The sequence below is a fragment of the Dipteris shenzhenensis genome, chromosome 21 (genome assembly GCF_047967505.1).
Source record: "Dipteris shenzhenensis isolate YYH24624 ecotype China chromosome 21, Dip_SZ_1.0, whole genome shotgun sequence".
Lineage (NCBI taxonomy): Eukaryota > Viridiplantae > Streptophyta > Polypodiopsida > Gleicheniales > Dipteridaceae > Dipteris > Dipteris shenzhenensis.
In genome coordinates this window covers 45901152-45973240 of record NC_141616.1, presented here as the reverse complement: position 1 = coordinate 45973240, position 72089 = coordinate 45901152, and the positions used below count along the sequence as shown (strand labels likewise).

Below are 72089 nucleotides of genomic sequence, written 5' to 3'. Positions count from 1 at the left end.
ATGAACTAAATAAAAAACTTACGGGCACGTCTATTTGTGCGTCTATTTTTGCATCTGGAGACCCGCGTCTAATTGCGCGTCTATATATCAGACAACACTACAAGGCATAGGCCATTTTTCGATGGAGATACCGGCGCTTTTTACATTAAATTTTTTTTTTTCACGGGCGCAAAAGTCGCTATAAGTGTCGCTAAAAGCGTTGGAAAAGGAGCGTCGCTATATAGCGACACTGGCAAACGTCGCTATATAGCGACGATGGAAACGTCGCTTTATAGCGACACTGTTAATCGTCGCTATATAGCAACACTGGTAAACGTCGCTATATAGCGACGATTAACAGAAGTAAAAAAAAAGGGTTAGTGGGGCTAAACAGGGCTTCCTTTTGGCCCTGTTTAGCCCCACTAATCCTTTTTTTTTTTTGTAATTACAAAAGAAAGTTTTTTATAACAAAATTTCCCTTGCTTGCAGGGTGATACAAAATTGTTCTTGTGAAATGATGAGTAACAAATGCATATACATGTCGGACATATACAACAGTGTTTGTAACAAAATTACCCTATCGAAAGGGCGATACAAAATTGCTCAAACGAGCGGATATACAAAATGCTACTACCACTAATCATCCGAATCCGAATCATCTTCGTCTTGTTGGCCTGTTGCTTGGTCCTCGACACCTACATCTTCTCCCTCGTCCTCGCCACCTGCATCCAATCCTTGGCCCTGTTGATCGCTCGCCTCTGATGATGGGATGCTTGAGCTTTGACCCTAAGAGTGAACCATATAAATCAAAAATTAGATTGGAACTTAAATTAAAAAGTGAGATTACAAGTAGGAGTAAACTTATACCGTGCGAGCAGCCACCTCAGCCCAATCGACCGTCGCTCCCATTAACTCTTGCTCAATGAACCATGGCTTTGTTCCTATCCGAAATGCGTGTCGCATCTCTGCATCTATAGAAAGACGACCCATTGCAGCTTGCTGTGGATCCAATTTACGAGAGTTAGAGTTAGCTAAAGTGCATGTAATATGTAAGTAAAACAAATAGAACAATACATTAAATGGAAAGAAGTAGACTTATCATGGTTGCCTCGAACGCATACCGTCCGCCTGTACCACAGTGCGAAGTACCTACGATGTCCAGCCGTCATTTCACAACCCTCCTCTGACCCTCGAACATTTCAGGATGGTCCCTATGTTGCTTCTTGAAGTACTTCCAATCAGCTTTGTCTGCCCAGCTGGGTTTAGCCAACCCCTTTGTAATGGAAGTATGCAAGGTTGATCTACGATGCTTCAGGACCAAACCCATGCGCTCTCGCATATAATCATCATTAAACTCCACATTTGGTGGATTAGGGTATCTTTGTTTTAACTCATCGATCACCGCCTGCTTCTTTTGGGCATTTTGATACCGCCAATCAGTATTTATGCCGCTCTTGAAGTGATGACTCATCAACCTCCTCATGGCGGTCATCACTGCTTTGTCCTTTTTATCTTCTATTATCTCTCCGGCAGATGTGATTTGATAGGAGAGATCCTCTGATGAGTAAGGGGGACTGACGGTAGCAGAGTTTGAAGGAGTGGAAGCTGCGCGAGCGCTTCCGGAGCGAGGAGTAGTAGTGGGAGTAGGAGAGGAAAAGGGACCTGACTGATACTGTGTCTCCGAACCAAGTGGAGACCTAAAGGAGCGTGAGTGTGCTGACTCGTCTACATCTCCCGAGTCAGCACAACATGAGCCGCCCATCCTACTCTTCCTTCCCTTGCGAGAGGCATGCGTAGGTGATGATCCCGCGGTCAAAGGGGCGCGAGGGGATGGCTGGGCAGTACGTCCACCCATCGGTGTAGGGGAAGGAATTGCACAGGTCCTCTGAGAGAGCAGAGAGAAGAATCTCGCTGCCTCCTCATCACTCATCTGCGCTACAAACTCGTCGGGACTCCTGACAAAGCCATGCACGGCTAGAAAAGGAGTTCCCCGAGGGGTAGTCATAGTGCTACGTGGAAGAGGGGTCGGCCTAGGGGTAGTCATAGTGCTAGGTCCGAGAGGAGTCGGACCAGGGGTAGTCCTCGGGGTAGTCGCCTGAGAGGAATGAAAGTACTCTGGAGCATATAGATCGTGAGCTCTCCTCTTGCGAGGCTAACTGTACTCATCGGATGAGCGACGTGATCCCATGTCTAACATGGACACAAACACGAAAACAGAAAACAAAAAAACAAACATAAGCATTCTCATAGGCATAGGCATAGGCAAGAAGAAAGAAGAGGGAAAGGAAAGAGGGAAAAAAGATGGAAAGGAAAGAAAAGAATGAGAATGAAGAAATAGAGAATGAGAGAAGGGGGAAATAGAGAAGGGGAAAGAGATGAGGGGGAATGAGAGAAGCATAAGCATAAGCTTATGCGGAAATAGAGAATGAGCTTATGCGGAGATAGAGAAGGAGAGAAGCATAAGATTATGCTTATGCTTCTCTCATTCTCTATTATGCTTCTCTCCTTCTCTATTTCCGCATAAGCATAAGCATGAGCTTCTGCGGAAATGAAGAAGGAGAGAAGGGGGAAATGAGAGAAGGGGGAAATAGAGTGGGAAATAGAGAATGAGCTTATGCGGAAATAGAGAATGAGGTTATGCTTCTCTCATTCTCTATTTCCGCATAAGCTCATGCATAAGCATAATCTTATGCGGAAACTTAAGCATAAGCTCATGCTCATGCATGAGCATAAGCATGAGCTTATGCTTATGCTTATGCTTAAGCATAGGCATCGGAAATAGAGAAGGAGCTTATGCAGAAATAGAGAATGAGTTTCTGCATAAGCTTCTCTCATTCTCTATTTCCGCATAAGCTCATGCATAAGCATGAGCTTATGCGGAAAAGCATAAGCATAAGCATAATCTTATGCTTATGCTCATGTAGAAAAAGAGAATGAGTTTCCGCATAAGCTTCTCTCATTCTCTATTTCCGCATAAGCTTATGCATAAGCATGAGCTTATGCGGAAACTTAAGCATAAGCATAAGCTTATGCTTATGTTAAAGCATAAGCATAAGCTCATGCTTATGCTCATGTGGAAAAAGAGAAGGAGCTTATGCAGAAATAGAGAATGAGAGAAGCATAAGCATGAACATATGCTTCTCTCATTCTCTATTTCCGCATGAGCATGAGCTTATGCGAATGAGAGAAGGGGGAAATAGAGAAGGGGGAATGAGAGAAGGGGGAATGAGAGAAGGGGGAAATAGAGAAGGGGGGAAGAGAGAAGGGGGAAACTTATGCATAAGCTCATGCTCATGCATGAGCATAAGCATGAGCTTATGCTTATGCTTAAGCATAAGCATAAGCTCATGCTCAGCATAAGCATAAGCTCATGATTATGCTCATGTAGAAAAAGAGAAGGAGCTTATGCGGGAATAGAGAATGAGTTTCCGCATAAGCTTCTCTCATTCTCTATTTCCGCATAAGCTCATGCATAAGCATGAGCTTATGCGGAAACTTAAGCATAAGCTCATGCTCATGCATGAGCATAAGCATAAGCTCATGCTTATGCTCATGCGAAAAAAGAGAAGGAGCTTATGTGGAAATAGAGAATGAGTTTCTGCATAAGCTTCTCTCATTCTCTATTGATATATATATAATTGACGACATTTGGCACCCATCTTCAATATAGGTGGTTTTTCATCCGGATCGTTCTGATCCAAGATGGTGGCACGTGATCCAAGTTGCACCACGAAGTAAGCAAATTTTTGAAGATCGAGATGTGGATATGAAGATGCCACTACCAATGCTAGATCCAATTGACGAATCTAGCGAAGAAGATGTAGATCACCATATGAGCCAAGAGGAAGATGCGCATAACAACATCGCATGGGAGGAGGATGGAGATCACGATATTGACGAAGAAGACAACTATCATCAAGATCAATCACCACACTTAAGCTTTATTGAAGAAGATGATCAAATACTTTTAGGTGAACGTACGATGATGATATAGGAGATCAACTCGGTATAGAGTTGGAGATAGACTTGCTTGGTGCCTTAGACTTGGCTCAAGATGAAACAGTTGATGTAAATGCTCTTATTTGATTTTTCTCATCTCAAACTTGGACATGAATATATGAGCTTCAAAGGCTTGATGTACATGCTCTCATTTTTTTATTCTCTATGAGCTCAAACATGTATGAAAATTTAAAAAAATTTGTCATTGGAAAAAACTAACTTTTAAGGCCTATAAAAAAAAAAAACCTCTGTAAAAACGTCGCTATAATATTTTATATCAGTGTCGCTATATAGCGACTTTCAGCAATAGTCGCTATATAGCGACGATTTACAAAACCTTCTTTTCATACCGACGATTAACGCTAAGTGGGCCCTAAACGTCGGTACGTAAATGTCACAATAAGATCCGTGTGTAGTAGTGCAAACGTGCGTATAGATGCGCAATTAGATGCATAAATAGATGCGCTTATAAACGCATTTATAGATGCACATATAGATGCAAGTCGAACAGACAGACGCGTATATAAATGCGTTCTTAAATGCATTGATAGACGCACTTTTTTTTTTTTTAATTTTAATTTTACAAAATACTGTGTATGTTGTGTATGCTATATAGTTACAAGAATCCCATATCCACATTGTGTAATTCAATTCTTACAGCCAACCGCATTTTAATTACAATTCCAAATAAAACATTACAACTCCAAAATGCAATAAAATTAAAAGCTCAAAAAGTGCTTGTATATACATATAGCACGAAGCTAAGCCATGTCATGTGGTTTCAAGTACAAAAAATAAGAGGAGTGTATATATAAGAGGCACAAAGCCAAGCCAGTGGCTTTAAGTACAAAAAAGAGCTAGTAGCTAGCACTACTTATACGACTAATCTATGTTCTCCAGGTCCTCGCTCCCTTCCACGCTCCCTTCTGCGCTCCCTTCTGCGCCTCCTTCCTCCTCTTCCTCATCGCCCTGTGCACAGGCCTGTAAACAAGCGACAACATATATCAATGTATGAAAAATCAAATCTTTACTTATAATTTTGGCATTATTTAATTACTTTCAAATACCTGGGGGGCCGCTCTAGTAGCTCGAGTATGCTGCTCCTTAGTAATCAACCCGTCATCATAGAAGTGCCTCCATGTATCTTCTCTGCGATGGTGGCAGTGGTAGGCTGTCTCCACTGGAGTAGGGTATCTGCCCACGATCTCAAGCTGCATGACCGTGACACACTTTGTGGAGGGATTAGTACAAAGAAACAACCAACCTCCTAATAAACTACACAAGCAATATAATTTGAGATCGATACTTACAAATTGGGCCTCCCATGATTCAACACACCCTGCTCCAAAATGCGCGCTTCCATATTCCTTTATCTGGATCCTCCGTGCCTCCACATGCTGCAGACTGGGGTCCTCCCTCGCTGACTTCATTGCCTTCTTCCACTCACGCTTGTGAGCGGTGTGGGGCGGGCCCTTTGGTGGTTGACCTGCCTCAAGCCTGGCAAGCTCTGCTAGTGCCTGCCTCTTAAGCGAAGATCTTTTATTGCTAAGTATCGTAACAATCTTTGACTTCCCCCATTTATTTGTGAACTGGTGATTGGGGGGGTTAGGATACCTAGAGCGAACAGTAGCGAGGGTCTCATCAGCCAACCTCTTTGGGTGGTCTTTGTAGTGGATAAAGCAATCTCTGTAATTGTTAGCAATTACAAAGCGCATGAAGGCCATGATGTCCTTCCCCCGCGCATCCATCAAGATGCCTCCTGTCTGAGTGATGTCATAATAAATCGTACCATCACCCAGAGGCACATCTAATTCATCTGAATCATCATCCTCCCCACTGCCATATGGCCCAAAGCACTGTGCCATGCATCCCCCACTGCTCTCCCTGCTACTACGCCTACTACCCTATCATGTCGAGCTCGTACGCTGGCCACTCGTAGATGGGGACTGCACGGGACTACGCTGACCACTCGTAGCTGGAGAGCCGAGTCTCGATGACACAGGAGTACGTTGACGGCTCACCGAGACAGAAGGACCTCCTGACGGCATGGGGGAAGGGGCATAAGATGGGATGGCAGAAGGGACATAAGACGGCAGGGGGGAAGGGGCATAAGACGGTACGGGGGAAGGGGCATAAGAAGGGGCATAAGACGGCTGTGTTGACTCCACTGGGGTGATCTCAGGCAGTGTGGGGTGGCTTGGAGTCTGTAGTGCCGACTCCTGGGGAGTGTTTAGAGTACCCGTCATATACCCGTATAACTCCGCAGGACTAGGAGGGTGCCCTAAAAGGTTATATAAGTCCTTCCAAATAGATTCTCAGGGATCAGGTGAGCTAGAAGCACTTCCTGGCCACATGTTGAACTGGAAAAAAGGAAAAAAATCTATTACTAATGAGCTGACAAGAAAGGGAAAGAAAAGAGAGGCTTACTATCAGAGCACGTCTATAGACGCGTCTGATTTGCACGTCTATAGACACGTCTAACAGAGCGTCTAACAACTCGTCTAACAGAGCGTCTAACAGAGCGTCTAACAGAGCGCCTAACAGAGTGTCTAACAGACCGTCTATAGATACGTCTGTCTGTGTCTGCAACAAGCCAGACGTGCAGTTAGACGCGCCTGTGGATGCGCTCTGAGACGCGCCTATAGACGCGCTCCGACAGACGGGATTTCTAAAAAGTAGAAAAGGACATTGCGCCCGACACAAAAACGTGACACTGATACCCAGATCATGCGCTTCTTGGATACGAGAAAGTACAAATCTGGAAAGAGCAAACTTCCAAACAAGATCAACTATCAAAAGACTTACTTGGATAGAGGTATGGAAGGTTCTTCTTTCTTTTTCAAAGTTGCTTCTCCTCCTTGTTCGTCCTCCTCTTATTTAAGCTTAGAAGTAAGTGTGGGTGCCTTTCTCTTGAGTGTAAGCTTGGAAGTAAGTATGGGAGCCTCCCTCTTAAGCATCGAAACTATGGATCTACTAATAAAGAAGAAAGCAAGTCGTGCGAAGTATAAGTAATGTGAAGAAAAGCAAAGTGAGCAGCGCCCCGAAAAGCAGGTTTAAAAGCTGCATCTATAGTCACATCTAAATACACAGAGTAGCCACGCGTTTAGACGCGCCGTTAGACGTGATTTTAGACGCGACTATAGACGTGGCTATAGACGCAACACAGAGTTTAAATTAGACATTTGAAGAAGAGCAAATTTGGTGGGTTGTTTGTTTGTAGGATGTCTTCATCCTCAACAAGTAGCTCCAGTGAGGATGAATCCCTCCGTATCCACCATCGCGAAATGTGGTTGGAGCAAAAAATCAAATGTCTGTGTGATCGATGTCGAGGAAACATGTATCGTGCATGCAGGATTACACTCAATCATATCTCAAAGTATGGAGAATGGGATGTGACCGTAAACAGGGTAAGGGTTTGTAAGTTAAGGTTGATTGAGATACCTATGGGTGTTCATATGTTTGAGTTATGATCCCGTTTTAATTTGATACAGGATGCAATGCCACACCCGCATATGTTACCCTATGCCCGTGGTGAGGAGGCGAAGCATCGGCGATATGAGGTGGGATCTTCAGGAGGGACCATTACGGATGCATGGAGTGATGGTGATAGTAGCCCTCTGCCATTACCTCATGAAGCCGTGGAGGAGGAGGTGTTTGATGATATGGTGCAGGATTTATATGTCCATCAAGGGAGGGATAATAGCATGGAGCAGGATGATCTTTTTACTGCAGCATCGACTCCACTGTTTGAGGGGTGCACATTCTCTATTCTACATGCCTCCCTTGAGTTACTAAACTTGCAAACCATCTATGGATGGAGCAATGCAAGTTTGAATGCATTACTCAAGGAAGCTTTAAAGTCGATTTTCCTTGAATGCATTACTCAAACATGGTGAATTATGCTAGTGGGTCAATTACTCGAATGCTTTTCCTCATTTATGGTCTTCACATGTAGGCTATTGTATAAAATGCTTCCAAGGGAGAATAAACTACCGACCTCAAGAGATATGGCAAGGCAATATGTGACCTCTCTTGGAGGATTAGATTACAAGCGCATCCATGCATGTGTCAATGATTGCGTTTTGTTTCGTGGACTACATAAGGATGCAAGAGAGTGTCCTACTTGTGGAGAGGCAAGATATAGAGCAGATCTCAAAACCTTGGACGTGCCTCATAAGGTATTGCGACATTTTCCCATAATCCCTCGCATCCAACATATGTTCAAGTGCAAATCTATTGTAGAGCTCATGTCATGGCATTCCTCCCATCGATCAACCGATGGCAAGTGGAGAACTCCCGTAGAAACTCCTACGTGGAAGCATATTAAAAACACATGGCCAAGCTTCAAGGAAGAACCTAGGAGCTTGAGACTTGGATTGGGTATGGACGGTGTGAACCCATTTGGTCTCAAAAGCACGTCTTACAGTGTATGGCCAGTGGTATTGGTGAATTACAATCTTCCACCCTCTATGGCTATTAAGAAAGGACATGTCATGCTGTCCCTTCTAATTCCAGGGAAACATAAAGTCAAAAACCCTGACGTTTATTTAGAGACTTTGATTGATGAGCTAGAGATACTTTGGAGAGGTATCGAGGTGCATGATGTGAGCAGGCCTCCCTCGTCACGAGACTTCAACTGCAAAATAGTCTTGATGTAGACGATGCATGACTTCCCAGGCTATGGCGAGTGTTCAGGTAAGCATTGCATTTTTAATTATGAATAGGCAAAGGATGTGGCACCCTCAACCCACCTTCCACTCTTAATTGCATCTATTGTTCAGGTCTCACTACATCGGGTTACCATGCATGTCCTGTTTGTGGTCCTTCGCTAGTTGCCTCACGGGCAGACGCATTGAATAAGGTCATCTATGAGAATCACCATCGATTTCTCCCACCTGATCATCCTAGATATGTTGCCCCTTGGAATGAAGTCCTCCCACAATCACTCACCGTGGGAGATTGGATGAGAATTTTGGACGGTTCCACGACTCCTCCACCACTTGGCATGAGCCGGTAAGGGTTTGTAACTATTGGCTAGAAGTAAAGATTGGCTATATTGGCTGAAAGTAAAGATTGCACGCTAACACTTTATTTTGTTTAGATACTCCATCTTTTATTGTTTACCATATTGGTCCCACCTCAAGATCAATCACCTGCTTGATCCCATGCATATCTTCAAGAATGTGGCATCTACCATTTGGGAGCATTTGAATGGGACACGAGATTCAGCAGGCATAAGGGAGGATCTACGTACCACAGGGAGGATACGTGAAGCTTGGGGCCTCAAGAGAGACCAAATGGGTGTGTTTTTTTACCTCGTGCATAGTGGATGTTATCAAAGCTAGAGATGGCAACGGTGAAGCGCGCTATTACTACAATTCGTACTCCCACTGGATGCATGAGGTGTTTGAAGGGAGCCTTTACAAAGAGCAAGAAATGAGGTGTAGAGCAATTATATGGCTTGAAATCTCATGATTGGCACAAGATGCTCCAAGTAAGTATTTTATGTGCATAATATCTTTTTCCTTTCAAATTTGTGAGTGAATAGTTATAAGCAACTAATCAACCACCTCCTCGCAGGTTCAGTTCATACTACCTACTAGCATTTCAAAGTAGTGCATCGAAGGACGTGAAAGATTGTATTTACAAGATGGGTGAGCTTGTGAGGTATGTGAGGGAAATAGATCCCACCATGCTTGAGAATGCTCGAGTTAGTTTAGTGGAGGAGACATTTCCACGTTCTATTCTCACAAGCCAACTACATCTCATAGTGCATTTGGTGGATGAGATTGCTATATGCAGTACTATACATGCACAATGGTTGTTCTTCCTGGAGCACTTCATGAAGACCTTGAAGGGCTTCGTGAGACAAAATGCAAGACCTGAAGGTAGCATGGCCGAGGGTTGGTTGGTACAAGAGTCACTTGTATATATTTTTGAGTTTCTTGTTGATGTGGATAGCTCTCTCCCACGACTATGGAGAGATGATGAAGACCTAAGGATGACCTCTATTGTGCCTCAAGGGAAAGGACGTAACAAAGTAATAGACACGGAGTTGCATAATAGTATCAATCTCTTTTGCGTGCTTAATAGTGATGTGATGAAAAGATGGGTGACAAGATATGAGGATGCAAAGGCAAGAAGACAAGAAGAAAGGGCCCTCTTTCGTATACACCACGGATCTCGTGTGCCATACCCTCAGAATCTAAGAGCACTTCCAAAGGATATTCATGTGGATTGGCTACTTAATGAAATGGAGAAAGCAGAGAAAGACAAGGGGATGCATATCACAATGGAAGAATGGGAGTATGCTAGGGGATGCATGAGCAAGGTCGGTATATAGAATGTTATGCATAAGTTAGGAGCTTTCAATAATTTAGATTGCTTATTTAATTGATTTTTTCTTGGTGTAGTACACTATGTTCAATGCTATATGGTGTGAGGGCAAGCATTTTCGAACACAACGGATTGATGATAAGAGAAACACACAAGATTGCGGCGTCATTGCTAGCTTTGAGGGAGCCAATGGAGCCATGGATGATTATTGTGGCATAATCCAAGATATCATTATGCTTGACTTTCGACACTTCTTTGTGTATGTTTTGGATGTAAAGTGGTTTAAGGACGTGGTGGAAAGAGGCCCTAATGCAACAATCAAATGCCATGCAAGTGGCTTTGTAACTATTGACTCCACAAAGTTTTGGCAAAGTAGGAAGGACACACTAGTACTACCGCAACAATGTGAACGGGTACTGTGCACACATATAAAAATAGTCGCTTTTAAATATTTGATGCAAGAAACGTAACATGATTGTATTTGTGTTTGAATTAGGTTGTCTATCAACCAATGGTGGATAATAATAGATGGTGGCATGTCATACCTATTATGCCACATTCCAAAGTGATGTTATAGTACATTTACTAATATGGAGTGTATGGAGGATGATCATGGCCATCGACGTGATGATGACCGTGATACAAGAGAGGAGGATGATCATGAGATAGGAGATACAGATATTGAGGCCATTACCCGTGAGGACGAGCCTACCATTTGAGATGCTGATTTCGATGAGCACATGAGTGGCACAAGTAGTAGTGGGTTGAATGTATTTGTAGATCTAAACACTTGTTTGGATTTTGAAGTAGATAGTTTGGCAAGGGTTGATCTCATTGAGGATGAGATTGAACCGTAGCCCCATAATTGATATTGGAAAAACTATTTTACATATTGTCTCATTCTCCTCATCTCACTTAATTCTTGTATATGTGGGCTTGCAAAAAATTATGTGCTTTGGTAATCATGGGCAATGTTTGGAAAGCAATGATGTACACCAAAATCTCACTTTCTGTATTCTCTGGATTGCGTCTATTTACGCGTCTAAATGCACGTCTGATTCTCAGTGTAAACACGCTAATACACGCGCAAATAGATGCACTAATAAATGGGATGTTAGACGGGCCCGTATTTTCTCAGGTTAGATGTGCACATAGACATGGTAATTTACGCGCAAATAGACGAGCTTTTAGACGTGCATTCAAACACGCTCGTAATTCCTCTACTAAAGCAACGCCTATAGACGCGCCCGCTATTTTGAGCGTCTATAGTTGCTTTGTGTTGTTCTGATTGCCTTCCCCTTCCCCTTCCACTCCCAGTTCCAAGAAAAGGATTGCATCTTGAATGATGAAAATAAGTGATTGCATGAATGAAGAAAGGTATTGCATGAATGATGAAAAGGGATTGCATGAATGATGGAATGGGAAAGCATGATTGAAGAAAGGGATTGCATTCGTGAGGAAATAAGGGATTGCGTTCTCTTTTTTTCTCTTTTCTCCTCTCTTTCCTTCTCTTTCTCCTCTCTTTTTCTCGCTTATCTCCTTTCTCTTTTCTCCTCTCTTTTTCTTCTCTTTTCCTTCCCCTTCCCCTTTCCCTTTCTTTTCCTTCTCTTTTCCTTCCCCTTCCCCTTCCCTTTCCCCTTCCAAGAAAAGAATTGCATATTAAATGATGGAAATAAGTGATTGCATGAATGAAGAAAGAGATTGCATGAATGATGGAAAGGGATTGCCTGATTGAAGAAAGGGATTGCATGAATGATGGAAAGGGAAAGCATGATTGAAGAAAGGGATTGCATGAATGATGGAAAGGGATTCTTTCTCTTTTTTCCTCTCTTATCTCCTCTCTTTTTCTCTCTTTTTTTCTCCTCTCTTTTCCTCTATTTTCTCATCTCTTTCCTTCTCTCTTTTTCTCTCTTTTTCCTTGTCTCTTTTATCCTCTCTTTCCTTCTCTTTTTGTGGTAATTTTCCTCTCTTATCCCCTCTCTTTTTCTCTCATTTTTTCTCCTCTTTTTTCATCTCTTTTCTCCTCTCTTTCCTTCTCCCTTTTTCTATCTTTTATCCCCACTTTTTCTCTCTTTTTCTCCTCTCTTTTCCTCCCCTTTCTCCTCTCTTTTATCCCCACTTTTTCTCTCTTTTTTCCTCTCTTTTCCTTCTCTTTTCGTGGTAATTTTCCTATCTTATCCCCTCTGTTTTTCTCTCTTTTTTTCTCCTCTGTTTTCATCTCTTTTCTCCTCTCTTTCCTTCTCTCTTTTTCTTTTATCCCCACTTTTTCTCTCTTTTTCTCCTCTCTTTTCCTCTTTTTTCTCCTCTCTTTTATCCCCATTTTTCTCTCTTTTTTTCCTCTCTTTTCCTCTCTTTTTCTCTCTTTTCTTCTTCTCTCTTTTCCTCTCTTTTCCTCTCTTTTCCTCTCTTTTCTCCTCTCTTTTTTCTTCTCTTTTCCTCTATTTTCCTCTCTTTTCTCCTCTCTTTTCCTTCTCTCTTTTTCTCTCTCTTTCCTTCTTTTTTTCTGTTCATCAATAATCTTCTTTTTTTCTTTTCATCAGTTCATCATGTGGCCAAGAAGCTCTTCAGCCTCACCTAATCTTTGGGAGACCATCTTTCGGGAATTATATAATCTTTTGGGGCACCCTTCCAGTCCTTGGAAGCTATACGGCTACATGACGGGTACTCTAAACACCCCCAGGAGTCGGCACTACAGACTCCAAACCACCCCAACCCCACACCAGCTGAGATTACCCAATGAACTCGAGACAGCCCAGCCCGCTAGAGCCGAACCCCTTCCCCCATGCCGTCAGGAGGCCCTTCTACCTCGCAGAGCCGTCGACGTACTCCTGTGCAGTCGAGACTCGGTTCTCCAGCTACAAGTGGTCAATGTAGTCTCGTGCAGTCAAGAGTCGCTTCTCTAGCTACGAGTGGCCATTGTACTAGCTGGACACCACACGCTACCAGGCATAGTAGCAGGGAGAGTGGTGGGGGATGCATGGCACAGTGCTTTGGGAGGGGTAGTGGTGGGGACAGGGATGATTGAGATGATGCAAAAGTGCCAAAGGGTGATGGTATGATCTACTATGACATCACTCAAAAAAGAGGCATCTTAATGGATGCACGGGGGAAGGACATCATGGCCTTCATACACTTTGTAATTGCTAACAACTACAGAGATTGCTTTATTCACTACAAAGACCATCCAAAAAGGTTGGCTGATGAGACCCTCGCTATTGTTTACTCTAGGTATCCTAATCCCCCCAATGTTCAGTTCACAAATAAATGGGCCAAGTCAAAGATTGTTATGATACTTAGTAATAAAAGATCTTCACTTAAGAGCCAAGCACTAGTGGAGATTGCCAGGCTTGAGGGAGGTCAACCACCAAGGGGTCCGCCCCACACCGCTCACAAGCATGAGTGGAAGAAAGTGATGAAGGTTGACCCCAGTCTGCAGCACATGGAGGCACGAAGGATCGAAATGGAGCAATATGCACAACAACACAAAGCAACTATAGACGTGCTTGGTAGACGCGCAAAATAGCGGGTGCGTCTATAGGCATTGCTTTAGTAGAGAAATTACGGGCGCGTCTAAATGTACATCTAAAATCTCATCTATTTGCGAGTCAATTATCGCATCTACGTGCGCGTCTAACCTGAGAAAATACAGGCCCGTCTAATGTCCTGTTTATTAGCGCATCTATTTGCACGTGTATTTGCGCGTTTATTTGCACGTTTACACTGAGAATCAGGCGCACATTTAGACGCGTAAATAGACGCAAACCAGAGAATACAGAAAGTGAGATTTTGGTGTACATCATTGCTTTCCAAACATTGCCCATGATTACCAAAGCACATAATTTTTTGCAAGCCCACATATACAAGAATTAAGTGAGATGAGGAGAATGAGACAATATGTAAAATAGTTTTGCCAATATCAATTATGGGGCTACGGTTCAATCTCATCCTCAATGAGATCAACCCTTGCCAAACTATCTACTTCAAAATCCAAACAAGTGTTTAGATCTACAAATACATTCAACCCACTACTACTTGTGCCACTCATGTGCTCATCGAAATCAGCATCTTGAATGGTAGGCTCGTCCTCACGGGTAATGACCTCAATATCTATATCTCCTATCTCATGATCATCCTCCTCTCTTGTATCACGGTTATCATCACGTCCATGGCCATGATCATCCTCCATACGCTCCATATTAGTAAATGTACTATACATCACTTTGGAACGTGGCATAATAGGTATGACATGCCACCATCTATTATTATCCACCATTGGTTGATAGAAAACCTAATTCAAACACAAATACAATCATGCTACTTTTCTTGCATCAAATATTTAAAAGCGAGTATTTTTATATGTGTGCACAGTACCTGTTCACATTGTTGGGGTAGTACTAGTGTGTCCTTCCTACTTTGCCAAAACTTTGTGGAGTCAATACTTACAAAGCCACTTGCATGGCGTTTGATTGTTGCATTAGGGCCTCTTTCCACCACGTCCTTAAACCACTTTACATCCAAAACATACACAAAGAAGCATCGAAACTCTGTGTCTATTACCTTGTTGCGTCCTTTCCCTTGAGGCACAATAGAGGTCATCCTTAGGTCTTCATCATCTCTCCATAGTCGTGGGAGAGAGCTATCCACATCAACAAGAAACTCAGAAATATATACAAGTGACTCTTGTACCAACCAACCCTCGGCCATGCTACCTTCAGGTCTTGCATTTTGTCTCACAAAGCCCTTCAAGGTCTTCATGAAGCGCTCCAGGAAGAACAACCATCGTGCATGTATAGTACCGCATATAGCAATCTCATCCACCAAATTCACTATGAGATGTAGTTGGCTTGTGAGAATAGAACGTGGAAATGTCTCCTCCACTAAACAAACCGCCTCCACTGACATAACTCGAGCATTCTCAAGCATGGTAGGATCTATTTCCTTTGAGCTCACATACCTCACAAGCTCGCCCATCTTGTAAGTACAATCTTTCACGTCCTTCGATGCACTACGTGAAATGCTAGTAGGTAGTATGAACTGAACCTGCGAGGAGGTGGTTGATTAGTTGCTTATAGCTATTCACTCACAAATTTGAAAGGAAAAAGATATTATGCATATAAAATACTTATTTGGAGCATCTTGTGCCAATCATGAGATTTCAAGCCATATAATTGCTCTACACCTCTTTTCTTGCTCTTTGTAAAGGCTCCCTTCAAACACCTCATGCATCCAGTGGGAGTACGAATTGTAGTAATAGCGCGCTTCACCGTCGCCATCTCTAGCTTTGATAACATCCACGCCCATTTGGTCTCTCTTGAGACCAAGCTTCACGCATCCTCCCTGTGGTACGTAGATCCTCCCTTATGCATGCCGAATCTCGTGTCCCATTCAAATGCTCCCAAATGGTAGATGCCACATTCTTGAAGATATGCATGGGATCAAGCAGGTGATTGATCTTGAGGTGGGACCAATATGGTAAACGATAAAAGATGGAGTCTCTAAAAAAAATAAAGTGTTAGCATGCAATCTTTACTTTCAACCAATATAGCCAATCTTTACTTCCAGCCAATAGTTACAAACCCTTATTGGCTCATGCCAAGTGGTGGAGGAGTCGTTGAACCGTCCCAAATTCTCATCCAATCTCCCCCGGTGAGTGATTGTGGGAGGACTTCATTCCAAGGGGCAACATATCTAGGATGATCAGGTGGGAGAAATCGATGGTGATTCTCATAGATGACCTTATTCAATGCATCTGCCCATGAGGCAACTAGCGAAGGACCACAAACAGGACATGCATGGTAACCCGATGTAGTGAGACCAGAACAATAGATGCAATTAAGAGTGGAAGGTGGGTTTAGGGTGCCACGTCCTTTGCCTATTCATAATTAAAAAATGCAATGCTTACCTGAACACTCGCCATAGCCTGTCATGCATCGTCCACATCAAGATTGCTTTGCAGTTGAAGTCTCGTGAGAAGGGAGGCCTGCTCACATCATGCACCTCGATACCTCTCCAAAGTATCTCTAGCTCATCAATCAAAGGCTCCAAATAAACATCAGGGTTTTTGACTTTATGTTTCCCTAGAATTAGAAGGGACAACATGACATGTCCTTTCTTAATAGCCATAGAGGTTGTAAGATTGTAATTCACCAATACCACTAGCCATACACTGTAAGACGTGCTTTTGAGACCAAATGGGTTCACACCGTCCATACCCAATCCAAGTCTCAAGCTCCTAAGTTCTTCCTTAAAGCTTGGCCATGTGTCTTCAATATACTTCCATGCAGGAGAGTCCGCTGGAGTTCTCCACTTGCCATCGGTTGATCGATGGGAGGAATGCCATGACATGAGCTCTGCAATAGATTTGCACTTGAACATATGTTGGATGCGAGGGATTATGGGAAAATGTCGAAATACCTTACGAGGCATGTCCAAGGTTTTGAGATCTGCTCTGTATCTTGCCTCTCGACAAGTAGGACACTCTCTTGCATCCTTATGTAGTCCATGAAACAAAATGCAATCGTTGACACATGCATGGATGCGCTTGTAATCTAATCCTCCAAGAGAGGTCACATGTTGCCTTGCCATATCTCTTGAGGTCGGTAATTTATTCTCCCTTGGAAGCATTTTACACAATAGCCTGTACGTGAAGACCATAAATGAGGAAAAGCATTCGAGTAATTGACCCACGCGCATAATTCACCATGTTTGCAAAATCGACTTTAAAGCTTACTTGAGTAATGCATTCAAACTTGCATTGCTCCATCCATAGATGGTTTGCAAGTTTAGTAACTCAAGGGAGGCACGTAGAACAGAGAATGTGCACCCTCAAAACAGTGGAGTCGATGCTGCGGTAAAAATATCATCTTGCTCCATGCTATTATCCCTCCCTTGATGGACATATAAATCCCGCACCATATCATCAAACACCTCCTCCTCCACGGCTTCATGAGGTAATGGCAGAGGGCTACTATCACCATCACTCCATGCATCCATAACGGTCCCTCCTGAAGATCCCACCTCATATCACCGACGCTGCGCCTCCTCGCGACGGGCATAGGGTAACATGTGCGGGTGTGGCGCTGCATCCTATATCAAATTAAAACGGGATCATAACTCAAACATATGAACACCCATAGGTATCTCAATCAACCTTAACTTACAAACCCTTACCCTGTTTATGGTCACATCCCATTCTCCATACTTTGAGATATGATTGAGTGTAATCCTGCGTGCACGATACATGTTTCCTCGACATCGATCACACAGACATTTGATTTTTTGCTCCAACCACATTTCGCGATGGTGGATACGGAGGGATTCATCCTCACTGGAGCTACTTGTTGAAGATGGAGACATCCTACAAACAAACAACCCACCAAATTTGCTCTTCTTCAAATGTTTAATTTAAACTCTGTGTTGCGTCTATCTCTGCGTCTATAGTCGCGTCTAACACCGCGTCTAACGGCGCGTCTAAACGCACATCTACTCTGTGTATCTAGACGCGCCTATAGATGCACCTATAGACGTGCCTATAGATGCACCTATAGACGTGCCTATAGATGCGACTATAGACACGGCTTTTAAACCTGCTTTTCGATGCGCCGCTTGCTTTGCTTTTCTTTACATTACTTAAAAATTGTGCGCGGCTTCCTTCCTTCTTTATTAGCAGATCCATAGATTCGAAGCTTAAGAGAGAGCCTCCCATACTTACTTCCAAGCTTTCACTCAAGAGAAAGAGACCATACCTACACTTACTTCTAAGCTTAAAGGAGAGGAGGACGAACAAGGAGAAGAAGCAAGTTTGGAAAAGAAAGAAGAACCTTCCATACCTTTATCCAAGTAAGTATTTTTGCAGTTGATCTTTTTTGGAAGTTTGCTCTCTCCAGTTTTGTACTTTCTCGTATCCAGGAAGCACAGGATCTAGGTATGAGTGTCACGTTTTTGTGTCAGGCGGAACGTCCTTTTCGACTTTTTAGAAATCTCGTCTGTCGGAGCGCGTCTATAGGCGTGTCTCAGGGCACGTCTAAAAGCGGAAAGAGATGAGAAAATAGACAAAAAGAGAGGAAAAGAGAGAAAAAAAGAGGAGATAAAAGAGAAAAATTACCATGAAAGAGAAGGAAAGAGACGATAAAAGAGAGAAGGAAAAAGAGAGAAAAGGTGAGAAGGAAAGAGAGGAGGGAAAGAGAAGAAAAAGAGAGAAGGAAAGAGAGTGCAATCCCTTTCTTCAATCATGCTTTCCCTTTCCATCATTCATGCAATCCCTTTCTTCAATCATGCAATCCATTTTCATCATTCATGCAATACCTTTCTTCACTCATGCAATCACTTATTTCCATCATTCAAGATGCAATCCTTTTCTTGGAAGTGGAAATGGAAGGGAAAGGGAAGGGGAAGGGAAAGGGGAAGGGGAAGGAAAGGATAGGGAAGAATATCCAAACTTTTGGAGCACGTCTATCTCTACGTCTAATAGCGAGATGCGCTCTTAGATGCACTCTGAGATGCATCTATAGACACGCTCCGACAGACGGACTTTTCTAAAAGCTCGAAAAGGACATGTGTCCAACAAAAGCACAATACTAGTACCAAAAAAATTCATTCCTTGGATACGACAAAGGACGAATCCAAAGAGAGCAACTTCCAAAGAAGATCAACCGTCAAGAGACTTACCTTGGATAGAGGTATGGAAGCTTCTTGTCCTTCTTCAAAACTGCTTCTCTTTCTTCTCTTCCTTGTTCACCCTCTTCTCTTGTGTGCTTGGGGATGATTCTGTAAGCCTGGAGATGAGTGTGGGTGCTTGGAGATAAGTGTGGATGCTCGGACATGTGTCTGTTAATAGCAAAGCAAGCCATGCGATGCTAAAAGTATGTGAAGAAAAGCAAGCGCGCTAAAAGTTGGTTCGAAAATCTTCACGTAGTCTACGCATCTAAAAATGCATCTAACTACGTGTCTAAAAATGCGTCTAAATGCGTGTCTAGAACTACACGTTTTAGACGTGCCTATAGATGTGCACCATAGTACAGATGCGGTTTCAGACATGCTATTAGACGTGCCATAGAGTTTTAACATTTACAACTCATGCAAGAGTAAATTTTTTGGGTTGTTTATTTGTAGGATGTCTTCATCTTCAACAAGTAGCTCTAGTGAGGATGAATCCCTCCGTATCCACCATTGCGAAATGTGGTTGTGGAGCAAAAAATCAAATGTATGTGTGATCGATGTTGAGGAAACATGTATCGTGCATGCAGGATTACACTCAATCACATCTCAAATTATGGAGAATGGGATGCAACTGTAAACATGGTAAGTGTTAAAGAGTTAAGGTTGATTGAGATACCTATGGGTGTTCCTATGTTTGAGTTATGATCCCGTTTTAATTTGACACAAGATGCAGTGCCACACTCGCATATGTCCTATGCTCGTCATGAGGAGGCCAAGCATCGGTGGTATGAGGTGGGATCTTCAAGAGGGACCATTACGGATGCATGGAGTAATGGTGATAGTAGCCCTCCACCATTACCTCATGAGGCCATGGAGGAGGAGGTGTTTGATGATATGGTGGGGGATCTATATGTCCATCAATCCGAAGGGAGGGATGATAGCATGGAGCAGGATGATCTTTCTACCACAGCATCGACTCCACTGTTTGAGGGGTGCACATTCTCTGTTCTACGTGCCTCCCTTGAGTTACTAAACTTGCAAACCATCTATGGATGGAACAATGCAAGTTTGAATGCATTACTCAAGTAAGCTTTCGAGTGTATTTTGAAAACATGGTAAATTATGCTAGTGGGTCAATTACTTAAATGCTTCTCTTCATTTATGGTCTTCACATGCAGGCTATTGTGTAAAATGCTTCCAAGGGAGAATAAATTACCGACCTCAAGAGATATGGCAAGGAAACATGTGACCTCTCTTGGAGGATTAGATCACAAGTGCATCCATGCATGCGTCAATGATTGCGTTCTGTTTTGTGGACCACATAAGGATGCAAGAGAGTGTCCTACTTGTGGAAAGGCAAGATATAGAGCAGATCTCAAAACTTTGGATGTGCCTCGTAAGGCACAACAACACAAAGCAACTATAGATGTGCTTGGTAGACGTGCAAAATAGTGGGCGCGTCTATAGGCATTGCTTGACTAGAGGAATTACGGGCATGTCTAAAAGTGCATCTAGCAAGCGCGTCTAAATAGCGTGTCTATTTGCACGTTTAAACTGAGAAAATACGGGCCCGTCTAACTGCACGTTTATCAGTGCATCTATTTGCGCATGTATTAACACGTTAATTTGTGCATCTAAACTGAGAAAATATTGGCCCGTCTAACATGACATTTATTAGTGCGTCTATTTGCGCGTGTATTAGCGCGTTTATTTGCACGTTTACACTGGGAATCAGACACGTATTTAGACGCATAAACAGATGCAAACCAGAGAATACAGAAAGTGACATTTTAGTGTAAATCACTGCTTTCCAAACATTTCAATGCTTTTTTTCAAGCCCACATATACAAGAATTAAGTGAGGTGAGGAGAATGAGACAATATGTAAAATAGTTTTGCCAATATCAATGATGGGCTACGGTTCAATCTCATCCTCAATGAGATCAACCCTTGCCAAACTATCTACTTCAAAATCCAAACAAGTGTTTAGATCTACACATACATTCAACCCACTACTACTTGTGCTACTCATGTGCTCATCGAAATCAGCATCACCAATGGTAGGCTCGTCCTCACGGGTAATGGCCTCAATATCTGTATCTCCTATCTCATGATCATCCTCCTCTCTCATATCACGGTCATCATCATGTCCATGGCCATGATCATCCTCCATACGCTCCATATTAGTAAGTGTACTATACATCACTTTGGAACGTGGCATAATAGGTATGACATGCCACCATCGGGTATTATCCACCATTGGTTGATAGACAACCTAATTCAAACACAAATACAATCATGTTATTTTTCTTGCATCAAATATTTAAAAGCGAGTATTTTTATATGTGTGCATAGTACCTGTTCACATTGTTGTGGTAGTACTAGTGTGTCCTTCCTACTTTGCCAAAACTTTGTGGAGTCAATAGTTACAAAGCCACTTGCATGGCATTTGATTTTTGCATTAGGTCCTCTTTCCACCATGTCCTTAAACCACTTTACATCCAAAACATACACAAAGAAGCATCGAAAGTCAAGCATAATAATAGCTTGGATTATGCCACAATAATCATCCATGGCTCCATTGGCTTCCTCAAAGCTAGCAATGACGCCACAATCTTGTGTGTTTCTCTTATCATCAATCCGTTGTGTTCGAAAATGCTTGCCCTCACACATATAGCATTGAACATAGTGCACTACACCAAGAAAAAATCAATTAAATAAGCAATCTAAATTATTGAAAGCTCCTAACTTATGCATAACATTCTATATACCGACCTTGCTCATGCATCCCCTAGCATACTCCCATTCTTCCATTGTGATATGCATCCCCTCGTCTTTCTCTACTTTCTCCATTTCATCAAGTAGCCAATCGACATGAATATCCTTTGGAAGTGCTCTTAGATACTGAGGGTATGGCACACGAGATCCGTGGTGTGTACGAAAGAGGGCCCTTTCTTCTTGTCTTCTTGCCTTTGCATCCTCATATCTTGTCACCCATCTTTTCATCACATCACTATTAAGCACACAAAAGAGGTTGATAATATTATGCAACTCCGTGTCTATTACTTTGTTGCATCCTTTCCCTTGAGGCACAATAGAGGTCATTCTTAGGTCTTCATCATCTCTCCATAGTCATGAGAGAGAGCTATCCACATCAACAAGAAACTCAGAAATATATACAAGTGACTCTTGTACCAACCAACCCTCGGCCATGCTACCTTCGGGTCTTGCATTTTGTCTCACGAAGCCCTTCAAGGTCTTCATGAAGCGCTCGAGGAAGAACAACAATCGTGCATATATAGTACCGCATATAGCAATCTCATCCATCAAATGCACTATAAGATGTAGTTGGCTTGTGAGAATAGAACGTGGAAATGTCTCCTCCACTAAACAAACCACCTCCACTGACATAACTCGAGCATTCTCAAGCGTGGTGGGATCTCTTTTCTTTGAGCTCACATACCTAGAAATGAAAAAGTACAGCATATTAGCAATATGCATTCAAACTTCAATGGAGCATTGATACGCATCATATTTTGTATCATGTAAAGTACCTCACAAGCTCGCCCATCTTGTAAATACAATCTTTCACGTCCTTCGATGCACTACGTGAAATGCTAGTAGGTAGTATGAGCTGAACCCACGAGGAGGTGGTTGATTAGTTGCTTATAATTATTCACTCACAAATTTGAAACGAAAAAGATATTATGCACATAAAATACTTACTTGGAGCATCTTGTGCCAATCATGATATTTCAAGCCATATAATTGCTCTACACCTCTTTTCTTGCTCTTTGTAAAGGCTCCCTTCAAACACCTCATGCATCCAGTGGGACTACGAATTGTAGTAATAGCGCGCTTTACCGTCGCCAGCTCTAGCTTTGATAACATCCACGATGCACGAGGTAAAAAAACATGCCCATTTGGTCTCTCTTGTGGCCAAGCTTCATGCATCTTCCATATGGTACGTAGATCCTCCCTTAATGCTCCCAAATGGTAGATGCCACATTCTTGAAGATATGCATGGGATCAAGCAGGTGATTGATCTTGAGGTGGGACCAATATGGTAAATGATAAAAGATGGAGTATCTAAACAAAATAAAGTGTTAGCGGGCAATCTTTATTTCCAGCCAATATAGCACACAATAGTTACAAACCCTTACTGGTTCATGCCAAGTGGTGGAGTCGTGGTGGAACCGTCCCAAATTCTCATCCAATCTCCCATGGTGAGTGATTGCGGGAGTACTTCATTCCAAGGGGCAACATATCTAGGATGATCAGGTGGGAGAAATCGATGGTGATTCTCATAGATGACCTTATTCAATGCGTCTGCCCATGAGGCAACTAGCGAAGGACCACAAACAGGACATGCATGGTAACCCGATGTAGTGAGACCTGAACAATAGATGCAATTAAGAGTTGAAGGTGGGTTTAGGGTGCCACATCCTTTGCCTATCCATAATTAGAAGTGCAATGCTTACCTAAACACTCGCCATAGCCTAGGAAGTTATGCATCGTCCACATCAAGACTGCTTTGCAGTTGAAGTAGTTTGCAGTTGAAGTCTCATGACGAGGGAGGCCTGCTCACATCATGCACCTCGATACCTCTCCAAAGTATCTCTAGCTCCTCAATCAAAGGCTCCAAATAAACATCAGGGTTTTTGACTTTATGTTTCCCTTGAATTAGAAGGGACAGCATAACATGTCCTTTCTTAATAGCCATAGAGGGTGGAAGATTATAATTCACCAATATCACTGGCCATACACTGTAAGAGGTGCTTTTGAGACCAAATGGGTTCACACCGTCCATACCCAATCCAAGTCTCAAGCTCCTAGGTTCTTTCTTGAAGCTTGGCCATGTGTCTTCAATATGCTTCCATGCAGGAGAGTCTGCGGGACTTCTCCACTTGCCATCCATCGGAGGAATGCCATGACATGAGCTCTGCAATAGATTTGCACTTGAACATATGTTGGATGCGAGGGATTATGGGAAAATGTCGCAGAACCTTACGAGGCACGTCCAAAGTTTTGAGATCTGCTCTATATCTTGCCTCTCCACAAGTAGGACACTCTCTTGCATCCTTATGTAGTCCATGAAACAAAACGCAATCGTTGACACATGCATGGATGCGCTTGTAATCTAATCCTCCAAGAGGTCACATGTTGCCTTGCCATATCTCTTGAGGTCGGTAATTTATTCTCCCTTGGAAGCATTTTACACAATAGCCTGCACGTGAAGACCATAAATGAGGAAAAGCATTCGAGTAATTGACCCACTAGCATAATTCACCATGTTTGCAAAATAGACTTTAAAGCTTACTTGAGTAATGCATTCAAACTTGCATTGCTCCATCCATAGATGGTTTGCAAGTTTAGTAACTCAAGGGAGGCACGTAGAAGAGAGAATGTGCACCCCTCAAAGAGTGGAGTCGATGCTGCAGTAAAAAGATCATCCTGCTCCATGCTATCATCTCTCCCTTGAAGGACATATAAATCCTGCTCCATATCATCAAACACCTCCTCCTCCATGGCTTCATGAGGTAATGGTAGAGGGCTACTATCACCATCACTCCATGCATCCGTAACGGTCCCTCCTAAAGATCCCACCTCATATCGCCGACGCTTCGCCTCCTCACGGCGAGCATAGGGCAACATATGCAGGTGTGGCACTGCATCCTGTATCAAATTAAAACGGAATCATAACTCAAACATATGAACACCCATAGGTATCTCAATCAACCTTAACTTACAAACCCTTACCCTGTTTACGGTCACATCCCATTCTCCATACTTTGAGATGTGATTGAGTGTAATCCTGCGTGCATGATACATGTTTCCTCGACATCGATCACACATACATTTGATTTTTTGCTCCAACCACATTTCACGATGGTGGATATGGAGGGATTCATCCTCACTAGAGCTACTTGTTGAAAATGAAGACATCCTACAAGGAAACAATCCAAAAAAATTTGCTCTTCTTCAAATGTTTAAATTTAAACTTTATGGTGCGTCTAAAGGCATGTCTATAAGTGTGTCTATTTGTTTTGTGGTGCACGTCTAAAAGCATGTCTAAAACCGTGTCTACTCTGTGTATTTAGACGCACCTATAGATGCACTTTTAGATGCGCCTATAGACGCGGCTTTTAAACCTGCTTTTAGCACGCTCACTTCGCTTTTCTTCACATTACTTATACTTCGCACGGCTTGCTTGCTTCCTTATTAGTAGATCCACAGTTTCGATGCTTAAGAGGAAGGCACCCACACTTACTTCCACGCTTACACTTAAGAGGAAGGCACCCACACTTACTTCCAAGCTTAAAGGAGAGGAGGGCGCACAAGGAGGAGAAGCAACTTTGAAAAAGGAGAAGAACCCTCCATACCTCTATCCAAGGCAAGTCTAATTGTAGTTGATCTTTTTTGGAAGTTTGCTCTCTTTGGATTTGTACTCTCTCGTATCCAAAAAATGCATGATCTGGGTATCAGTGTCACATTTCTGTGTCGGGCGCAATGTCCTTTTCTACTTTTGGAAAAGTTCGTCTGTCGGAGCGCGTCTATAGGCGCATCTCAGAGTGCATCTAAAACCACATCTACAAGCACATCTAAATGCACATCTAGCCTATTTGTAGACACAGACAGCCGCATCTATAGACGCGCTGTTATATGCAAAAATAGATGCACTAATTAGACGCGCTCCAACAGTAATCCTCTCTTCCCTTCCCCTTTCTTCTCAGCTCATTTTTCTTTTTTCCACTTCATCATGTGGCCAGGAAGCACTTCCAGCTCACCTGATCCCCGGGAGCCTATTTTTAGGGACTTATATAACCTTTTAGGGCACTCTCCTAGTCTTGCGGAGTTATACGGGTATATGACGGGTACTCTAAACACCCCCCACGAGTCGGCACTACAGACTCCAAACCACCCCACACCAGCTCACATCACCCCAGCGGAGTTAGCACAGCCCAGACGGCTACACAACCAAGGCCCATCTCCCATGCCATCTTATGCCCCTTCCCCCATGCCGTCTTATGCCACTTCTACCATGCCATCTTATGCCCCTTCCTCCATGCCGTTAGGAGGTCCTTCTGTCTCGCAGAGCCGTCAACGTACTCCTGTGCCGTCGAAACTCGGTTCTCCAGCTACGAGTGGTCAGCGTAGTCCCGTGCAGTCTCCAGCTACGAGGCCAACGTACGAGCTCGACATGACACGGTAGCAGGCGTAGTAGCAGGGAGAGCGGTGGGGGATGCATGGTACAGTGCTTTGGGAGGGGTGGCAGTGGGGACGATGATGATTCACATGATTTAGATGTGCCGCCGGGTGATGGTACGATTTATTATGACATCACTCAGACAGGAGGCATCTTGATGGATGCGCGGGGGAAGGACATTATGGCCTTCATGTGCTCTGTAATTGCTAACAATTACAGAGATTGCTTTATCCACTTCAAAGACCAACCAAAGAGGTTGGCTGATGAGACCCTCACTGCTGTTCGCTCTAGGTATCCTAACCCCCCCAATCGCCAGTTCACAGATAAATGAGCCAAGTCAAAGATTGTTACGATACTTGGCAATAAAAGATCGCTTAAGAGGCAAGCACTAGCGGAGCTTGCCAGGCTCGAGGGAGGTCAACCACCAAGGGGCCCACCCCACACCGCTCACAAGCGTGAGTCGAAGAAAGCAATGAAGTCAACGAGGGAGGACTCTAGTTTGCAGCACGTGGAGGCACGAAGGATCCAGATGGAGGAATATGGAAGCACGCATTTTGGAGTAGGGGGTGTTGATTCATGGGAGGCCCAATTTGTAAGTATCGATCTCAAATTATATTGCTTATGTAGTTTATTAGGAGGTTGTTTCTTTGTACTAATCCCTCTGCAAATTGTGTCGTCTTGCAGCTTGAGATCGTGGGTAGATACCCTACTCCTGTGGAGACAGCCTACCACCGCCACCATCGCAGAGAAGATACATGGAGGCACTTCTATGATCACGGGTTGATTATTGAGGAGCAGTATATCCGGGCTACTGGAGCAGCCCCCGAGGTATTTGAAAGTAATCAAATAATGCTAATATTATAAGTAAAGATTTGATTTTTCATACATTGATATATGTTGTCCCTTGTTTATAGGCCCATGCACAAGACGACAAGGAAGTCGAGGAAGGAGGTGCAGAAGGGAGTGCAGAAGGGAGCACAGAAGGGAGCATGGAAGGCAGCGAGGATTAGTCGTAGAAGTAGCAACCTACTCATTTTTGTACTTAAAGCCACTGGCTTGGCTTCATGCCTCTTGTATCCACTCCTCTTATTTTTTGTACTTGAAGCCACATGACGTGGCTTAGCTTTCTTATTTTTTGTACTTAAAGCCACATGACGTGGCTTAGCTTCGTGCTATATGTACATACAAGCACTTTTTGAGTTTTCAATTTTATTGCGTTGTTGTAATGTTTTATTTGGAATTGTAATTAAAATGCGGTTGGCTGTAAGAATTGAATTACACAATGTGGAAATGGGATTCTTGTAACTATATAGCATACACAACATACACAGCATTCTGTAAATTTAAAAAATATATATTATAAAGCGCGTCTATCAGTGCGTCTATAAGCGCATCTATATACGCGTCTGTCTATTCCACAAGCATCTATTTTTGCATCTATAAACACGTTTATAAGAGTGTCTAAATGTGCGTCTATACGTGCGTGTGTGTCCTATATAGACGCGCTATTAGAGGCGGGTCTCCAGACACGAAAATAGATGCGCAAATAGATGTGCCCGTAAGTTTTTTTATTTAGTTCAGTAAACGCGTCTGTGTGCGCGTCTATGGGTGCTTTGTCTTGTTGTGAGGTTCTGCGACATGTTCCCATAATCCCTCGCATCCAACATATGTTCAAGTGCAAATCCATTGTAGAGCTCATGTCATGGCATTCCTCCCATAGATCAACCGATGGCAAGTGGAGAACTCCTGCAGACACTCCTGCATGGAAGCATATTGAAGACACATGGCCAAGCTTCAAGGAAGAACCAAGGAGCTTGAGACTTGGATTGGGTATGGACGGTGTGAACCCATTTGGTCTCAAAAGCACCTCTTACAGTGTATGGCCAGTGATATTGGTGAGTTATAATCTTCCACCCTCCATGGCGATTAAGAAAGGACATGTTATGTTATCCCTTCTAATTCTAGGGAAACATAAAGTCAAAAATCATGATGTTTATTTGGAGCCTTTGATTGAGCTAGAGATACTTTGGAGAGGTATCGAGGTGCACGATGTGAGTAGGCTCCCTCGTCACAAGACTTCAACTGCAAAGTAGTCTTGATGTGGACCAACCATGGCTTTCCAGGCTATGGCAAGTGTTCAAGTAAGCATTGCACTTCTAATTATGAGTAGGCAAAGGATGTGGCACCCTAAACCCACCTTTAACTCTTAATTGCATCTATTGTTCAGGTCTCACTACATCGGGTTACCATGCATGTCCTGTTTGTGGTCCTTCACTAGTTGCCTCATGGACAGACACATTGAATAAGGTCATCTATGAGAATTACCATCGATTTCTGCCACTTAATCATCCTAGATATGTTGCCCCTTGGAATGAAGTCCTCCCACAATCACTCCTTACGAGAGATTCGATGAGAATTTGGAATGGTTCCACGACTCTACCACTTGGCATGAGCCGGTAAGGGTTTGTAACTATTGTGTGCTATATTGGCTGGAAATAAAGATTTACCGCTAATACAATAAGACAAAGCACCTACAGATGCGCACACAGACGTGTTTACTGACCCAAAAAAAAAACTTATAGGTGCATCTATTTGCACGTCTAGAGATCCGCATCTAACAGCACGGCAGACAAACGCACGTATAGATGCACATATAGATGCTTAAATAGACGCTCTGCTAGAAAATTTTAAAAATAGATAGACGCATCGTTAAACGCATGTATAGATGCATTTATAAATGGCCTTATAGATGCTTTTATAGACGCACAAATAAACGCTCCTCGAATAGACACACATATATAGAGGTGTTTATAGATGCCCTGATAGACGCGCTACATAATATTTTTTACATTTATAGAATGCTATGTAGTGTATGCTATGTAGTTACAGGAATCCCATTTCCACATTGTGTAATTCAATTCTTACAGCCAACCGCATTTTAATTAGTACTCTTGCAAGCACATCTATAGCCGACAATTACAATTCCAAATAAAACATTACAACTCCAAAACATTTAGTTCACAAGGCATTAATTGATAGAACATTGCACAAGAAAATTGAGAGCTCAAAAAGTGCTTGTATGTATATATAGCACGAAGCTAAATGTCCTGTGGCTTCAAGTACCAAAAATAAGAGGAGTGTATATACAAGAGGCACGAAGCCAAGCCAGTGGCTTTAGGTACAAAAAAGAGTAGTTAGCACTACTTCTATGACTAATCTAAGTTCTCCATGTCCTTGCTCCCTTCTACGCTCCCTTCTGCACTCCCTTCTCTGCCTCCTTCCTCATCTTCTTGTATAGGGGTGTGTAAACAAGGGACAACATATATCAATGTATGAAAAATCAAATCTTTACTTATAATATTGACATTGTTTAATTACTTTCAAATACCACGGGGGACACTCTAGTAGCCCGGATATACTGCTCCTCAGTAATCAACCCGTCATTATAAAAGTGCCTCCATGTATCTCCTCCGTGATGGTGGCGATGGTAGGCTATCTCGATAGGAGTAGGGTACCTACCCATGATATCAAGCTGCAAGATGACACAATTTGCGGAGGGGTTAGTACAAAGAAATAACCTCCTAATAAACTACATAAACAATATAATTTGAGATTGATACTTACAAATTGGGACTCCCATGATTCAACACCCCCTGCTCCAAAATGCACGCTTTCGTATTGATCCATTTGGATCCTTCGTGCCTCCACATGCTGCATACTGGGTTCCTCCCTCGCTGACTTCATTGCTTTCTTTCACTCACGCTTGTGAGCGGTGTGGGGCGGGCCCCTTGGTGGTTGACCTCCCTCGAGCCTGGCAAGCTCCGCTAATGCCTGCCTCTTAAGTGAAGATCTTTTATTGCCAAGTATCATAACAATCTTTGACTTGGCCCATTTATCTGTGAACTAAAGATTGGGGGGTTAGGATACCTAGAGCAAACAACAGCAAGGGTTTCATCAGCCAACCTCTTTGGCTGATCTTTGTAGTGGATAAAGCAATCTCTGTAATTGTTAGCAATTATAGAGTGCATGAAGGCCATGATGTCCTTCCCCCGTGCATACATCAAGATGCCTCCTGTCTAAGTGATGTCATAAAAGATCGTACCATCACCCACAGGCACATCTAAATCATCTGAATCATCCTCGTCCCCACCACCACCCCTCCCAAAGCACTGGTTATATAACTCCCAAAAGATGGTCTCCCGAAGATCAAGTGAGCCTGAAGAGCTTCCTGGCCACATGATGAACTGGAACAAAGAAAAAAAGAAGATTACTAATGAGTTGAGAAGAGAAAAAGAAGAGAAAAAGAGAGATAAAAATTACCACGAAAAGAGAGGCAAAGGGAGGATAAAATAGAGAAGGAAAGAGAGGCAAATATAGGAAAAGAGAGAAGAAAAGAGAGGCAAATCCTTTTTATGGAAGTGGAAGTGGAAAGGAAAAGGTAAAGGGAAGACGAAAGAGAAAGGAAAGGAAAGGGAAGCGAAGAGAAGAGAAGGGAAGGGAAGGGAAGAGAAGGGAAGGGAAGGAAAGGGCCTAAAACTGTCGGAGCACATCTATAGACGCGTCTAGCAAACGCGTCTATTTTTGCGTATAATAGCACGTCTATAGATGCGGCTATCTGTTTCTGAAAATAGAGTAGACGTGCATGTAGATGCAGTTTTAGACGCGCTCTGAGGCACGTCCATAGACGCGCTCCGATAGATGGACTATTCTAAAAAGTGGAAAAGGACATGTGCCCGACATAAAAGCGTAACACTCAACCCAAAGTAGCTTCAACAAGTAGCTCCAGTGAGGATGAATCCTTCATATCCACCATCGCGAAATGTGGTTGGAGTAAAAAGTCAAATGTATGTGTGATCGATGTTGAGGAAACATGAATCGTGCACACAGGATTACACTCAATCACATTTCAAAGTATGGCAAGAGTCACTTGTATATATTTCTGAGTTTCTTGTTGATATGGATAGCTCTCTCCCAGGACTATGGAGAGATGATGAAGACCTAAGGATGACCTCTATTGTGCCTCAAGGGAAAGGATGCAACAAGGTAATAGACATAGAGTTGCTTAATAATATCAACCTCTATTGCATGCTTAATAGTGATATGATGAAAAGATGGGTGACAAGCTGATATGAGGATGCAAAGGCAAGAAGACAAGAAGAAAGGGCCCTCTTTCATACACACCACGGATCTCGTGTGCCATACCCTCAGTATATTCTAAAAGCACTTCCGAAGGATATTCATGTGGGTTGGCTACTTGACAAAATGGAGAAAGCAGAGAAAGATGAGGGGATGCATATCACGATGGAAGAATGGGAGTATGCTAGGGGATGCATGAGCAAGGTCGGTATATAGAATGTTATGCATAAGTTAGGAGCTTTCAATAATTTATATTGCTTATTTAATTGATTTTTTCTTGGTGTAGTGCACTATGTCTAATGATATATGGTGTGATGGCATGCATTTTCCAACACAACGGATTGATGATAAGAGAAACACACAAGATTGCAGCATCATGCCAATGGAGCCATGGATGATTATTGTTGCATAATCCAAGATATTATTAAGCTTGACTTTCGACGCTTCTTTGTGTATGTTTTGGATGTAAAGTGGTTTAAGGAAGTGGTGGAAAGAGGCCCTAATGCAACAATCAAATGCCATGCAAGTGGCTTTGTAACTATTGACTCCACAAAGTTTTGGCAAAGTAGGAAGGACACACTAGTACTACCGCAACAATGTGAACAGGTACTGTGCACACATATAAAAATACTCGCTTTTAAATATTTGATACCTTCGATGCAAGGAAAATAACATGATTGTATTTGTGTTTGAATTAGGTTGTCTATCAACCAATGTTGGATAATAATAGATGGTGGCATGTCATACCTATTATGCCACATTCCAAAGTGATGTATAGTACATTTACTAATATGGAGCATATGGAGGATGATCAATATGACCATGGAGGTGATGATGACTGTGATATGAGAGAGGAGGAGGATCATGAGATAGGAGATACAGATATTGAGGCCATTACCCATGAGGACGAGCCTACCATTGGTGATGTTGATTTCGATGAGCACATGAGTAGCACAAGTAGTAGTGGGTTGAATGTATTTGTAGATCTAAACACTCGTTTGGATTTTGAAGTAGATAGTTTGGCAAGGGTTGATCTCATTGAGGATGAGATTGAACCGTAGCCCATCATTGATATTGGCAAAACTATTTTACATATTGTCTCATTCTCCTCACCTCACTTAATTCTTATATATGTGGGCTTGCAAAAAAGCATTGATGTTTTTGTAAAAATTATGTGCACTGGTAATCATGGGTAATGTTTGGAAAGCAGTGATGTATACCAAAATCTCACTTTGTGTATTCTTTGTTTTGCATCTAAATACGCGTCTAATTCTCAGTGTAGACACGCTAATAGATGCGTTAATACACGTGCAAATAGATGCTCTGACAGACGCAGTATTAGACAGGCCTGTATTTTCTCACTGTAGATGTGCTAATAAACGTGTCAATACATGCGCAAATAACCGATCTGTTAGGCGTGCTATTAGATGCACCCGTAATTTCTCTATTCAAGAAATGCCCTATAGACACGCTGCTCTTTCGCGCGTCTATCAAGCGCGTCTATAGTTGCTGTGTGTTGTTGTGTGACACTAGCTTTTGTATAGATACTCCATCTTTTATTGTTTACCATATTGGTCCCACCTCAAGATCAATCACGTGCTTGATCCCATGCATATCTTCAAGAATGTGGCACCTACCATTTGGGAACATTTGAATGGGACATGAGATTCTGCAAGCATAAGGGAGGATCTACGTACCATAGGGAGGATGCGTGAAGCTTGGCCACAAGAGAGACCAAATGGGCATGTTTTTTATCCTCGTGCACCGTGGAGGTTATCAAGCTAGAGATGGTGGCGGTAAAGCACGCTATTACTACAATTCATACTCCCACTGCATGCATGAGGTGTTTGAAGGGGGCCTTTACAAAGAGCAAGAAAAGAGGTGTAGAGCAATTATATGGCTTAAAATCTCATGATTGGCACAAGATGCTCCAAGTAAGTATTTTATGTGCATAATATCTTTTTCCTTCCAAATTTGTGAGTGAATTAGAGGCAACTAATAAACCATTCCTCGTGTATTCAGTTCATAGTACCCACTAGCATTTCTCATAGTGCATCGAAGGATGTGAAGAATTGTATTTACAAGATGGGCGAGCTTGCAAGATACTTTACAAGATACAAAATGCGATGCATATCAATGCTTCATGCAAGCTATTCATATTGCTAATATGGTGTACTTTTTCATTTCTAAGTATGTGAGCTCAAAGGAAATAGATCCCACCATGCTTGAGAATGCTCGAGTTATGTCAGTGGAGGTAGTTTATTTAGTGGAGGAGACATTTCCATGTTCTATTCTCATAAGCCAACTACATCTCATAGTGCATTTGGTGGATGAGATTGCTATATGTGATACTGTACATGCACGATGGTTGTTCTTCCTCGAGCACTTCATGAAGACCTTAAAGGGTTTCATGAGACAAAATGCAACACCCGAAGGTAGTATGGCTAAGGGTTGGTGGGTACAAGAGTAACTTGTTTATATTTTTGAGTTTCTTGTTGATGTGGATAGCTCTCTCCCATGACTATGGAGAGATGATGAAGACCTAAGGATGACCTCTATTGCGCCTCAAGGAAAAGGATGCAACAAAGTAATAGACACGAAATTGCTTAATAATATCAACCTCTATTGCATGCTTAATAGTGATGTGATGAAAAGATAGGTAACAAGATACAAGGATGCAAAGGCAAGAAGACAAGAAGAAAGGGTCCTCTTTCGTACACACCACGGATCTCGTGTGCCATACCGTCAGAATCTGACAGCACTTCCAAAGGATATTCATGTGGATTGGCTACTTGACGAAATGGAGAAAGCAGAGAGAGATGAGGGGATGCATATCACAATGGAAGAATGGAAGTATGCTAGGGGATGCATGACCAAGGTCAGTATATAGAATGTTATGCATAAGTTAGGAGCTTTTAATAATTTAGATTGCTTATTTAATTGATTTTGTCTTGGGGTAGTGTACTATGTTCAATGGTATATGGTGTGAAGGCAAGCATTTTCAAACACAACGGATTGATGATAAGAGAAACATACAAGATTGCGGCGTCATTGCTAACTTTAAGGGAGCCAATGGAGCCATGGATAATTATTGTGGCATAATCCAAGATATTATTAAGCTTGACTTTCGATGCTTCTTTGTGAATGTTTTGGATGTAAAGTGGTTTGAGGACATGGTGGAAAGAGGCCCTAATGCAACAATCAAACGCCATGCAAGTGGCTTTGTAACTATTGACTCCACAAAGTTTTGGCAAAGTAAGAAGGACACACTAGTACTACCGCAACAGTGTAAACAAGTACTGTAAACACATATAAAAATACTCACTTTTAAATATTTGATACCTTTGATGCAAGGAAAATAACATGATTGTATTTGTGTTTGAATTAGGTTGTCTATCAACCAATGGTGGATAGTAATAGATGGTGGCATGTCATATGTATTATGCCACGTTCCAAAGTGATGTATAGTACATTTACCAATATGGAGTGTATGAGGGATGATCATGGCCATGGAGGTGATGATGACCGTGATACAAGAGAGGAGGATGATTATGAGATAGGACATATGGATATTGAGGCCATTACTCATGAGGACGAGCCTACCATTGGTGATGTTGATTTCAATGAGCACATGAGTAGCACAAGTAGTAGTGGGTTGAATGTATTTGTAGATCTAAACACTTGTTTGGATTTTGAAGTAGATATTTTGGCAAGGGTTGATCTCATTCAGGATGAGATTGAACCATAGCCCATCATTGATATTGGCAAAACTATTTTACATATTGTCTCATTCTCCTCACCTCACTTAATTTTTATATATGTGGGTTTGTAAAAAAGCATTGATATTTTTGTTAAAATTATGTGCTTTGGTAATCGTGGGCAATGTTTAGAAAGCAGTGATGTACATTTATCAGCCTACACCAAAATCTCACTTTTTGTATTTTCTATTTTGCATCTAAATTCGCGTCTAAATCTCAATGTAGACGCGCTAATAGACGCACTAATACACGTGCAAATAGACGTGCTATTAGACATGCCCATATTTTCTTAGTATAGATGTGCTAATAAACGCGCCAATACACGTGCAAATAGACACGTTCTTAGATGCGCTGTTAGACGTGCCCGTAATTTCTCTATTCAAGTAGCACTTATAGACGCGCCCACTATTTTGCGCATCTATGAAACACGTCTATAGTTGCTTTGTGTTGTTGTGGCAAAAAATGACAGATTGTCAAACAAGATTACTAGGCACTTCTCATGTAAATCAATGAATAGACAATAGTCCATGGACTACAAAGACATGTCTAATGTTAAAATGTCTACAAAAAGTCTTGCAAGGTGGAATGCATCCAATACAACCTGGTTGAGTTAATCGTGTCTTGATTTGTAAAGCTTTTATCTCATATGCAATGATGGAATTTCCATGTGGAGGAGGGATAAACTTTTGTAACAAAGAAGCAATGGGCCTTATACAATCCCGTGTGATAAGAACAGGAGAGTTGATACTCTAGAATAATTGTTTGGCCATGCTTCACTTTCAATAAGGGTCTTATTGAAAAGAAAATGTAACATTGCCTTTTGCGTTGTGGCATGGAGAAAAGGAATAGTATCTACCCTTTATGCTTCAAAGGTATGACAAAGCACTTACACTTAACTTTATGCAATAATCACACTTAACTTTATACAATAGATACTTAACTTTTACGCAATAGGTTCTTGACATACTTAAACTTTATGGAATAGGTTCGGTTCTTAACTTTACACAATAGGTTCTTGACTTTATGGAATAGGTTCGTCATAGCTTTGAAGCATAAAGGGGACGTGCTAGATTCTATTCCTTTCCTCCATGCTGATGATCAGGCTTAACGATAGATTTCAGCATGCCGATGCAACAACGCAAAGGGTAAGCAATGACACGTAACTTTTATGTAACCTATAAGAAGGTGATACTTCCTCAATAGCTTCTTAACGAATTGAAAAGAATACCATATTACCACCTTTCTACGTAGTTTTGCGGCATAATCAAGCATCAAGGTATGCAAAGTCGAGTGTCAGGTACGCAAGGCAAGTGAGATCTCTGTCATGCATTTGTGAAGCATTTCTTCTGTTGTGTGGGTGGGTTGGTGATCTGCAGGTATAATGGGAATTCCATGGAGCCAGGTTTTTTATGCGGACAATCGCGTGAGGCGAGATCAGGTGAACCTTCTGGCGCAACAAATTCGGAACTGCGTGATTGACTTCTACGCCCAAGTGCGCACGCTAGCCGGTACGCTGCATCGCAAAGCCTCGTCAGAGTTTGCGGATCTCTCTCCCTTCGACTACAAGCTCACCTTTCAGCAAAATCTTGACAAAGTGGCGCAAGTGATGGAACAGGTAACGGCGGGCAGTGGCCCTAATACTATTATATTAAACATTCTAAGCTGCAATAGGATGACGTGAGGAATTAATGTGTGTGTGCTCCAGTGGAAGGGAGTTGTGGAGAAGCTGGAGAAGGACCCGAGCATTCCTCAGCGCATACGTGATGTGGTGGAGAAGCTTCGGAAAGTGGAGTCGGCGGGGCAGTTTCCTGACGTGGTCAACGAATTGGTGGGGTTAACTGAATTCCAGCAAAGCGGTGCGGGAGCGGCCGTTGGGTTTGGCGCAGGCGCCGCAGTGACGGTATGGCTGGGATTGTTTTTTAAGGAGCGCTTCCAGTCTCTGGTGGCAACCGTGGCTCTGTCTGGTTTCCTGGGTGCTTTGGCCGGCGTGGCTATAGCTGAGCTCGTCAACGCCGTCATAGCTGTTATCCAGGGATACGTGGAACGCAACAGGCTTGAGGATCTGAAAGCGCACTACACCGAAATGTACCAAAAGCTGAGCAACGCCACCGAAGAGCTCAGGCCCCAGATTGAAGACATCGTCTTTGACATCATAATCCTGACTCGACACAAGCACTAATTATGCAATGCACGGCACGGCCTTAATTTATACTAAGAAGTATTATAATTTTGTTAAACAGAGAGAGAGAGAGAAAGGAAACTCACCAATACTAGCCACATGTGAGCATGCATTCAAGTTAGCTCTCACTTAACTAGATGTAACTTTAGCCTGCTGGGGCAAACCATTACAATAGCATGCCCTTACGGGCAATGTTAATAAATAAACACTACCTGCACCTTTATAAGTATACATCAAAGTCTTTTTTGTGTGGGTTGTTTACGCATTCTGATTAATTGTTCAATGTTATAAGGTGTGGAAATACATAGAGATAAGCAAGAATGTTAGAATTGTATTGATTGATCAATTGCAATACATGTTGTAGGACTTCAACTTGAACCGAGCCTTGTACAATATAGTAGTGATCATCTTCTCTCAATCTTTGACCACACTAGTGGGGGACCCACGCTGCTGCGGCTCGGCACCATTCTTCTCTAGTGTTAGATAGCCTTTTTCATAAGAGATTCAATCTGAAAACGTTGGGATTGTAACAAATTATAGCATCTTGTTGGTGGTGGTTGAATGGAATGCTTAGCATTATTTGAAGCGTAAGCTATAATGCGTAAACTGGAAGATGTTATCAATGGCTTTGATTGCACACCAAGTTTCTTTGGTGCCACGTGGAGTCATGAATGACAAGCTAGGATGAAATCCTTGCAATATAGCCTTCGACGTTCAATTCATCCTTGAATCCTCGAGACTGGAACCACTGTGTGAAACAAAGAATGCGATGGGTCACTGCCTACCGATGTTAGAAATCTAAATCACCAATCGTCAATGTTGTGTGTTTGGCTTTTAAACTGTCAAGACAAGATGAGTGCCCAAAATTCAGGAACCACGAAGTTGATATCGCGTTTGCAGGAAATCGCTTAAGCCTCCAGTGAAGAATCGTAGCATCCCCAAGCACGATGATGATTTGCTACCTGGAGATAGTTTGGCTCACTTCTCTGCACAGAAAAAGCCTGCTAGACCTGCTATCACAGTAGATTTCATTTCTCGTCGGAGTGTAAACTTTTCGATCTGCAAGCTTCAGCTCAAGAATACAGCTGGAGCCTATATACTATATATCTTGGAAGTGTGACAATCGAATTAGAAGGCATACGTAATGCAACCAATGGCAAAGGTTGCTAAAAATCACGTTCGAATTCCAGTTCCTTCGGTCTTTTATTATTTGGCCGTGTCGTTCAGCTCTTGGAAACAATCACTCGGGGATGCTCAAACTTAGCTCCTCCCTCCAGGTATTTGGAGTTCTATTTGTATTGAAACTCGACGATTGATCTCTTGGAATTCATGTTAGGGCGATGTTAGGTATCGAATTGGTTTTCTATGTCTTAGATTAGCAAATTTGTCAATGGTAAGCTTTGTTGTAGATGCTCATACCGCACAAAGTAGCAGATGCCCATAGACGAGAAGAAAAATGCGAGCAGTAACTTGATCGCAACAAGGTGAGCATTTGGCCATAGCCTCAAGCCGATCACATGAAGAAAAGCAGATACTTGCCAGAATCTATGAGTGTTTGTTTCACCGGATTGACCTCCATGCACGGTTGTCCATCCCCCCACAAACGCTGTGAAGATTTGGAAGAGAGCTGTATGGGTGGATTGCAAGCCAGCAAGATTACAATGGTGGACAATATAAAGGCAAGATCTTCGCCACCTGCTACGGTTGTGGGAATGGTATCATGTTGAGGTGTGGATGTTCAACTTTCAGTTTGTATTTGATGAAAGATCGTATTTGATGATTGATCTAGAATGAAGATGCAAGTCCCAGCATCTTTGAAAATGCACCTACGTCGGAGCTTCTAAAAGACCCAATATCATTGCTCCTATTGTAATCATACAGTCCATACTCACATCTTGCAAGAGAGCAACGCATAGCCTTTTGCCCTCCCTCCACGTTAATATCACAAACATTCGAAAAAATCAACAACACGGTAATGTTTCTGGGACGTTCCTTTGCTCGGAAGAGCCCTCTCATGCACTCGGTGTTGGAACACGTCCAAAGGAAAGTTTCATCATGCATTGGTTAAGAGACGATTTAGGCAATCACATTGGAGCGGATTCTCATGAAAGATGTATTAATCGATGAGCTCTGGGGCTTGGTTAATCGATGAGCTACATCATCACAGGGGGTGATTTTGTTCAGGGGTTTCACAACAACACAAAGCAACTATAGACGCGCTTGGTAGACGCGCAAAATAGCGGGCACGTCTATAGGCGTTGCTTTAGTAGAGAAATTACGGGCGCCTCTAAATGCGCGACTAAACGCTCGTCTATTTACGCGTAAATCACCGCATCTATTTGCGCGTTTGACCTCAGAAAATACGGGCCCATCTAACATCCTGTTTATTAGCACGTCTATTTGCGCATGTATTTGCGTGTTTACACTGAGAATCAGATGCGCATTTAGACGCGTAAATAGAGCGCTCCAGAGAATACAGAAAGTGAGATTTTGGTGTACATCATTGCTTTCCAAACATTGCCCATGATTACCAAAGCACATAATTTTTTGCAAGCCCACATATACAAGAATTAAGTGAGATGAGGAGAATGAGACAATATGTAAAATAGTTTTGCCAATATCAATTGTGGGGCTACGGTTCAATCTCATCCTCAATGAGATCAACCCTTGCCAAACTATCTACTTCAAAATCCAAACAAGTGTTTAGATCTACAAATACATTCAACCCACTACTACTTGTGCTACTCATGTGCTCATCGAAATCAGCATCTCCAATGGTAGGCTCGTCCTCACGGGTAATGCCGGCCTCAATATCTATATCTCCCATCTCATGATCATCCTCCTCTCTTGTATCACGGTCATCATCTCGTCCATGGCCATGATCATCCTCCATACGCTCCATATTAGTAAATGTACTATACATCACTTTGGAACGTGGCATAATTGGTATGACATGCCACCATCTATTATTATCCACCATTGGTTGATAGACAACCTAATTCAAACACAAATACAATCATGTTACTTTTCTTGCATCAAATATTTAAAAGCGAGTATTTTTACAGTACCTGTTCACATTGTTGCAGTAGTACTAGTGTGTCCTTCCTACTTTGCCAAAACTTTGTGGAGTCAATAGTTACAAAGCCACTTGCATGGCGTTTGATTGTTGCATTAGGGCCTCTTTCCACCACGTCCTTAAACCACTTTACATCCAAAACATACACAAAGAAGCGTCGAAAGTCAAGCATAATGATATCTTGGATTATGCCACAATAATCATCCATGGCTCCATTGGCTCCCTCAAAGCTAGCAATGATACCGCAATCTTATGTGTTTCTCTTATCATCAATCCGTTGTGTTCGAAAATGCTTGCCCTCACACCATATAGCATTGAACATAGTGCACTACACCAAGAAAAAATCAATTAAATAAGCAATCTAAATTATAAAAAGCTCCTAACTTATGCATAACATTCTATATACCGACCTTGCTCATGCATCCCCTAGCATACTCCCATTCTTCCATTGTGATATGCATCCCCTCGTCTTTCTCTGCTTTCTCCATTTCATCAAGTAGCCAATCCACATGAATATCCTTTGGAAGTGCTCTTAGATGCTGAGGGTATGGCACACAAGATCCGTGGTGTGTACGAAAGAGGGCCCTTTCTTCTTGTCTTCTTGCCTTTGCATCCTCGTATCTTGTCACCCATCTTTTCATCACATCACTATTAAGCACGCAAAAGAGGTTGATACTATTATGCAACTCCGTGTCTATTACTTTGTTGTGTCCTTTTCCTTGAGGCACAATAGAGGTCATCCTTAGGTCTTCATCATCTCTCCATAGTCATGGGAGAGAGCTATCCACATCAACAAGAAACTCAGAAATATATACAAGTGACTCTTGTACCAACCAACCTTCGGCCATGCTACATTCGGGTCTTGCATTTTGTCTCACGAAGCCCTTCAAGGTCTTCATGAAGTGCTCGAGGAAGAACAACCATCGTGCATGTATAGTACCACATATAGCAATCTCATCCACCAAATGTACTATGAGATGTAGTTGGCTTGTGAGAATAGAACGTGGAAATGTCTCCTCCACTAAACAAACCGCCTCCACTGACATAACTCGAGCATTCTCAAGTGTGGTGGGATCTATTTCCTTTGAGCTCACATACCTCACAAGCTCGCCCATCTTGTAAATACAATCTTTCACGTCCTTTGATGTGCTACGTGAAATGCTAGTAGGTAGTATGAACTGAACCCGCGACGAGGTGGTTGATTAGTTACTTATAGCTATTCACTCACAAATTTGAAAGGAAAAAGATATTATGCATATAAAATAATTACTTCGAGCATGTTGTGCCAATCGTGAGATTTCAAGCCATATAATTGCTCTACACCTCTTTTCTTGCTCTTTGTAAAGGCTCCCTTCAAACACCTCATGCATCTAGTGGAAGTACGAATTGTAGTAATAGCGTGCTTCACCATCGCCATCTCTAGCTTTGATAACATCCACGGTGCACGAGGTAAAAAAACACGCCCATTTGGTCTCTCTTAAGGCCAAGCTTCACGCATCCTCCCTGTGGTACGTAGATCCTCCCTTATGCCTGCCGAATCTCATGTCCCATTCAAATGCTCCCAAATGGTAGATGCCACATTCTTGAAGATATGCATGGGATCGAGCAGGTGATTGATCTTGAGGTGGGACCAATATGGTAAACGATAAAAGATGGAGTATCTAAACAAAATAAAGTGTTAGCGTGCAATCTTTACTTTTAACCAATATAGCCAATCTTTACTTCCAGTCAATAGTTACAAACCCTTACCAAGTGGTGGAGGAGTCGTGGAACCATCCCAAATTCTCATCCAATCTCCCGCAGTCAGTGATTGTGGGAGGACTTCATTCCAAGGGGCAACATATCTAGGATGATCAAGTGGGAGGAATCGATGGTGATTCTCATAGATGACCTGATTCAATGTGTCTGCCCGTGAGGCAACTAGCGAAGGACCACAAACAGGACATGCATGGTAACCTGATGTAGTGAGACCTGAACAATAGATGCAATTAAGAGTGGAAGGTGGGTTTAGGGTGCCATGTCCTTTGCCTATTCATAATTAAAAAATGCAATGCTTACCTGAACACTCACCATAGCCTGGGAAGTCATGCATCGTCCACATCAAGACTGCTTTGCAGTTGAAGTCTCGTGACGAGGGAGGCCTGCTCACATCATGCACCTCGATACCTCTCCAAAGTATCTCTAGCTCATCAATCAAAGGCTCCAAATAAACATCAGGGTTTTTGACTTTATGTTTCCCTGGAATTAGAAGGGACAGCATGACATGTCCTTTCTTAACAGCCATAGAGGGTGGAAGATTGTAATTCACCAATACCACTGGCCATACACTGTAAGATGTGCTTTTGAGACCAAATGGGTTCACACCGTCCATACCCAATCCAAGTCTCAAGCTCCTAGGTTCTTCCTTGAAGCTTGGCCATGTGTCTTCAATATGCTTCCACGCAGGAGAGTCCGCGGGAGTTCTCCACTTGCCATCGGTTGATCGATGGGAGAAATGCCATGACATGAGCTCTGCAATAGATTTGCACTTGAACATATGTTGGATGCGAGGGATTATGGGAAAATGTCGCAATACCTTACGAGGCACGTCCAAGGTTTTGAGATCTGCTCTATATCTTGCCTCTCCACAAGTAGGACACTCTCTTGCATCCTTATGTAGTCCACGAAACAAAACGCAATCGTTGACACATGCATGGATGCACTTGTAATCTAATCCTCCAAGAGAGGTCACATGTACGATACATGTTTCCTCGACATCGATCACACAGAAATTTGATTTTTTGCTCCAACCACATTTCGCGATGGTGGATACGGAGGGATTCATCCTCACTGGAGCTACTTGTTGAAGATGGAGACATCCTACAAACAAACAACCCACCAAATTTGCTCTTCTTCAAATGCTTAATTTAAACTCTGTGTTGCGTCTATCGCTGCATCTATAGTCGCGTCTAACATCGCGTCTAACGGCGCGTCTAAACGTGCATCTACTCTATATATTTAGACGCACCTATAGACACGCTAATAGACGCGACTATAGACATGGCTTTTAAACCTGCTTTTCGGCGCACTGCTCGCTTTGCTTTTCTTTTCATTACTTAAACTTCGCGAGTGGCTTCCTTCCTTCTTTATTAGCAGTTCCATAGATTCGAAGCTTAAGAGAGAGCCTCCCATACACAGTTCCAAGCTTTCACTCAAGAGAAAGGGACCGTACCTACACTTACTTGCAAGCCTAAAGGAGAGGAGGAGTACGAACAAGGAGAAGAAACAAGTTTGGAAAAGAAAGAACCTTCCATACCTTTATCCAAGTAACTCCTTTTGAAGTTGTTCTTGTTTGTTCTTTCCAGTTTTGTACTTTCTCGCATCCAAGAACTGCAGGATCTAGGTATGAGCATCACGTTCTTTTGTCGGGCGCAACGTCCTTTTCGACTTTTTAGTAATCTCGCCTATCGGAGCGCTCTATAGGCGCGTCTCAGGGCGCGTCTAAAAGCGCATCTACCGGTGCGTCTATCCGTGCGTCTGGCTTATTGCAGACACACACAGACGCGTCTGTAGATGCTCACACAGACGCCCTGTTAGACGCACTTTTAAACACACTGTTAGATGCGCTTTTAAACGCATTGTTAGATGCACTGTTAAACGCACTGTTAGACGCACTGTTAAATGCACTGTTAAACGCTCTGTTAGATGCATCTATAGACGCGCAAATCAGACGGGTCTATAGATGCGCTCTGACAGAGCCTCTTTTTTCTTCCCCTTTCTTCTCAGCTCATCAGTAATAGATTTGTTTCCTTTTTTCCAGTTCAACATGTGGCCAGGAAGTGCTTCTAGCTCACCTGATCTGCGGGAAACTATTTGGAAGGACTTATATAATCTTTTAGGGCACCCTCCTAGTCCTGCGGAGTTATACGGGTATATGACGAGTACCCTAACACTCCCCAGGAGTCGGCACTACAGACTCCGAGCCACCCCACACTGCCTGAGATCACCCCAGCGGAGTCAGCACAGCCGTCTTATGCCCCTTCTTATGCCCCTTCCCCCGTACCATCTTATGCCCCTTCCCCCATGCCGTCTTATGTCCCTTCTGCCATCCCGTCTTATGCCCCTTCCCCCATGCCGTCGGGAGGTCCTTCTGTCTCGGCGAGCCGTCGACGTACTTCCCAGTCATCGAGACTCGGTTCTCCAGCTACGAGTGGTCAGCGTAGTCCTGTGCAGTCCCCAGCTACGAGTGGCCAGTGTACGAGCTCGACACGATAGGGTAGCAGGTGTAGTAGCAGGGAGAGCGGTGGCGGATGCATGGCACAGTGCTTTGGGCCATGTGGCGGTGAGGAGGAGGATGATTCAGATGATTTAGACGTGCCTCTGGGTGATGGTATGATTTATTATGACATCACTCAGACAGGAGGCATCTTGATGGATGCGCGGGGGAAGGACATCATGGCCTTCATGCGCTCTATAATTGCTAACAATTACAGAGATTGCTTTATCCACTATAAAGACCACCCAAAGAGGTTGGCTGATGAGACCCTCGCTACTGTTCGCTCTAGGTATCCTAACCCCCCCAATCGCCAGTTCACAGATAAATGGGGGAAGTCAAAGATGGTTACGATACTTAGCAATAAAAGATCTTCGCTTAAGAGGCAGGCACTAGCGGAGCTTGCCAGGCTTGAGGCAGGTCAACCTCCAAGGGGCCCGCCCCACACCACTCACAAGCGTGAGTGGAAGAAGGCAATGAAGTCAGCGAGGGAGGACCCTAGTCTGCAGCACGTGGAGGCACGGAGGATCTAGATGGAGGAATATGGAAGTGCGCATTTTGGAGCAGGGGATGTTGAATCATGGGAGGCCCAATTTGTAAGTATCGATCTCAAATTATATTGATTATGTAGTTTATTAGGAGGTTGGTTGTTTCTTTGTACTAATCCCTCCACAAAGTGTGTCGCGGTCATGCAGCTTGAGATCGTGGGCAGATACCCTACTCCAGTGGAGACAGCCTACCACCACCACCATCGCAGAGGAGATACATGGATGCACTTCTATGATGACGGGTTGATTACTGAGGAGCAGTATACCCGAGCTACTGGAGCGGCCCCCAAGTATTTGAAAGTAATTAAATAATGCCAAAATTATAAGTAAAGATTTGATTTTTCATACATTGATATATGTTGTCCCTTGTTTACAGGCCCATGCACAAGACGACGAGGAAGACGAGGAAGGAGGCGCAGAAGGGAGCGCAGAAGGGAGTGCAGAAGGGAGTGTGGAAGGCAGCGAGGATTAGTCGTAGAAGTAGTGCTAGCTACTCTTTTTTGTACTTAAAGCCACTGGCTTGGCTTCGTGTATCTTGTATATAGACTCCTCTTATTTTTTGTACTTGAAGCCACATGACATGGCTTAGCTTCCTTATTTTTTGTACTTGAAGCCACATGACGTGGCTTAGCTTCGTGCTATATGTGTATACAAGCACTTTTTGAGCTTTCAATTTTATTGCGTTTTGGAGTTGTAATATTTTATTTGGAATTGTAATTAAAATGCGGTTGGCTGTAAGAATTGAATTACAGAATGTGGATATGGGATTCTTGTAACTATATAGCATACACAACATACACAGTATTCTGTAAAATTTTTAAAAAAAAAAAAGCGCGTCTATCAGTGCATTTAGAAACGCATTTATATTCGCGTCTGTCTGTTCGACTTGCGTCTATACGTGCGTCTATAAGAGAATTTATAAGCGCGTCTATTTATGCGTCTTACTGCGCGTCTATACGCGCATAAGTCTGATATATAGACGTGCAATTAGACGTGGGTCTCCAGACGTGCAAATAGACGCGCCCGTAAGTTTTTTATTTAGTTCATGAAACGCGTCTGTGCGCATGTCTATGGGTTCTTTGTCTTGTTGTGTTTCACCATGGCATCGTCATCTGAATTCAACTATTTCAAGGAGGCCTTTGGATAGGAGAGCATGGACTACATATGTGTACACCCAGGACCAAACTGCAAAAGGAAGTGCACACGGCAAAATACACATCTCGACTACCGTTTGTACGTAAGTTCTCACACAGGTTTGTTTAGGTTTACTAAGGAATTCAACGGTATCTGCGAGTAGCTCAACAAGTTCTTGATGAATTCTAGAGCATTGGGAGAAGCCCTTCGAAAAGATCACGCACCCAAACTCATCCTTGCACGAGGAGAGACGGATTGCAAAACGATTCATCTTCAAGAAAGAAAAAGAAAGGTGGACATATATATCTCAAGGGCCACCTATGACACAACCCATGTCACCATTAAAGTAGACGATGTAAAGAGTTCAAAGGAGGAGGAAGCAAATTGTGAAGTGGAAGTGGTATGACTGATTAAAGTGCTTCCAAACTCCTATGGCTTGTTCTGTTATAAAAATTGATGCTTCAACATGCATGGCAATCAACCACGTGCCTTATGGAAAATTGAATAGGATGCATTGGGATTAACTTCTGAGATGCCACCTTAGAGATGTAGTATAGACAACAAACGAAGAGGACAATGCATGATTCCAATAAGGAATTGTAAAATATTCTACGATGGGCCAACAAACATGTCACAAGGTCATGTTCAAAGCAATGATAGACACACTAATTACAAGAATTCGCAGATGGGAGCAAACGTGGAGAGGTGCAAGTAATAGAGAATCTCTCGATTATCTCAGCCCACATTAAATTCTAATTGAAGTAGCTTGATGGAGTTCCTCTTTGTAAATGAATCTCTCCACACTCTTCCAATTCAAAATTTTCTAAGTAGCTTCTTCATCATCCACAAAAGTTGCAGTCCATGAATCCTCTAACCTTTTGCTCCATCCATCGTTCCCTCCAGATAGGCATGCCTATTTTCAACAGAATTGAGCTGAAAGATTTCCCTTTCAATACCCATATCTTCCTTAGCCCATTGTTGATCTAGCTATGCTTTGCTAAGGTTTTCTTATTTTGACATGGCTTCGGATAATTTGCTCTGAGTTGTCGATCATGGCACAAAAGGAAAGCAAAATAGCATTCTATGTGTAATGATAAATCCTCTGATCTACAATAGAGAACCTGTGTAGTCAAAGCCATTGATAACAAGTTTATGCATTATAACTTACGCTTCAAATAATGCTAAGCATTCCATTCAATCACCACCAACAAGATGCTATAATTTGTTACAATCCCAATGTTTTCACATTGAATCTCTTTTGAAAAAGGCTATCTAACACTAGAGAAGAATGGTGCTGAGCCACAGCAGCAGCGTGTGGGTCCCCCACTAGTAGATTCTTACTCTCCCTCAAAGTTGCACCAAGTTATCTTTATCAGAGGTAGCATCTTCGTCATCTTTACAATCATGGTCATCCTTATTATCTTTCTTATCTACTTCTTTCATTTTATCGTGGCCTTTATCTAAATCACTATCATGGCCATCTGAGTTGGTTGCATCAAGTAATTTATTTGCTACTTTGTTCGAATCTCCATGTGAATTATTCTCTTGATCACGATCTTGGCCAGGATTATCTTGGTCATTTGAATCATTTTGTTCATCATCAATGCCTTCTATAGCATCTTCAAGCCGATTTTCTTCATTAATGTTTAGCATGTGCTTTAACACTTCATCTCTTGAAGAGCTTGCCTCTTCAAGGCCTCTTTTTCTAAATCTATTTCTCTTGGACATCCACTTCATGGGCTCACGTGAAAATTTAACCTCCTTGCCACGTCGGCAAGGAGGCCTACACCTTTTTAGAGGGTTTTACCCATAACACTCTACCCGCAATTCCCATATTTGCTGATGTCCTAGCCCATCCACACATTCAATGTTGTCAATCTCTCTCTCTCTCTCTCTCTCTCTCTCTCTCTCTCATGAGAACTTGTCAGCTTACTATGACCACAAACTTTGCAAACCCTAGCGCTTTGGCTTGAGCTCTAGACATAGTCATGGAAGCGTTGCTTGTCTACATGTCTGATTTATACACATAACTAATGGCAAACACAGGAGAACCACATTCTTTGGTTTTGGAGAAGGGGAAGGCTTCACCATTTCTGGAGTGGAGTGGGTTCTTAGGATGAAGAATTATTACAAATGGGCAAACCTTAGAAGAGGAGGTAAGAAGTGCTAAAACACCTTGGGAAGGATTGGCATGGTTTGGGAGGCCAAAAGAGCAATATTCACCTTGGCAAGATACTTGAGTGTATGGTAGTGGTGTGGGAGGACTTTGGGGAGGTCTTTGGGTGTTTTGGGAGAGTTTTGAAAAAATTCAATTTTTTTGGGGGAAAAAATTCCACGAGCCAAAAAGGTGGGGCTGACAAGGGAGTCAATGCAACACAACAACACAAAGCAACTATAGACGCACTTGGTAGATGCGCAAAATAGCGGGCGCGTCTATAGGCGTTGCTCTAGTAGAGAAATTATGGGCGCGTCTATAGGTGCAGCTAAACGCCCGTCTATTTGCGCATGAATCATCGCGTTTATTTGCGCGTTAGACCTCAGAAAATACGGGCCAGTCTAACATCCCATTTATTTGCGCGTTTATTTGCGCGTTTACACTGAGACTCAGACGCGCATTTAGACGCGTAAATAGACGCGCTCTAGAGAATACAGAAAGTGAGATTTTGGTGTACATCATTGCTTTCCAAACATTGCGCATGATTACCAAAGCACATAATTTTTTGCAAGCCCACATATACAAGAATTAAGGGAAATGAGGAGAATGAGACAATATGTAAAATAGTTTTGCCAATATCAATTGTGGGGCTACGATTCAATCTCATCCTCAATGAGATCAACCCTTGCCAAACTATCTACTTCAAAATCCAAACAAGTGTTTAGATCTACAAATACATTCAACCCACTACTACTTGTGCCACTCATGTGCTCATCGAAATCAAGATCTCCAATGGTAGGCTCGTCCTCACGAGTAATGCCTGCCTCAATATCTATATCTCCTATCTCATGATCATCCTCCTCTCTTGTATCATGGTCATCATCATGTCCATGGCCATGATCATCCTCCATACGCTCCATATTAGTAAATGTGCTATACATCACTTTGGAACGTGGCATAATAGGTATGACATGCCACCACCTATTATTATCCACCATTGGTTGATAGACAACCTAATTCAAACACAAATACAATCATGTTACTTTTCTTGCATCAAATATTTAAAAGCGAGTATTTTTATGTGTGTGCACAGTACCTGTTCACATTGTTGCGGTAGTATTAGTGTGTCCTTCCTACTTTGCCAAAACTTTGTGGAGTCAATAGTTACAAAGCCACTTGCATGGCGTTTGATTGTTGCATTAGGGCCTCTTTCCACCACGTCCTTAAACCACTTTACATCCAAAACATACACAAAGAAGCGTCGAAAGTCAAGCATAATGATATCTTGGATTATGCCACAATAATCATCCATGGCTCCATTGGCTCCCTCAAAGCTAGCAATGACGCCGCAATCTTGTGTGTTTCTCTTATCATCAATCCGTTGTGTTCGAAAATGCTTGCCCTCACACCATATAGCATTGAACATAGTGCACTACACCAAGAAAAATTCAATTAAATAAGCAATCTAAATTATAAAAACCTCCTAACTTATGCATAACATTCTATATACCGACCTTGCTCATGCATTCCCTAGCATACTTCCATTCTTCCATTGTGATATGCATCCCCTCGTCTTTCTCTGCTTTCTCCATTTCATCAAGTAGCCAATCCACATGAATATCCTTTGGAAGTGCTCTTAGACGCTGAGGGTATGGCACACGAGATCCGTGGTGTGTATGAAAGAGGGCCCTTTCTTCTTGTCTTCTTGCCTTTGCATCCTCGTATCTTGTCACCCATCTTTTCATCACATCACTATTAAGCACGCAAAAGAGGTTGATACTATTACGCAACTCCGTGTCTATTACTTTGTTGCGTCCTTTTCCTTGAGGCACAATAGAGGTCATCCTTAGGTCTTCATCATCTCTCCATAGTCGTGGGAGAGAGCTATCCACATCAACAAGAAACTCAGAAATATATACAAGTGACTCTTGTACCAACCAACCCTCGGCCATGCTACCTTCGGGTCTTGCATTTTGTCTCACGAAGCCCTTCAACGTCTTCATGAAGCGCTCGAGGAAGAACAACCATCGTGCATGTATAGTACCGCATATAGCAATCTCATCCACCAAATGTACTATGAGATGTAGTTGGCTTGTGAGAATAGAACGTGGAAATGTCTCCTCCACTAAACAAACCGCCTCCACTGACATAACTCGAGCATTCCCAAGCATGGTGGGATCTATTTCCTTTGAGCTCACATACCTCACAAGCTCGCCCATCTTGTAAATACAATCTTTCACGTCCTTTGATGCACTACGTGAAATGCTAGTAGGTAGTATGAATTGAACCTGCGAGGAGGTGGTTAATTAGTTGCTTATAGCTATTCACTCACAAATTTGAAAGGAAAAAGATATTATGCATATAAAATACTTACTTGGAGCATATTGTGCCAATCATGAGATTTCAAGCCATATAATTGCTCTACACCTCTTTTCTTGCTCTTTGTAAAGGCTCCCTTCAAACACCTCATGCATCCAGTGGGAGTACGAATTGTAGTAATAGCGTGCTTCACCGTCGCCATCTCTAGCTTTGATAACATCCACGGTGCACGAGGTAAAAAAACACGCCCATTTGGTCTCTCTTGAGGCCAAGCTTCACGCATCCTCCCTGTGGTACATAGATCCTCCCTTATGCCTGCCGAATCTCGTGTCCCATTCAAATGCTCCCAAATGGTAGATGCCACATTCTTGAAGATATGCATGGGATCGAGCAGGTGATTGATCTTGAGGTGGGACCAATATGGTAAACGATAAAAGATGGAGTATCTAAACAAAATAAAGTGTTAGCGTGCAATCTTCACTTTCAACCAATATAGCCAATCTTTACTTCCAGCCAATAGTTACAAATCCTTACCGGCTCATGCCAAGTGGTGGAGTCGTCGTGGAACCGTCCCAAATTCTCATCCAATCTCCCGCGGTGAGTGATTGTGGGAGGACTTCATTCCAAGGGGCAACATATCTAGGATGATCAGGTGGGAGAAATCGATGGTGATTCTCATAGATGACCTTATTCAATGCGTCTGCCCGTGAGGCAACTAGCGAAGGACCACAAACAGGACATGCATGGTAACCCGATGTAGTGAGACCTCAAACAATAGATGCAATTAAGAGTGGAAGGTGGGTTTAGGGTGCCACGTCCTTGCCTATTCATAATTAAAAAATGCAATGCTTACCTGAACACTCGCCATAGCCTGGGAAGTCATGCATCGTCCACATCAAGACTGCTTTGCAGTTGAAGTCTCGTGACGAGGGAGGCCTGCTCACATCATGCACCTCGATACCTCTCCAAAGTATCTCTAGCTCATCAATCAAAGGCTCCAAATAAACATCAGGGTTTTTGACTTTATGTTTCCCTGGAATTAGAAGGGACAGCATGACATGTCCTTTCTTAATAGCCATAGAGGGTGGAAGATTGTAATTCACCAATACCACTGGCCATACACTGTAAGACGTGCTTTTGAGACCAAATGGGTTCACACCGTCCATACCCAATCCAAGTCTCAAGCTCCTAGGCTCTTCCTTGAAGCTTGGCCATGTGTCTTCAATATGCTTCCACGCAGGAGAGTCCGCGGGAGTTCTCCACTTGCCATCGGTTGATCGATGGGAGGAATGCCATGACATGAGCTCTGTAATAGATTTGCACTTGAACATATGTTGGATGCGAGGGATTATGGGAAAATGTCGCAATACCTTACGAGGCACGTCCAAGGTTTTGAGATCTGCTCTATATCTTGCCTCTCCACAAGTAGGACACTCTCTTGCATCCTTATGTAGTCCACGAAACAGAACGCAATCGTTGACACATGCATGGATGTGCTTGTAATCTAATCCTCCAAGAGAGGTCACATGTTGCCTTGCCATATCTCTTGAGGTCGGTAATTTATTCTCCCTTGGAAGCATTTTACACAATAGCCTGCACGTGAAGACCATAAATGAGGAAAAGCATTCGAGTAATTGACCCACTAGCATAATTTACCATGTTTGCAAAATCGACTTTAAAGCTTACTTGAGTAATGCATTCAAACTTGCATTGCTCCATCCATAGATGGTTTGCAAGTTTAGTAACTCAAGGGATGCACGTAGAACAGAGAATGTGCACCCCTCAAACAGTGGAGTCGATGCTGCGGTAAAAAGATCATCCTGCTCCATGCTATTATCCCTCCCTTGATGGACATATAAATCCCGCACCATATCATCAAACACCTCCTCCTCCACGGCTTCATGAGGTAATGGTGGAGGGCTACTATCACCATCACTCCATGCATCCGTAACGGTGCCTCCTGAAGATCCCACCTCATATCGCCGACGCTTCGCCTCCTCACGACGGGCATAGGGTAACATGTGCGGGTGTGGCACTGCATCCTGTATCAAATTAAAACGGGATCATTATAACTCAAACATATGAACACCCATAGGTATCTCAATCAACCTTAACTTACAAACCCTTACCCTATTTACGGTCACATCCCATTCTCCATACTTTGAGATATGATTGAGCGTAATCCTGCGTGCACAATACATGTTTCCTCGACATCGATCACAGAGACATTTGATTTTTTGCTCCAACCACATTTCGTGATGGTGGATACGGAGGGATTCATCCTCACTGGAGCTGCTTGTTGAAGATGGAGACATCCTACAAACAAACAACCCACCAAATTTGCTCTTCTTCAAATGCTTAACTTAAAAACTCTGTGTTGCGTCTATCGCCGCATCTATCATCGCGTCTAATGTCGCATCTAATTGCGCGTCTACTTTGTGTATTTAAACGCGCCTGTAGATGCGCTAATAGATGCGACTAAAGATGCATCTACTCTGTGTATTCAGACGTGACTATAGACGCGCTAATAGACGCGACTATAGACGTGACTTTTGAACCTGCTTTTGGGCGCGCCGCTCGCTTTGCTTTTCTTTTGACTACTTAAACTTCGCGAGCGGCTTTCTTCCTTCTTTATTAGCAGTTCTATCGATTCGAAGCTTAAGAGAGAGCCTCCCATACACAGTTCCAAGCTTTCACTCAAGACAAAGGGACCGTACCTACACAACTTGCTTCCAAGCCTAAAGAAGAGGAGTACGAACAAGGAGAAGAAACAAGTTTGGAAAAGAAAGATCCTTCCATACCTTTTTCCAAGTAAGTCCTTTTGAAGTTGTTCTTGCTTGCTCTTTCCAGTTTTGTACTTTCTCGCATCCACGAAATGCAGCATCTAGGTATGAGCGACACGTTCTTTTGTCGGGCGAAACGTCCTTTCCGACTTTTTAGTATTCTCGACTGTCGGAGCGCATGTATAGAGGCGTCTGAGGGCGCGTCTACAGGCGTGTCTATATGCACGTCTGGCTTGTTACAGACACACACAGATGCGTATGTAGACGCTCACACAGACGCTCTGTTAAACGGAGTTTTAAACGAATTGTTAGACGCACTTTTAGACGTGCTGTTAGACGGATGTTTGGACGGACTGTTAGACGCGCGGTAGACGTGCTTTTTAACGCACTGTTAGACGGATTGATGAACGGACTATTAGACGCGCTTTTACTTGAATTGTTAAACGCTCTGTTAGACGCGTTTATAGACGCGAAGATTAGATGGGTCTATAGATGCGCTCTGATAGAGCCTCTTTTTTTTTTCCCCTTTTTTTTTCCCCTTTCTTCTCAGCTCCCAAAGTAATAGATTTGTTTATTTTTTTCCAGTTTAACATGTGGGGAGGAAGTGCTTCTAGCTCGCCTGATCCACGGGAATCGATATGGAAGGATTTATATAACATTTTTGGGCACCCTCCTAGTCCTGCGGAGTTATACGGGTACATGACGGGTACCCTTAACACTCCCCAGGAGTCGGCACTACAGACTCTGAGCCACCCCACACCACCTGAGATCACCCCAGCGGAGTCCGCACAGTCGTCTTATGCCCCTTCCCCCGTACCGTCTTATGCCCCTTCCCCCATGCCGTCTTATGTCCCTTCTGCCATCCCGTCTTATGCCCCTTCCCCCATGCCGTCAGGAGGTCCTTCTACCTCGGCGAGCCGTCGACGTACTCCCCAGCCATCGAGACTCGGTTCTCCAGCTACGAGTGGTCAGCGTAGTCCCGTGCAGTCCCCAGCTACGAGTGGCCAGCGTACGAGCTCGACACGACAGGGTGGCAGGCGTAGTAGCAAGGAGAGCGGTGGCGGATGCATGGCACAATGCTTTGGGCCATGTGGCGATGAGGAGGATGATGATTCAGATGATTTAGATGTGCCTCTAGGTGATGGTACGATTTATTATGACATCACTCAGACAAGAGGCATCTTGATGGATGCGCGGGGGAAGGACATCATGGCCTTCATGCGCTCTGTAATTGCTAACAATTACAGAGATTGCTTTATCCACTATAAAGACCACTCAAAGAGGTTCACTGATGAGACCCTCGCTACTGTTCGCTCCAGGTATCCTAACCCCCCCAATCGCCAGTTCACAGATAAATGGGGGAAGTCAAAGATTGTTACGATACTTAGCAATAAAAGATCTTCCCTTAAGAGGCAGGCACTAGCGGAGCTTGCCAGACTTGATGCAGGTCAACCTCCAAGGGGCCCAGCCCACACCGCTTAGAATCGTGAGTGGAAGAAGGCAATGAAGTCAGCGAGGGAGGAGCCTAGTCTGCAGCACGTGGAGGCACGGAGGATCCAGATGGAGGAATATGGGAGCGCGCATTTTGGAGCAGGGGGTGTTGAATCATGGGAGGCCCAATTTGTAAGTATCGATCTCAAATTATATTGCTTATGTAGTTTATTAGGAGGTTGGTTGTTTCTTTGTACTAATCCCTCCACAAAGTGTATCGCGGTCATGCAGCTTGAGATCGTGGGCAAATACCCTACTCCAGTGGAGACAGCCTACCACCGCCACCATCGCAGAGGAGATACATGGAGGCACTTCTATGATGACGGTTTGATTATTAAGGAGCAGTATACCCGAGCTACTGGACAGGCCCCCCAGGTGTGCGTCTATGAATGCGTTTATAAGCGCGTCTATTTACGTGTGTCGGTGCGCATCTATACGCGCATAAGTTTGATATATAGACGCGCAATTAGACGCGGGTCTCCTGACGCACAAATAGACGCGCCCGTAAGTTTTTTATTTAGTTGATGAAACGCGTCTGTGCGCACGTCTATGGGTGCTTTGTCTTGTTGTGCAAGCATGTGGGGCACAAGAGGACAAGAGTGATGGGGGGGGAGTGGGGCACAAAAAGACATGCGGCATGTGGGAGTGGGGGCCAAGTTGCAGGCCTATTAGTAGGGTGGCAGGCCTATGGACCAATGAGAGGCCAAGAAGCTTTCCTCCAAAATTTTAATTTTGGAGCCCTCTCATTGGTCCCATTCTTAACTTTTTGATTAGAAAAAAGATTAGGCCCTTAACAAATGGGCCCTTTTTGACTCCAAATTTCCCCTAATGATCCTTTAGCTTACACTGAGCACATGCTAGAGTGCATGATAGGGAAGGAGGCATACAACTTTTTGGATGGGGTTTTTGAATACAAAGGGAACAATTTGAAACTTGGAAGTAACATATAAGGCAGAACCACACAAATGTGCACTGTTTGGTCTACATGATCCTTGCTTCAGAAACACCAATTGGATGACAACCTCACCAAATGAAGACTCTTGAAGCCTTGATCCAAAAGTATCAAAAAAAATGAAAGTGAAGAGTAAGCACCTCATATACCCATGCTGAATCGATTTCCATGCTTTCTACCCAAGCTTGATTGCCAACGGTATGCACATCTAAGTCTGAAGATAAATGTCAAATCTCATTAGTTGTACATAATATAGATCTATAATCAATGCCTCTCCATTGTGTTTGATTATTGAGAGTAATCTCAAACCTATAATTAATTTCACCTAGAATGAGGAAATGAGTTTTGGGTCCTCCATGCTTGTCAGTAAGCCTCATCAGTGACAAAATTATGTTTGTGTAAGAATCATCACTCTATGATCATATTAAGGATAAGACAAAAGAGGAGGAGAAGAATAAGAAGATCAAGAAAGGGCAACACAAAACTTGTCCAATCAAATGGATGCAGCCATGTATGGGAGGAACACACAATCAATACAATCATGGATTGTAAATGCAAATGGTTGGAGTGTTGCCCCAAATCCACCAACTGTAGCAGTAGTGTTATGGGTGCTACATATACAATTAGACAAGATCAAAGCTATCCTATTGGGCTTGGGCTTCTAGATCTCTCTCAACAAGAATCCATCCATACATGCTTTCAAGCTAGTGAGGGAAAGGGTCTTTTGGGGGTTCATGATGTTGCCTATCATGTACATGTAGTCCACATAGCAATGCAATGTAGACATCTCCTAATCTCCACCACTCTTGCATCTTGTTGTCAAACTACTCCTCAAGGTTATCCTCATGATCATAAACTTGATTCAAGTGTTATATTGGGACTGTATGGGAAATATGCGCTACCTTTTTGTGGGTTGTCGTGTTGTGCTACAAATAAATGGAAGCTTTGAGTATGGTGTTGGACCTAATGCATAGTCTTGAGTTGGACCTCACAATCATTTGGATTATAATATGCATCACGATGAGTAGGAACATCAAGATTGCAATTTGCCTGGAGGTTGCAGATGTAGTGAGGGTCAACAATAGGGCTAGTAGGAACACTAAAGACCTTGACAAATGGAACGAAGCAGAAAACAAAGAGGTGGAAGACATCTTTGCTAACAAGTTGGAAGCTATGGTTAGGGGTCCAAACACAATCGTGGCTCCCAACAATGAGTGAAGGAGGAGCACATGATTCTACATAGTATCAGTAGTTGCACCTTTACAAGAAGCTACAAAAGTTGGGGACTTGTTGGATAGGCTTGAAAGTTGCACATGAAGCAATAGGCTTTAAACTTGATTGTACTTGTGTTGTTTTCAAAGCCACAAAAGAAGGCCTCACTCATGTTTTCTTGAATGGCCAGCTTCTCCAGTTGCTTTGGAAGTTTCATCTAGTCATGAAAGGTGCTTGGGGTGCCGTTCGTGACCCTCGTATGCCGGTGGACCTGCCTTGTGCGGTGTCTGGGCATGTGTGGGTGATGCATTTTGTGGGCAAGCGGAATGCCTTTGGATAGCGGGGTGTGCCACGGCCCTTGTCGATGAGCACGGTTCGCCCTCCCGAGGTGGGTTGCCTCCCACGGCCGCATGCCATGTCGTGTGCGGAGTCGGAACACACGGCTCGTGCCGTTTGTGTATTCGAGGGTAGCTACCTGGTTGATCCTGCCAGTAGTCATATGCTTGTCTCAAAGATTAAGCCATGCATGTGTAAGTATAAACTCTCTTGTACTGTGAAACTGCGAATGGCTCATTAAATCAGTTATAGTTTCTTTGATGGTACCTTGCTACTCGGATAACCGTAGGTCCACATAAGGTTCCCAAGAAAGATCGAGCGAACAAACTGAAGCATTGGAAAGGTCGCATTCTTGGCTTCATCAAGGGTTGAGCATGTTTATATGGCACGAGATATGAACTTGGATCCTACTCTCCATTCTCGTTTTCCTCCAAATTGTAATGTATTTTCTAATATGCTGTTGTTTTTTTCCTCCATTTGAATGCATTTTGCTTCATGTTGGTGTTTCGATAGCGTGTGTGTGGGGTGGCTGGGTGGGTAGGGTAGGGGGAGGGAGGAAGGGTTTACAAAGAAAGATAGAGTCTCCATATGGGTGTGTTGGGAGTGTGTACATGGGTGGGGGAAGGGGGCGGGCAGGTGAAAGAGAGAGAGAGACATGGATTCCATATGGGTGTTCTGGGAGTGTATGTGAGAGAGACATAGAGAGATAGACATAGAGATATACAGAGAGAATAAAGTCTTTTGCTTGGTTGTGCATGCAGACATATTTCCTTCCACTAAGATTGACCGCCAACCGTTGGAGAGTCTTACAGGAACTTTCCAAGATTTCCATTATGATATTGGAGAGTTGATGTTTTCGAATTATAGTGTTGCCTCCTTAGTGAAACTAGGAATCTTCTTTTATAATGTGAAGTACATTGTGCCGCATAGAGATGGAGCAATTGGAAGCATTCAATTGCTTCCATTGCCTACATTTGATAGTGTGGACTGGACTATCCCTGAACCATTCACTGTAGATGAATTTAAGATGAGGATGTGTAATGATATCCAAGCATCCTTGAAATTCACATTTGGTTCAAAATCTGTTGGTATAAGCTGGTTCATGCCAACTTCAATTTTTGTTTTTCCATTTAAGTCAGTGCATATTCATAAAACATGGACCATGTGGGTCTGTAAAGAGATGACCCAAGATTTCTTGGATAGTCTCCTTTACCCAAGCTGGGGTATCAGGGAAGGTGTTTCAAAGGGAGATATGATTAGATGTATAGTTTCTAAGGACAAAATGGTCGCAAGGTACCAAATTTCACGTGGGACCTTATCTATGAGATATTCATAACAACACAAAGCAACTATAGACGCACTTGGTAGATGCGCAAAATAGCGGGTGCATCTATAGGCATTGCTTTAGTAGAGGAATTACGGGTGCGTCTAACAACTCATCAAATTGCGCGTGTATTAACACGTCTATTTGCGCATCTAAACTGAGAAAATACTGGCTTGTCTAACATCGTGTTTATCAGTGCGTCTATATGCGTGTGTATTAGCATGTTTATTTGTGCATTTACACTGAGAATCAGACGCGCATTTAGACGCATAGATAGATGCAAACCAGAGAATACAGAAAGTGAGATTTTGGTGTACATCGTTGCTTTCCAAACAATGCCCATGATTACCAAAACACATAATTTTAACAAAAACATTAATGCTTTTTTGCAAGCCCACATCTATAAGAATTAAGTGAGGTGAGGAGAATGAAACAATATGTAAAATAGTTTTGCTAATATCAATGATGGGGCTACGGTTCAATCTCATCTTCAATGAGATCAACCCTTGCCAAACTATCTACTTCAAAATCCAAACAAGTGTTTAGATCTACAAATACATTCAACCCACTACTACTTGTGCTACTCATGTGCTCATCGAAATCAGCATCACCAATGGTAGGCTCGTCCTCATGGGTAATGGCCTCAATATCTGTATCTCCTATCTCATGATCATCCTCCTCTCTCGTATCACGGTCATCATCTCGTCCATGGCCATGATCATCCTCCATATGCTCCATATTAGTAAATGTACTATACATCACTTTGGAACATGGCATAATAGGTATGACATGCCACCATCTATTATTATCCACCATTGGTTGATAGAAAACCTAATTCAAACACAAATACAATCATGTTATTTTCCTTGCATCAAATATTTAAAAGCGAGTATTTTTATATGTGTGCACAGTACCTGTTCACATTGTTACGGTAGTATTAGTGTGTCCTTCCTACTTTGCCAAAACTTTGTGGAGTCAATAGTTAGAAAGCCACTTGCATGGCGTTTGATTGTTGCATTAGGGCCTCTTTCCACCATGTCCTTAAACCACTTTACATCCAAAACATACACAAAGAAGCGTCGAAAGTCAAGCATAATAATATCTTGGATTATGCCACAATAATCATCCATGGCTCCATTGGCTCCCTCAAAGCTAGCAATGACACCGCAATCTTGTGTGTTTCTCTTATCATCAATCCGTTGTGTTCGAAAAAGCTTGCCCTCACACCATATAGCATTGAACATAGTGCACTACACCAAGAAAAAATCAATTAAATAAGCAATCTAAATTATTGAAAGCTCCTAACTTATGCATAACATTCTATATACCGACCTTGCTCATGCATCCCCTAGCATACTCCCATTCTTCCATTGTGATATGCATCCCCTCGTCTTTCTCTGCTTTCTCCATTTCATCAAGTAGCCAATCCACATGAATATCCTTTGGAAGTGCTCTTAGATACTGAGGGTATGGCACACGAGATCCGTGGTGTGTACGAAAGAGGGCCCTTTCTTCTTGTCTTCTTGCCTTTGCATCCTCATATCTTGTCACCCATCTTTTCATCACATCACTATTAAGCACGCAAAAGAGGTTGATACTATTATGCAACTCCATGTCTATTACTTTGTTACGTCCTTTCCCTTGAGGCACAATAGAGGTCATCCTTAGGTCTTCATCATCTCTCCATAGTCGTGGGAGAGAGCTATCCACATCAACAAGAAACGCAGAAATATATACAAGTGACTCTTATACCAACCAACCCTCGGCCATGCTACCTTCTCCACGGCCTCATGAAATAATGGTAGAGGGCTACTATCACCATCACTCCATGCATCCGTAATGGTCCCTCCTGAAGATCCCACCTCATATCGTTGACGCTTCGCCTCCTCACGGCGAGCATAGGGCAACATATGCGGGTGTGACACTGCATCTTGTATCAAATTGAAACGGGATCATAACTCAAACATATGAACACCCATAGGTATCTCAATCAACCTTAACTTACAAGCTCTTACACTATTTATGGTCACATCCCATTCTCCATACTTTGAGATGTGATTGAGTGTAATCCTGCATGCACGATACATGTTTCCTCGACATCGATCACACATACATTTGATTTTTTGCTCCAACCACATTTTGCGATGGTGGATACGGAGGGATTCATCCTCACTGGAGCTACTTGTTGAAGATGAAGACATCCAACAAACAAACAACCCACAAAAATTTACTCTTCTTCAAATGTTTTATTTCAAACTCTGTGGCACGTCTAAAAGCGCGTCTGTTTGTTCTGTGGTGCGCGTCTATAGGCTCGTCTAAAAGTGCATCTAAAATCATGTCTACTCTATGTATTTAGATGCGCCTATAGACGCGCTTTTAGATGCACCTATAGACATGGCTTTTAAACCTGCTTTTAGCACGCTCGCTTCGCTTTTCTTCACATTACTTATACTTCGCGGCTTGCTTGCTTCCTTATTAGCAGATCCACAATTTCGACGCTTAAGAGGAAGGCTCCCACTCTTACTTCCAAGCTTACACTTAAGAGGAAGGCACCCACACTTACTTCCAAGCTTAAAGGAGAGGAGGGCGAAAAAGGAGAAGAAACAACTTTGAAAAAGGAGAAGAACCTTCCATACCTCTATCCAAGGTAAGTCTTTTTGCAGTTGATCTTTTTTGGAAGTTTGCTCTCTTTGGATTTGTACTTTCTCGTATCCAAAAAACGCATGATCTAGGTATCACAACAAGACAAAGCACCCATAGACGCACGCACAGACGCGTTTCATGAACTAAAATAAAAACTTACGGGCGCGTCTATTTGCGCATCTATTTGCGCGTCTGGAGACCCGCGTCTAATTGCGCGTCTATATATCAGACTTATGCGCGTATAGACCCGCACAAAGACACGTACATAGACGCGCTTATAAATGCTTTTATAGATGCGTGTATAGATGCAAAACGAACAGACAGACGCGAATATAAACGTGTTTTTAAATGCACTGATAGACGTCCCTTTTTTTTTTTTTTTTTTTTTACAGAATAGTGTGTATGTTGTGTATGCTATATAGTTACAAGAATCCCATATCCACATTCTGTAATTCAATTCTTATAGCCAGCCGCATTTTAATTACAATTCCAAATAAAATATTACAACTCCAAATCGCAATAAAATTGAAAGCTCAAAAAAGTGCTTGTATATACATATAGCACGAAGCTAAGCCACGTCATGTGGCTTCAAGTACAAAAAATAAGGAAGCTAAGCCATGTCATGTGGCTTCAAGTACAAAAAATAAGAGGAGTCTATATACAAGAGGCACGAAGCCAAGCCAGTGGCTTTAAGTACAAAAAAGAGTAGCTAGCATTACTTATACGACTAATCTATGTTCTCTAGGTCCTCGCTCCCTTCCACGCTCCCTTCTGCGCTCCCTTCTGCGCCTCCTTCCTCCTCTTCCTCATCGTCTTGTGCACGGGCCTGTAAACAAGGGATAAATATATCAATGTATGAAAAAATAAATCTTTACTTATAATTTTGGCGTTATTTAATTACTTTCAAATACCTGGGGGGCCTGTCCAATAGCTCGGGTATACTGCTCCTCAGTAATCAACCCGTCATCATAGAAGTGCCTCCATGTATCTCCTCTGCGATGGTGGCGGTGGTAGGCTGTCTCCACTGGAGTAGGGTATCTACCCACGATCTCAAGCTGCATGACCGCGATACACTTTGTGGAGGGATTAGTACAAAGAAACAACCAACCTCCTAATAAACTACATAAGCAATATAATTTGAGATCGATACTTACAAATTGGGCCTCCCATGATTCAACACCCCCTGCTCCAAAATGCGTGCTCCCATATTCCTCCATCTGGATCCTCCGTGCCTCCACGTGCTGCAGACTGGGCTCCTCCCTCGCTGACTTCATTGCCTTCTTCCACTCACGCTTGTGAGTGGTGTGGGACGGGCCCCTTGGAGGTTGACCTGCCTCAAGTCTGGCAAGCTCCGCTAGTGCCTGCCTCTTAAGGGAAGATCTTTTATTGCTAAGTATCGTAACAATCTTTGACTTCCCCCATTTATCTGTGAACTGGCGATTGGGGGGGTTAGGATACCTAGAGCGAACAGTAGCGAGGGTCTCATCAGCCAACCTCTTTGGGTGGTCTTTATAGTGGATAAAACAATCTCTGTAATTGTTAGCAATTACAGAGCGCATAAAGGCCATGATGTCCTTCCCCCGCGCATCCATCAAGATGCCTCCTGTCTGAGTGATGTCATAATAAATCATACCATCACCCAGAGGCACGTCTAAATCATCCGAATCATCCTCCTCCTCACCACCACATGGCCCAAAGCACTGTGCCATGCATCCGCCACCGCTCTCCCTGCTACTATGCCTGCTACCCTGTCGTGTCGAGCTCGTACGCTGGCCACTCGTAGCTGGGGACTGCACGGGACTACGCTGACCACTCGTAGCTGGAGAACCGAGTCTCAACGGCTAGGGAGTACATCGACGGCTCGCCGAGACAGAAGGACCTCCTGATGGCATGGGGGAAGGGGCATAAGACGGGATGGTAGAAGGGACATAAGACGGCATGGGGGAAGGGGCATAAGACGGTACGGGGGAAGGGGCATAAGACCGGGCATAAGACGGCTATGTGGACTCCACTGGGGTGATCTCAGGCGGTGTGGGGTGGCTCGGAGTCTGTAGTGCCGACTCCTGGGGAGTGTTAAGGGTACCCGTCATGTACCCGAATAACTCCGCAGGACTAGGAGGGTGCCCTAAAATGTTATATAAATCCTTCCATATCGATTCCCGTGGATCAGGTGAGCTAGAAGCACTTCCTCCCCACATGTTAAACTGGAAAAAAGGAAACAAATCTATTACTTTGGGAGCTGAGAAGAAAGGGGGAAAAAAAATGGGAGAAAAAAAGAGGCTCAGTCAGAGCGCGTCTATAGACCCGTCTGATCTACACATCTAACAGAGCGTTTAACAATTCAAGTGAAACTGCATCTAATAGTTCGTCTAGCAATCCATCTAATAGTGCGTTTACAAGCGCATCTACCAGCGCGTCTAACAGTCCGTCTAAACATCCGTCTAACAGCGCGTCTAAAAGCGCATCTAACAATTCGTTTAAAACTCCGTTTAACAGAGCGTCTGTGTGAGCGTCTACATATGCGTCTGTGTGTGTTTGTAACAAGCCAGACGCACAGATAGACGCGCCTGTAGACGCGCATTTAGATGCGCCCTCAGACGCCTCTATACACGCGCTCTGACAGTCGAGAATACTAAAAAGACGAAAAGGACGTTTCGCCCTACAAAAGAACGTGTCGCTCATACCTAGATGCTGCGTTTCGTGGATGTGAGAAAGTACAAAAATGGAAAGAGCAAGCAAGAACAACTTCAAAAGGACTTACTTGGAAAAAGGTATGGAAGGATCTTTCATTCTCTGTTCTACGTGCCTCCCTTGAGTTAACTTGCAAACCATCTATGGATGGAGCAATGCAAGTTTGAATGCATTACTCAAGTAAGCTTTAAAGTCGATTTTGCAAACATGGTAAATTTTGTTAGTGGGTCAATTACTGGAATGCTTTTCCTCATTTATGGTCTTCACGTGCAGGCTATTGTGTAAAATGCTTCCAAGGGAGAATAAATTACCGACCTCAAGAGATATGGCAAGGCAACATGTGACCTCTCTTGGAGGATTAGATTACAAGCGCATCCATGCATGTGTCAACGATTGCGTTTTGTTTCGTGGACTACATAAGGATGCAAGAGAGTGTCCTACTTGTGGAGAGGCAAGATATAGAGCAGATCTCAAAACCTTGGACGTGCCTCGTAAGGTATTGCGACATTTTCCCATAATCCCTCGCATCCAACATATGTTTAAGTGCAAATCTATTGCAAAGCTCATGTCATGGCATTCCTCCCATCGATCAACCGATGGCAAGTGGAGAACTCCCGCGGACTCTCCTGCGTGGAAGCATATTGAAGACACATGGCCAAGCTTCAAGGAAGAACCTAGGAGCTTGAGACTTGGATTGGGTATGGACGGTGTGAACCCATTTGGTCTCAAAAGCACGTCTTACAGTGTATGGCTAGTGGTATTGGTGAATTACAATCTTCCACCCTCTATGGCTATTAAGAAAGGACATGTCATGCTGTCCCTTCTAATTCCAGGGAAACATAAAGTCAAAAACCCTGATGTTTATTTGGAGCCTTTGATTGATGAGCTAGAGATACTTTGGAGAGGTATCGAGGTGCATGATGTGAGCAGGCCTCCCTCGTCACGAGACTTCAACTGCAAAGCAGTCTTGATGTGGACGATGCATGACTTCCCAGGCTATGGCAAGTGTTCAGATAAGCATTGCATTTTTTAATTATGAATAGGCAAGGACGTGGCACCCTAAACCCACCTTCCACTCTTAATTGCATCTATTGTTTGAGGTCTCACTACATCGGGTTACCATGCATGTCCTGTTTGTGGTCCTTCGCTAGTTGCCTCACGGGCAGACGCATTGAATAAGGTCATCTATGAGAATCACCATCGATTTCTCCCACCTGATCATCCTAGATATGTTGCCCCTTGGAATGAAGTCCCCCACAATCACTCACCGCGGGAGATTGGATGAGAATTTGGGATGGTTCCACGACTCCTCCACCACTTGGCATGAGCCGGTAAGGATTTGTAACTATTGGCTGGAAGTAAAGATTGGCTATATTGGTTGAAAGTGAAGATTGCACGCTAACACTTTATTTTGTTTAGATACTCCATCTTTTATCGTTTACCATATTGGTCCCACCTCAAGATCAATCACCTGCTCGATCCCATGCATATCTTCAAGAATGTGGCGTCTACCATTTGGGAGCATTTGAATGGGACACGAGATTCGGCAAGCATAAGGGAGGATCTACGTACCACAGGAAGGATGCGTGAAGCTTGGCCTCAAGAGAGACCAAATGGGCGTGTTTTTTTACCTCGTGCACCGTGGATGTTATCAAAGCTAGAGATGGCGACGGTGAAGCGCGCTATTACTACAATTCGTACTCCCACTGGATGCATGAGGTGTTTGAAGGGAGCCTTTACAAAGAGCAAGAAAAGAGGTGTAGAGCAATTATATGGCTTGAAATCTCATGATTGGCACAAGATGCTCCAAGTAAGTATTTTATATGCATAATATCTTTTTCCTTTCAAATTTGTGAGTGAATAGCTATAAGCAACTAATCAACCACCTCCTCGCGGGTTCAAATCATACTACCTACTAGCATTTCACGTAGTGCATCAAAGGACGTGAAAGATTGTATTTACAAGATGGGCGAGCTTGTGAGGTATGTGAGCTCAAAGGAAATAGATCCCACCACGCTTGAGAATGCTCGAGTTATGTCAGTGGAGGTGGTTTGTTTAGTGGAGGAGACATTTCCACGTTCTATTCTCACAAGCCAACTACATCTCATAGTACATTTGGTGGATGAGATTGCTATATGCGGTGCTATACATGCACGATGGTTGTTCTTCCTCGAGCCCTTCATGAAGACGTGGAAGGGCTTCGTGAGACAAAATGCAAGATCCGAAGGTAGCATGGCCGAGGGTTGGTTGGTACAAGAGTCACTTGTATATATTTCTGAGTTTCTTGTTGATGTGGATAGCTCTCTCCCACGACTATGGAGAGATGATGAAGACCTAAGGATGACCTCTATTGTGCCTCAAGGAAAAGGATGCAACAAAGTAATAGACACGGAGTTGCGTAATAGTATCAACCTCTTTTGCGTGCTTAATAGTGATGTGATGAAAAGATGGGTGACAAGATACGAGGATGCAAAGGCAAGAAGACAAGAAGAAAGGGCCCTCTTTCGTACACACCACGGATCTCGTGTGCCATACCCTCAGCGTCTAAGAGCACTTCCAAAGGATATTCATGTGGATTGGCTACTTGATGAAATGGAGAAAGCAGAGAAAGACGAGGGGATGCATATCACAATGGAAGAATGGGAGTATGCTAGGGGATGCATGAGCAAGGTTGGTATATAGAATGTTATGCATAAGTTAGGAGGTTTTTATAATTTAGATTGCTTATTCAATTGATTTTTTCTTGGTGTAGTGCACTATGTTCAATGCTATATGGTGTGAGAGCAAGCATTTTCGAACACAACGGATTGATGATAAGAGAAACACACAACATTGCGGCGTCATTGCTAGCTTTGAGGGAGCCAATGGAGCCATGGATGATAATTGTGGCATAATCCAAGATATCATTATGCTTGACTTTCGACGCTTCTTTGTGTATGTTTTGGATGTAAAGTGGTTTAAGGACGTGGTGGAAAGAGGCCCTAATGCAACAATCAAACGCCATGCAGGTAGCTTTGTAACTATTGACTCCACAAAGTTTTGGCAAAGTAGGAAGGACACACTAGTACTACCGCAACAATGTGAACACATACTGTGCACACACATAAAAATACTCGCTTTTAAATATTTGATGCAAGAAAAGTAACATGATTGTATTTGTGTTTGAATTAGGTTGTTTATCAACCAATGGTGGATAATAATAGGTGGTGGCATGTCATACCTATTATGCCATGTTCCAAAGTGATGTATAGTACATTTACTAATATGGAGCGTATGGAGGATGATCATGGCCATGGACGTGATGATGACCGTGATACAAGAGAGGAGGATGATCATGAGATAGGAGATATAGATATTGAGGCCGGCATTACCCATGAGGACGAGCCTACCATTGGAGATCTTGATTTCGATGAGCACATGAGTGGCACAAGTAGTAGTGGGTTGAATGTATTTGTAGATCTAAACACTTGTTTGGATTTTGAAGTAGATAGTTTGGCAAGGGTTGATCTCATTGAGGATGAGATTGAACCGTAGCCCCACAATTGATATTGGCAAAACTATTTTACATATTGTTTCATTCTCCTCATTTCCCTTAATTCTTGTATATGTGGGCTTGCAAAAAATTATGTGCTTTGGTAATCATGGGCAATGTTTGGAAAGCAATGATGTACACCAAAATCTCACTTTCTATATTCTCTGGAGCGCGTCTATTTACGCGTCTAAATGCGCGTCTGAGTCTCAGTGTAAACATGCAAATAAACGCGCAAATACACGCGCTAATAAACGGGATGTTAGACGGGCCCGTATTTTCTCAGATCTAATGCGCAAATAAATGCGGTGATTTACGTGTAAATAGATGAGCGTTTAGCCGCGCCTATAGACGCGCCCGTAATTTCTCTACTAGAGCAACGCCTATAGACGCGCCCGCTATTTTGCGCATCTACCAAGCGCATCTATAGTTGCTTTGTGTTGTTGTGTATCAGTGTCACGTTTGTGTATCGGGTGCAATGTCCTTTTCTACTTTTTAGAAAAGTCTGTCTGTTAGAGCGCGTCTATAGGTGCGTCTCAGAGCGCGTCTAAAACCGTGTCTATAGGCGCATCTAAACGCACGTCTAGTCTGTTTGCAGACACAAACAGCCGCATCTATAGATGCGCTGTTATACGTGAAAATAGACGTGCTACTCAGAAGCGCCTATAGATGCACTTCGACAGTCAGTAATCCTCTCTTCCCTTCCCCTTTCTTCTCAGCTCATCAGTAATAGATTTTTTTTCTTTTTTCCAGTTCAACATGTGGCCAAGAAGTGCTTCTAGCTCACCTGATCCTTGGGATTCTATTTGGAAGGACTTATATCACCTTTTAGGGCACCCTCCTAGTCCTGCGGAGTTATACGGGTATATGATGGGTACTTTAAACACCCCCCAGGAGTCGGCACTACAGACTCCAAACCACCCCACACCAACTGAGATCACCACAGCGGAGTCAGCACAGCCCAGCCGGCTACAGAGTGCAAGCCCATCTCCCATGCCGTCTTATGCCCCTTTCCCCATGCCATCTTATGCCCATTCCCCCATGCCGTCTTATGCCCCTTCTGCCATGCCTTCTTATGCCCCTTCCCCCATGCCGTCAGGAGCTCCTTCTATTTCGCAGAGCCATCGACGTACTCCTGTGTAGTCGAGACTCGCTTCTCCAACTACAAGTGGTCTACATAGTCCTGTGCAGTCTCCAGCTACGAGTGGCTAGTGTACGAGCTCGACACGACATGGTAGCAGGCGTAGTAGCAGGGAGAGCGGTGGGGGATGCATGGCAAAGTGCTTTGGGAGGAGTGGCAGTGGGGACGATGATGATTCAGATGATTTAGACATGCCTCCGGGTGATGGTACAATATTCTATGACATCACTCAGACAGGAGGCATCTTGATGGATGCGCGGGGGAAGGACATCATGGCCTTCATGTGCTCTATAATTGCTAACAATTACAGAGATTGCTTTATCCACTTCAAAGACCAGCCAAAGAGGTTGGCTGATGAGACCCTCACTGCTGTTCGCTCTAGGTATCCTAACCCCCCCAATCGCCAGTTCACAGATAAATGGGCCAAGTCAAAGATTGTTACGAAACTTGGCAATAAAAGATCTTCGCTTAAGAGGCATGCACCAACGGAGATTGCCAGGCTCGAGGGAGGTCAACCACCAAGGGGCCTCAGGGGGGTCACTACGTATAAACCCATTATATCACATGCATTCAAGGCCTATTTTTTAAATCCCTTATCTGTAAAATTTTGATTAATAAAATGTACCCCTTTTCTATACAAATCTGTAAATTTTTCCCAAAACTATTTTAAATAGTCCCTTATGTATATTTATTTTTGTAAATTTTAGAAATTAAAAATATCCTTATGTTGAACTCACGTGATAGAATTACATATGATGAGTGACCCCCCCAAGCAAGGGGCCCACCCCACACCGCTCACAAGCGTGAGTGGAAGAAAGCAATGAAGTCAGCGAGGGAGGACCCCTATCTGCAACATGTGGAGGCATGAAGGATCTAGATGGAGGAATATGGAAGCACGCATTTTGGAGCAAGGGGTGTTGATTCATGGGAGGCCCAATTTGTAAGTATCGATCTCAAATTATATTGCTTATGTAGTTTATTAGGAGGTTGTTTCTTTGTACTAATCCCTTCGCAAATTGTGTCGTCTTGTAGCTTGATATCATGGGCAGATACCCTACTCCTGTAGAGACAGCCTACCACTACCACCATCGCAGAGGAGATACATGGAGGCACTTCTATGATGACGGGTTGATTACTGAGGAGCAGTATATCCGGGCTACTGGAGCGGCCCCCGAGGTATTTGAAAGTAATTAAATAATGCCAATATAATAAGTAAAGATTTGATTTTTCATACATTGATATATGTTGTCCCTTATTTACAGGCCTGTGCACAAGACAACGAGGAAGATGAGGAAGACGAGGAAGGAGGCGCAGAAGGGAGTGCAGAAGGGAGCACAAAAGGGAGCGTGGAAGTAGTCGTAGAAGTAGTGCTAGCTACTCTTTTTTGTACTTAAATCCACTGGCTTGGCTTCATGCCTCTTGTATATACACTCCTCTTATTTTTTGTACTTGAAGCCACATGACGTGGCTTAGCTTCCTTATTTTTTGTACTTGAAGCCATATGACGTGGCTTAGCTTCGTGCTATATGTACATACAAGCACTTTTTGAGCTTTCAATTTTATTGCGTTTTGGAGTTGTAATGTTTTATTTGGAATTGTAATTAAAATGCGATTGCATTGGCTGTAAGAATTGAATTACACTGTGGAAATGGGAAAATGATATCATAATTTTGCAGTAGCCTCAATGTGCAGACCTCATCACTTATCTCTTCATCTTTCTTATAATAGTGCTTCAAACTTTCAAAATGCAAATAAATGTTAATGTTAGTAGGAAGAGGCACTTGTCTAAGATGTGTCCAAAGCAATGGAGAGCTTTAACTCCAAGTCCATGCTAGGCATATCTAGTGATTAGTACATACAACAAGTGCTGCAAGCTCATCAATCTTCTTGAGCTTTTGCCATCCAGCTACACATGGCATACATATCCACAAATGCAGTACCAAGCACATTACCTAGGATGCAAACCTCAAAACGTATCACTTCACCCTTCTTAGTTGCTCTCATGCTATTGCAAGCTTTCAAAATGAAAACAAAAGTGATTGTAGGGGACAAGCTTGATCTGAAATGTGCCCAAAGTATTTGAAATCTTCATCATTGTGCTAGGCATAGGTGTCAATTAGCGAAGTGAAAGAGACTGTACCCCGTGTTGGCTTGGTATAGATGTGCACCAATGCATTGCCAAGTACAATACATAGGCGGTTCACTACATAGAAAACTATACTATCAAGTAAGTTTCATGAGGTATATTAGAAATCCCCTATCTATGAATTTTTAGTAAATAAAGTAGCCCCTTTTCTAAACAAGTTTACAACATTTTCCCAAATTTCATTTTCAAAACTCCTTACGTAATTAGATTTCTATAAATTTACATCCAAAATGTGAATTTAATAATATCTTCTATTGAACTCATGTGATAGTCACATATATTTTGAGTGAACCCCTAAGGTATAATACCTAGCTTAAACACGTTGGCATGTATCTCTTCACCCTTCTCAGTTGCTTCTATAATGTTACAAACTTTCAAAATACAAAGAAGGGCAATTGTATTTGGGGAGTGGCCCTTATCTCACATGCATCCACACTTTGAAGATTTAACATAAACTCCATGCTATCCAACAATTAGTGTAGTCTCAAAAATATAATCCTATTCTAGAAACTCCTTAAACACTTCTTGCACTTTTTTGAGCAACATAAATGTCCAACAAGGAATTCCTAACTCCTGTCTTGGTTGCTTCTATGTTTCTTCAAGCTTTCAAAATGCAAACAAAGGTGAGAACATATGGAGAGAACCTTTCTCTGACATGTGCCCAAAGCTAGTTATAAAGCTCATGATAGATATAGATATAGTGATTTGCATAATCTAGGAATTGACATCGTGTGTGGGAAACATTTCAAATACTTCTCACACTTTTGCAAGTGGACCACACTTGGCATGCATGCTTACTAATGTTTACTAATGTAGTACCTAGCACAATACCTTGATCTTCCAATAACCCCCACTTGTAGACCTCAACATGTATCTCCTACCCTTAACCCCCACTTGTAGACCTCAACATGTATCTCCTACCCTTCTTGGTTACTCTTATATTGCCACAAGCTTTCTAAATGCAAACAAAGGTGATTGACTACATCTAGGGAGAGACATCCTCTCACATGCCCTAAGCTTGTTGTGGAGGGTCCGCTTGAGTCTCTCATTATGCCACAACTTAGGTTATTGTTGCTACTAGCATGCCACAACTCACATTAAACTCC

At 43.0% G+C, this 72089-nt stretch overlaps 1 protein-coding gene across 1 annotated transcript; it reads left to right on the top strand.

Moving 5' to 3' along the window:
* The first annotated feature begins 36217 nt into the window (after positions 1-36217).
* Positions 36218-37490, top strand: LOC147888941 (uncharacterized). Its single transcript, XM_087392811.1, has 3 exons — positions 36218-36348; positions 36449-36687; positions 36778-37490. The coding sequence occupies exons 2-3, from the start codon at positions 36454-36456 to the stop codon at positions 37249-37251; spliced, it is 708 nt and encodes a 235-aa protein (XP_087248937.1). The 5' UTR covers positions 36218-36348; positions 36449-36453; the 3' UTR covers positions 37252-37490.
* Positions 37491-72089: the final 34599 nt, after the last annotated feature.

Excerpts from the sequence above, each read along its gene's own strand:
- LOC147888941 (XM_087392811.1), top strand. The coding sequence starts at position 36,454 with ATGGGAATTCCATGGAGCCAGGTTTTTTATGCGGACAATCGCGTGAGG. Across the intron at positions 36,688-36,777 it reads TGGCGCAAGTGATGGAACAG|TGGAAGGGAGTTGTGGAGAA; the intron begins GTAACGGCGGGC and ends TGTGTGCTCCAG.